The 72089-nt window shown below is 37.8% G+C and overlaps 1 protein-coding gene across 1 annotated transcript; it reads right to left on the reverse strand.

Moving 5' to 3' along the window:
• Positions 1-20573: 20573 nt before the first annotated feature.
• LOC122795774 (neurophysin 1-like) lies at positions 20574-43911 on the reverse strand. Its single transcript, XM_044064103.1, has 3 exons — positions 43666-43911; positions 24149-24350; positions 20574-20808 (listed from the first exon to the last, which is right to left on the reverse strand). Exons 1-3 carry the CDS (start codon positions 43783-43785, stop codon positions 20759-20761), a joined length of 372 nt encoding a protein of 123 aa, XP_043920038.1. The 5' UTR covers positions 43786-43911; the 3' UTR covers positions 20574-20758.
• Between the last annotated feature and the right edge of the window lie 28178 nt (positions 43912-72089).

Consider the following 72089-nt stretch of genomic DNA (forward strand, 5'->3'; position numbering starts at 1 on the left):
TGCCAGATCTACAATCTTAAGCATTTCTCTGGTGGATCTATGGGAATGTGCCTGTAGCTCCATGACAGTCATAAACATATGTCAAGTGGCATGGGAAAACACACATGGATCAGGTGGAGGATGGACAGCAGGCCTCCTCCAAGCACCCCAAACAACCCTCCTGCATGGCACATTGCCCACACTTTGGCTATGGCCAGAGTCAACAGGCACTGAAGCCACAGTAACCACACTATCTTGATCATCTCACCCTCTGCCTGTCCAATATCTGAGGAGTCACTGGAATTAATTGGTGTAGGCCTACTTGCTGTGTCTGATGTAATTACAGGAGATGGCTGAATGCCATCCTCAGTGTCAGATTCAACCTCTGTGCTGCCCAACTGCGCTGTGTCTCTGTTTGGCCATCATTATCATCATCAGAGTCTGCCAGTACTCTGACATCAGGTAGTAAGAGTCCTACACCTCCACTGTCAGGATCACCTGCAATAATAAGAAACAAATACAGGAAAAAAAAAACTAATAGCTACACTACTATAGTCAAATGTATGCTAACAAAGTAACAGTGGTGCCACTACTACAGACAATACATCAATACACACAACAGTCCTGACACCCACATCAAACATATGGGATAAAATTATATATTTATTTGAACTGTTCATCACCACTGACAAAGAAGATAGTTGGCTTACTATGTGCAGTTGATACTATGCCTCCCATGGATAATGGTCCTTGTAGAAGTTAAGCAAATGTTAAGGACAACATCATCACAATTAACAGTAACACAGTGGGGTTAGAAATGTTGCCCTTTATATTTCCATTAATTATACTTTCAACAAGAACTTGGATGACAAGTTCAACCTAAGCCTATGTGTAATCAATCAGAGATAACTGTAGCAATTTACAATCCCCCCACAAACCAGTTTACTATACAATAATATTTAACAATTGTGATACATAACCCTAACTGGACATACTTTTTGTCCCTGAAACAGCAAGACCATTGTCAAGGACTTACTGTTCTGCACTTTCCTGGGAGCTGTCTGGATCCCTGACAGTGACAGGAACCTTTCATTTGCTGTTAGTGGTGGCTCTGTAGTAGGCCCCCCTGGTACCCATCTGATCACAGGCCACTGCAGCTGCTCTCCTCCGTGCAGATGATATCATGTCAGTGACCCTATGGCACACCTGATCATATGGCCTGCTGTAGCCACCTACTGCATTCACATTAGCAACTATCTGTTGCCAAATGTGCATTCTGCCTGACATATTTCCATGTCCCTTCTCAAGCAGAAAGGTGCCATGTTGCCTAAAAGCTTCCACAATGACCTGATTCTCAGGGTCACTGAAGGGTGGTTTCCAGGGACTGAGATGCCTGGATGCCATAGTATGAGGTGACCTAAAACACAACAGAAGGATAATACACATATGTATCACATAACTAAAAGAGACTTGTGTCCAGATAAAACAAAAAAGGTAGCACTTCCCTATTACCCACTGGAGAAACATAAAACAGTCAAGATATTGAAATATAAAAAAACAGGAATTGTGTGGTTGTAATGTATTACATTCACATACAAAGTAAGGCTGTGTGCAAAACAAAGGAGAGAACAAAAGCAACATGTCATTGCTTGTGACAAAAGACAAATGCAACTTTACTCCCCCACCCCCAAAAAACAGGCAAATGACACATTTTGCTAAAAAAGAAAAATCAATGAAATGCTAAAAGTACTATCAAATGAACTGTCCCTGAAACATGTCTACAGATTTAACATAGAACATTCCATTTTAAGGTATTGCCAATCATGTATACATGTGGAATGCCCTGACAAACATCCCCATGCCATCAGTAAACTTTGATGTAATGCATACAGATAAATGTAACATTTGCTAATACAGATATATGTATATTAACATATTTTTCTAAATGACATTTCAGCATGTGCAGTATATAGCCGAAAAATGCAAGCATGCCTTTTCAAGGTTAGTAGTCTTCTGTGCAGATATATCCCAAAGCAATAGTATCTTCTGTGGTCACCACATAAACAAGTCTCCTCACCTTCAGGTTACCTAGCAACATGGTTGCCTTTGGTTGGTGTAGATTCAGGGATGTGAGCATGGTGAAGATGCAAATGAGGTGTGAACTCATTAGAATAGTTGAATCCCAAATATTTGGCTCAGTGTTGCAGATGTAAATATAGTGCAGGCACTCCATCAGTGTTTGTTGCTAATGGATTGCAAATGTGAATGATTACTCATACTGAGAAGAAAAACACAACTGCAGTCCAGACTGTCCTACCTCCAGTGGGTGTGTCAGGTTAGACATACAAAGTGTAGAAGTAATTTTATCAAGATATAAAATGTAAATAAGCAGCACACAATTTACAGTTTCTGTTCATTAACATCCAACCTCCACTTCATTTGTTGACAAATTTATATTATTGCCATTTAATAACCTCACACTTTTTAAGGACAAAGATATAGAATGCCTTACAGACTGCATGCATCAGATAACTGGTCAAATAAGACAAGAATGAGCAACAATCACAGAGAGATAAGACAGAGCTGCATTTTTGCAATAGTCATACATGGTTTTGTGATCGCTCAGTGTACTACATCCAAATTTAATGCATGTACAAATTACTGTCATATAGTTTGTTAGTACTGTGGATGATATTGCAGTTGGTTGTATACAGAATGATTTCACTTCACTGCTGCATAGCTGTTTGTGTGGAAAAGAGGGATAAGACACCCTTACTGTGTTCTGAAGATTCATTGGAGTGAGAGTTCAAATCCAGAGCTATGAAAAATATTTCTTGTGTACTAACAAACACTTTGCAGTGTTTATTTCACTGATTGCTTTTCTTCATTTCACCTACTTTTCATTTTTTTTTACTTTGTTTTGCCAGTGTTTGCATGGTGCATGGTTTAGTGCAAACAAGGGAAATGGAGAAACAATAAACATCAGGTTTAGCTGTGCTTATATTGTTTGCGCAATGCTTAGCAGTGCACAAACCTGGACTAATGACTCACACAGGAAGCATGCAAAACACTTGTAGACAGGGGATCTGTAAAAGTGTAAAGGTCAAAAAGGATACTTTGTTGCAATTTTTGCTTTCCATCATGCAGCACTCCTAAGTGATGTTGTGCAGAGGTTAGCAAGGCTTCCCAACACATGCAGCCATCAAACACCTGCAAACAGGATGCAGACATTGATAAATTGAAAACAGATACATTTAATTATTCTGTGGAGCATTGCGCAAACACACTAAGTGGATTTGTGCGGCAGTTAACACACAAAACTTAAGAATGAATAGGAAATTATGCAACTGTAATGTAACTACTTCTGTGCAGCAGACGTAAACTTAGGCCTGGTATATGGATGGTGCTGAGTTCTAGTACAGGGTGTGCAACCTATGTTTATTGTTATGACACTCCACTTTATAGTAATAAACTGAAAAATATACAAGTGCTATTTCAACATTCTTGTGCCAACAGGTGTAAGTGTAGGCCTGCCATACACATGATCCTGGGTGCTAATACAGGATATTCCACACATTTTTACTGTTGTTCCATTTCCCATTATATTCACTCTCACTTATAACACTTTAGATAATGGATCTGATATGAATCATATGTATGAGGACTAAGCCACCTTTTTTTGTGTTTTCAGACATATGACTGAGGGTATACCATATACTATATTTCTGTAAGTATGATATTGCAATCTGGACGTAGATGGCCTTCACATTTAAATAAGACACATACACAATTGGATCTATATACAAGAACCTTGTCAGGTCATACACATACATGTGTAACATAAACTGTCAGCTATATTTATGAATGATTCATGACTATGTCTGAGCAGCAGTTCTTTTGTGGTAAAGATGGAAAATCACTGCTGTGGAAGAAAATGTTTATCCTTTATGTCTAGGTTTGAATCCTACACTTTAAAAATTAATTTTATCACTGTATAAAGTCAAAAAATGTGTCAGGTCATTAAATTTATGCCCCCAGTGCATGTCTGCAAACTTAACTCACCTAACAGTTAACTTCCAATTTTCATAATAGATTTCCAAGCTACAGCAGCAGACGCCCTTCAAACAAATGTCAAGTGTCACAAACTTCCAGTTTCATAAATTTCTTTCCTCCCTGCTTGGCATTGTTGTAGTTCATTTAATATTGCACAAATGGAGTTGGCATCATTGCTCGGGTTTATGTACTACCAGTAAATGCAATTAAAGGAATTGACAAGAAATTGTTAGTTGCCTTTGCTCTAGTTCTGGTATTAGACATGCCTGGTGTTAGAGGGGAAGGTGCCAGTTTAGGGAGGAAAGGTGGGGTGTTCAGGAGTCCAGGATATTTATTGGAGTCCTGGTAAAGTTCCAAAGACAAAGGGTTCTGCAGGGGGGAACTATTCTGGAGCCCAGTAAAAGTCTGAGGCTTGGTGAAGTTTGGCTCAGGCTGTATCTAGTGCATCCGCCATCCCACTCACTGGAGAACAGTGTAGGCACCATTTTAATGACCTACAAAGGCACAAGATTGAAACCCTCAACCAGTTGTTGATGGGGTTTCAAAGTGGTGACATCCCACAGCTGTATAAGTATGCTAATAAAATAATATCTGTAATACATAGAAAGCTAAATATAGGCAAGACTGGTATGCATAATGCTCTTCTGTTCTTTCCACAGCTAATTTGGAAATAGAGTTTAATCACCAAGTTCTTCCTGATCAAATGTAGAGATTGAGGGAAGCAAGTGGTATGTAGGAACACAAGAGAAGTATTATTGTAGCTTTAAAGGTTAAAGAAAGATTTTTTGGGTTTTCTATACAGTTGTAACAAATTGAGCATGCATACTCTAACTTTAAAAGCAAGTATGCATGCTTTAGTCTGTAGCACAAACCACCTTTAGGAGTCATGTATCAGTCTGTAGTCAGAAGTTGTGGGTTCAAATACCACAAATAACAACTATACAATACTGCCATTTCTTTAATAATATTACATAAATTAAACTCTGTACAAGTGGCATAAATGTCCTGCTGTTAACTGTAATCTGTATAACTGGGCCAAGCATATGTGCAATACATGCACATTTCAATGATTACTTTCAGCAATCTTTAGTTATACTGTGTAGTTGTTAGAATGTATATTTACATGGAATACTTCAGATAAAATAGATTTGTGTTAATGCATTGTATGTCACATATGATGGTACTAATTTTATTTCTTTTTTCTGTCATCCCAACACTTATACCTTTTTTATTTTCTATTATCTGTCATTAAAATGTCTTCATGTCATCCGTCTGTAACAAATCACTAAATGCTTCACAACACAGCGAGGTAGGCCAGCCCCAGTGGATCAGCCTGCCCCCACTCCACTGGCTCCAGCATTGATGCCCACCACATCTTGGACCCAGCCTGTCAGTACAACCTCTGCTGCCCCTGTACTACCTGCACCCTTAGGTAGTACTGCCCCAACAGCTGGTGCTATGGTACCCTCCAGGAGTAGTGGCAAAGGTGGGGTCATCCACCAGGAGATGTCAGGCTTGGTGCTTAAGGTTGTGCACCACACCATTGGTGTATGCCTAAACCTGATAGAGAGGCTGTTCTCACTCATGGTACGTAGGAGGAGACATCAGCACTCCAGCCACCAGGGGAGTAAGGGGACAGTGATGATAGTGGGTGAGGACTAGATTCTCACTGTCTCCATGTTTGACAGGCATGAGCCTGGGTTGTTCCCTCAGCTGTCCCCTCCCTCACCCCAATCATGGTGCTACCCCAACCTTTTGTATCCCTCACTGTCCCTGTGTCTTGTCTTATTTATTTGCATTTGCTTCCTCAGCTACCCAACTTACCTGACCCAGAAATACCAACGTCCCTTAAAAAGCATTCCTGTCTTACTAAATTTAAAAAAAATGCATACCTATCCCACAAAGCATATTGCCCCATACATAGCTCTCCATTTTACACACATGTCTTCTTGACACACTTGATTTGGTTCAATTGGTTATACAGCATGATTACGTTGTTGTCACCCCTCTTTATGGAGGTGACAGTCCAAATTCAGCTGCTATTCTGCACATATTTTCAGTTTGCACTGTTGAAGAAATGGATAGCTGTGGTTCCTTCCCACCTCCCTCCTGCACATTCCTGTATTGCTTTCCCTTTGTTCTTCCTCCTGCTTGCTCCCAATTTCACCACTTTCCTATCTACCCCATTTTAACACCTATAATCTGGTCAAAAAATAGAATCACATACAACCCACTTAAGTACCAGAAAAAGCAATAGATTCCTTCACTTTTTGGTCTCTATGTTTGCATGGAATTTGGCATCATGTACCAATGCCAAGTGATAGTGAGTGGCTCTATGATGCTGTGGTTACCTCTGTGCAATGCTGCTTAATCCCACTGCATTACATCAACACACAATAGCATTGCACTATCACTATTTATTTAAATGTATTAGATACACCAGGATTTGAACCCAGTATCATCTGGGCTCAAAAATAAATGTGTCAACACATTTACACCTGTTGCCACACAGTCAGCTAAGCAGCAAGTATGTTTCATACACTCATTACTATCAGAGGTTTAGCAATGAGCCATGCATTTGCACACTGCTTAGCTACAAGCAAACAGGGAAAGTAATGGAAATGTGTATCTCACATGCATAAACACTTTGCAATTGTTGCGGAAACCAGCTGCTTGTCTTCAAAATCAATATTAGCATGTATTAGTGCTGTTTACTGATCATTTACTCTTCATGCCATGAAACTACATGTGGAAACATAAACTGAAGGCCCTATCTAACAATATGGCACATATTTACAATGCAGCCATGTATTACCTCCTCCTAATGCACTGCAATCCTGGTCTCTCAGTACTTGTTCAGAAATATATCAACTACACTACATAAATTAAAAACAACTTTTATGTGATATGCAATAAACATCAATCTGGTAACATGCAGAAAGAGAACTATCTTCACAGCTGAACATGCCTAAACATCCATTTCATGCAGGCCTACCAACATCTTCTCTCCCAACATCCACTGCTAATGTCATCTGCTATACATTGTCCTGCAGCCTTGTAAAAATCAGACTTGTGCCATGACACTTGTGTAAAGTACTGAGCTCTGTAGTATGTGTACTCAAATAGGGAGTTATGTTCTCACTTCAGTCAACTATGTGTGTGTCTATCTAGCCAGAAGAACATAAGTGTGTACACTATAGTTACCACTCCATTCCCATGAATCGACACTATTTAGACACTTGCACATGCCTACACATCCATATCATGCAGGCCTACCAACATCTTCCCTCCAACATCCACTGCTGATGTCATTCACTATAAGTTGTCCTGCAGTCTTGTAAAGTCAAACTTGTGCAGTGGTGCTTGCATAAAGTACTGAGCTCTGTAGTCTGTGTACTTAAATAGGGGGTTCTGTTCTCATTTCAGTTGTGTGTGTGTGTGTGTGTGTGTGTGTGTGTGTGTGTGTGTGTGTGTGTGTGTGTGTGTGTGTGTTTGTGCACTTGCGTGACATTAGAGAAGGCTTTTTATACCAACATGTGGGACACTGCTATTACCATATTCCCTTACCAGACACTGATGATGTCATCACCTATAAAGTGTTGTCTGAGACACTCCAAGTCAGACCTGAGCAGTGGCACTTGCCTTAAATACAGAGTTTTGAAGTCTGTGTACTTAGGTAGGGCTTCTGTGCACACTGCAGTCAAGTGGTGTGTGTGTGTGTGTGTGTGTGTGTGTGTGTGTGTGTGTGTGTGTGTGTGTGTTTGTCCACTTGCATGATATTAGACACAGCTTTGTACACCAGCATGCATGTAGGACACTGCTATTACCATATTCACCTCACCAGACACTGCTGATGTCATCACCTATATCTGATTTATGGATGTGCACTATTCCAACTAGAGTAGGATTAAAGACTGGCCTGGAGGCCAGACAGAAATCACCTCATCCTGTACAATACAGATTACAGTGACATAGCTTTCCGTATATCCACATATGTCATGGCATGGTTTGTAGGCCCTGTGTTTTCTTGGTGAGAAACTCCTGTGGTCTCTCCAGCTGCTGCATATGTCTGGTGAGATACATGCAGAAGGGAGTATTACACTTTATGTTCTGATGAGGTTTGACTACAATGCTTTTATATAATCATCATATCTAAATACTATGGCAAGACTTATGATGTGCACAACATAGCTTTTCCATACCACTGTGGGCACTTGGTGGTCGAAGTTCAGATGGCTATCTACATGTATTCCCAGGTCTTGCATCACTGGGTTTCAGCATAGCGTGAATGTTGTCAATGCTGTAATTAGCATGGAATTCCACTTTGCAGAAGAAAAGGATTTTGGCAGTCTGTGCTTTTGATGGAACTGCATTTTGGAAAAGTGGAGTTGCTCAATTTGAATTAAAAATTATGTGTGTGTGTGTGTGTGTGTGTGTGTGTGTGTGTGTGTGTGTGTGTGTGTGTGTGTGTGTGTGTGTAATGCACACCAGTCAGCTAGCCTGTATTGATCATGTCACATACAGATATAGCAGTGTCCCTTCTAATACCTCCAGCAGATGTAAAGTGTCAGGACAGTGTGCATGAATACCCTCATAGATTGCTGACATGTCTATGCAGTTGTACATGTGTTTGTGCAAAACCATCTCTGATCACTCAGAATCACGTATGTTACATCAGAGACATGGGATTACTGGTGGTGTTATCCTGATATTGTCCATGACTGGGCGTGCTTCTTTTACTGTTGTCCATGAGCCTTTACCTGTGTCCCACTTGCTGAGATTACACTCATATTCAGGCAAATCAGTTTGCACATCTTCGCAATATGCACCCTACCTCAGTTGTATATAACATCCCTGATAGATGTCCTCTGCATTGTTCATGTAAGGATGCTTATCTCACAAAGACATCTTCCCTATTGTTATGTCACCTTGTGTGACAGTCACATAATACACATTTTTCACTGTGAAGTCCGTACTGTATCATACTGATATGTGAGTGGTGTTCCTGCTCAACTGTCTTCCACTGACATGCCCTCATCTGCTGCACATTAGGTTGTTTCCTCTGTCCTCTTTCCCTGTGTTCCTTACTACAATTCATCTGTGTGTCCCTATTCAATACACACACTTCCCCTGAGTGTTTATTTTACATGGCAGCCCATGTACCCTTACAGATCATTTACACAGCTTCTGTACAGAATGCCTAGAATGCGATTTCACAATACTCTGCACTGTATACACTGTCCTGTACTGTGCTGGAACATATACATAACCATATGTTGTGCTCTGAGGTAGTCACAGAGACCTGGCTAAAACCACATATTGCTAACACTGAAATAATCTCTCCAGGATATAATATACATAGAAATGACCGGCTACATAAAAAAGGTGGAGGTGTTGCATTAATCTACCATGACACTTTAGCTGTTACACCATATGATAAACCTATACTAACATTTGGAAATATGGAATTATTGCTAGTTAACCTTCCCATCAACAACATAAAACAATTATATATTGCTGTATTCTATATTCCCCCAGGTCAAAACATACCTACTCTGGACGATCTTCTATCCTGGACCACCCTCAATATATCAAATGAAACCATCATTCTTGGTGACACAAATATAAACTGGCAAACTCTCATCTCTGACTCCCTGGTAAATAGTATTAACTTGCACAGGTTTACTCAACTCATCTCTAACCCCACTCGTAAGTTAAAAAAAAAACAAACAGAATCAACTCTAGACAGGATACTCATATCACACCCACAAAAATTCACCAAGGCAGGGACCCCACCCGATACTTTTAATGACCATCTTCATGCCTATACCCATAGAACCTAACTTCAAATAGACAAACTGCATTGTCTAAGAACAAATAAGAATCTTACCCATTTCAATGAACAACTAGTCTTAGAGTCTCTGAAAACCCACAACTGATCCCCTACCAAATTTCTCCCACTGGATGAAGCAGTCAACTACTTCAATAAAGTCTTTTTAGATATTCTAGACAGACTTGCACCCACACGTACAAAAAGAGTAAAGCTTAACTATGCCCCATGGCTAACTAAACAAATTAAACAGTTACTTACCTCCAGGGATAAAGCCTGTAAGGAATGGCATAGAAATAGAACCCTCAAACTCTGTAACAATGCCAAAAAGCAAGTCATAAATGATAAAAAAGCTATTTCTCCACTAAACTCACTACCTAACAAAAATATCCCCAAATTGTTCTGGAATTCTGTTTCCTCTCTTTTAAATCCTGGTACTCAACACAGCTCCTCCCCATCTCCTGACAAAGACCCTCAAGAAATTGCCCAAGCTTTCAATTCTCGTTTTATCCAAAAACGTATTAATGATTTCTCTCTATAAACTAACAAAAGTATAATTGGCAACATAAACGACAATACCACTTCCCCCACATCAATTGCAATTCCAACAAAAACCCATCCACTTCTCTATTTACATTACAACTAGTACCCACCTCCCTAGTTCATAAACTGCTCTCAAAACTAAAACCATGCTCCCCCACTTCCGATGGCCTCCCAGCTGAATACTTAAAACTTGCAGCAGATTCTATAGCTCTTCCAGTTAGCATTCTCATTAACTGATCAATCTCTGAATCATATGTCCCACAACTATGGAAAAACTCAATTATTACTCCCATTCATAAAGGCGGTAACACCAGTGATCTATCTAACTATTGGCTCATCTCCATACTTTCACCTCTATCTAAAATTCTAGAAAAGTGTATTCATTCTCAATTACTAAAATATCTCACAGACAATAACCTACTCGCACTCACCCAACATGGTTTTCGGCCAGCACACAGCACAACAGCCTTATTGTCATTTACCAACACTGTATACAAAGCTCTTTATGCAGGCCTACTAGCATCAATGATCCTCCTAGACCTATCAAAAGCTTTTGATACAGTGTCCCACTCAAAACTACTTTTACAACTTGAGACCACAAACTGCTCCTCACACACTCTAACCTGGTTCCATAACTATCTACACAACAGAAAACAATCTGTTAGATGGCAAAGTAAGCAATCCGATTACCTGCTCAACAAAACAGGCGTTCCCCAAGGGTCTAATCTTGGGCCCTTGCTTTTTCACATATTTATTAATAATCTTCATAAAGCATCCTTGCAAAGTACACGTATTCAATACACAGACGATTCAACTATATTTTCGTCCTCTAACAACACCTCAGATCTCCTAAAGTTAATACAAAATGCATTTACTTCCATCGTATCCTGGCTTAATGAAGCTCAACTGCTATTTAATCCCAAAAAATCAAAACTTTTACTCTTCACAACCAAACGTCTAACTCTAGACTTTAAAATATTCTTTCAAAACAATACAGAAATTGTAATTATAAAAACAGCCAAACTACTTGGCATCACAATTGATGACAGACTATCCTTTGAGAATCATATACTCAGCCAAATCAAAAAGACCCATTTTAAGCTTAGCAAACTCTATAGGCATAAACTCTATTTGGACAAGTCTACCAAGTTGAAACTAGCTAATAGTCTACTTCTACCCTCCCTCCTCTATGGTTGCCCCATTTTCATTAACCTACACACATCTCTCCTGAACAAACTGCAGTCGTGCTACAATAAAATTGCTAAATTTGACTCCAACATGCCAACTCGCACACATCATTGCCTGGTCATTAAATCTATAAACTGGTTTGAGTTCCCTCATTACCTACATTACTCCCAACTTACTCTCACCCACAAACTACTAAATAATCCAAACTACTGCCCATCCCTTCAAGCTATAATACAAACACACACCCCTACTCTGCATCTTAGGTCCTCTAACAAACAACTCTTAACCACAACTAAACCCAAAAAAAGAGCTGGACAATGTCTCTGTTCCCATGCTATTTCCAAACTTTGGAATGCGCTCCCTCTCTCTATTACTCAGCTAGACTCTTTAAAAAGATTTAAATTTGCACTAAAATACTCTTGTCTGTTCTTGTAGTCATATGAATGTTTTGTCCACTATACATACACTACAAATACTTTTACTAACTTAATATAGTTGCAATTTACACTATCTGTCTTCGTATCCAGTCTCTCTTGCTTTCTTTATTTCTGTGGCTGAATAAACAGAATTGATTAACCAGTATTCTTACTTATGAGAATATATAAACAGAATTACTAAAAATGTAACACACTGGGTTTATTTTCTTGTATTGTATACCTCTATAATATGTATTTGTCTTCTATATTTATTTCAGTTTGTCTTATGCAAAAACTTTCTTGACTTTCAAAGTTAAGCTGATGTAATGTAAATTTTCTGTGATTGTGTAATGTAAAATTTTCTGTGATTGTATGGAGCTTTTCTCCCCTGGCCTCCACTGAAAATGGGTCATTGGGCCCAGTGGACTTTCCCGGTAAAAAAATGTCAATAATAATAATAGTAATAATAATAATAATAATAATAATAATAATAATAATAATAATAATAACAATAAATGCATTTCATGGTGAACAAATGTGTTTTTGTTTCACATTCATTATTATTCTCAGCCAAGGCAAACGTTTCAAAGGTATTCTCACAAAAAGTTTCATTTTCCAAATGTACTAAGGCTCTGACATCAGCGACTTTGTAACCTAATGGTAATACAGTCTTACTCCTTATCACATACCTGTTAATGGGAGTACTTCTCTTACTTGTAATTCTTACTACTAGATGCCTACTTTCTATAGTGTCTACATTTAACCACACTGTGTTCCCATCTCCAGCATTTTTCACTGCTTATGCATATGTGGTTTTGCTGTTGTTAGTATCAGTCCTAGCCTCTAAAGATTCCCGTTATAGAGCACTGCTTGTCCTAATAAAAGGATAGCTTGTATCTTCTGATGTCATATGGTGCTCAAACAATATCACTTTTACAGTTTACCCGTCTTTCTTATGTACTGCTACAAATACTCATTCAACATGTTATACCACTTCCTGTCACCCTCACTCAGCATGACACAGTCCCTTACTCTTCCTTAAGTTTTTGCCATTCCCCATCCCAGAAAAAGTCTCTTTCAGGTTGTCTTTCCTTCTTTATGTAAGTTTACCATATGCTGCTTCAGAATACTAATCCCTGGTATAATAACTGGTAATATATGCAACTGCATACTGCACCTTTGGATCTATATTTAACTTAAAATGCCTCCACATCTCCAATGGATTTTTAACTTCACTCAATACATTCTCAGTGGTAGCATCTAATGTTTCCTTTGCAGTGTTCTTTAACTAAAGGCCCACATATTTAATTTTTTCCTTTCACATCTCTCTCTCTTGGAGCTGCCCTTGTTCTCCCATCTTGGGTCATATTTATTGCTAGGTCTTGTATCTTTGCTTGATTTTCATTGTACCACCTTATCTTACAACAGCTCTCTGTGATAGCCCAGATATGTGTAAGATCCCTGACTGGGTTGGTTGATGTTAGCAAAACATCATCCACATATACTGATATCTTCCTTTGTCTCTCACTCCATTGGTATCCTTGTACTACTACTTTAAGTATATAGTAAATAACAATAGGGAGAGAGAGCATTCTTGTTGAACCCCTCTCTGTAGCTCATACTCCCTAGACAGTCTTGCTGTCGCCTTCACCCTAGTCCTTGATCCTTCATATATCCTTTCTAGCATGGAAACTTACCTCTCCAGGAATTCCCATCTCCTCAACCTAAACAGATAGTCTCACCTTACCCTGTCAAAAGCCTTTTCTGTGTCTAAGGACAGGATAGCCAGCTTCTGTCCTTTTTTCTGGAGATCTTTCATAATCATTAATGTCTTGCTTAAAATGTCTGCTGCACCCCCACCCACCCACCCCCCGCTGTGATTGACATATAACACTTATAATCATGGTTTCATATAGAAATTGATCTTTAAAATGAGGGGGCCAACAGACCATTCTTAACATTTTTTCTGTTGTTCTCCCTTTTGGACCTTATCACATAATTCCCTTTTAATTCCTTTCCATTCTTGATTTCACCCTCTTCCATTCTGTTTAGGATGTTTCTCTGTTCTTTGATTACCCATTCGCCTCCTATGTTGTTTCAGCCAATAACATGGGAATCTCTGATGCTGAGACAATTTCTTCCTTACCTGTAGTTTTATTGTTATACTAACAAGTGCATGATCTGATATTGTTAGTGGATCACAATGCACTTTTTCCACTCTCTGTCTATTTTCTATATTTATGTAACATCTGTCCAGCTTTGACCAAGGATTATGTCTAGCAGAATAAAAGGTATAGCCATTTCTTTCCTGCCCTGCCACTGATACCAGCCAGGCATCCTCCCACCCCAGCTCTCTTGTATACCTTCCCAAATATTTGCCTTTGTTTTGCAGTCTCTTTTATCTTTGGCCTTTATCAACATCCCTCTTTCTACATACTAGATTCCAGTTTTCCAGTATTATATTTAAGCTTTCCTGAAAATTCATAACCCTATCTATGACCTCTCCTATGCTTCTAGCACTGCTCTGTAGTGGGAGATATACATATATTACCGTGGTGATGGTTTCCCTTTTAGTTCTTCCTTTTATACCTGCTTACAATCCTTTCACATCCATAAACTCTTCTTCTGATGGCAGACAGCCTCCTGTGTATGAGCACTGACACACCTCTCCTCGTGCTATTTCCCCATGTTGTGCCATCTGCCATCACATATCCCTGTTTATTCAGACATTTTAGTTCTTCCTCTCTTAGATGGGTTTCTTGAGCCCCCCCCCCCTACTTCTTACCAGTTTTAACGCTCATTCTATTTTATAACATTTGATAAATCATTAACATTCTATGTTCCCATGTTTACTTTACTGCCTATGCCCTAGTTGGTGTTTTAAGTTACCTTTGTAGATGTGATTTCTATTTCCTGGAATTAGTCAGTCCTTCCCCATTTTCATCATTTCTGCTCTGTGTTGTTGTGCCCTGTCCTCTAGTTCCTGTGCACCTCTCATAATTTCTTTCTCTAGTTCCGATTGTTGCCTTCTTCCTACCGGCTTCATTGTTAATTTTACACTTTTAACATTATTTCCCCAGTTCAACAGTCTCTTTGCCTCCCTTTCTTTTCAAAGAACTATGTACATAACAAAATCATGACTTCCTCCATTTGAGTCCTTATGATGCATCGTATGGCAGCAATGCTATTTCACCTTATTTCTGCTGTCTCGAGCAGTTACTACATTTCATATAGGGCCTTCACTTGCTGCTACCCAAGACCCTCCCTTCCTTTACTCCTTCCAATGCTCAGACATCTCCCCCTCCTTTTTCCTTTGTCATACTTCTGTTCATGTTGTTGATCATCTCACTCCCCACCCCCACCTGCTCAAGGTTAGCTCAAATATTGTATTCTAATTTTTCTGCTTTTTATGGTGTCAACTCCCTGCACTGCTGTGGCTTTGTTCCACTACTTTCTTTTCTTCACCTTCTATGTTTATAGTTAACATCTGCTCCCTTACCTGCTTTTATGGCTTATCTGTTCCTTACCTCCTTTCGTGGAAGCATGGTTGATTACTTGGGTCTGCTATCACTCCAACCCTTTAAGTCCTTTCTCTACCATCTTTTCTTTAGTATTCCTATAAAAAATATTGCCTGTCAAGGTTTTAATTTATGTGCTTACCTTTTGGTGAGTGTTAATGGAGAGTCAGGCTGTTTCACACTCAATACATTATTTCCCATCCCATCATTGTTAATTAAGGGTAAGGTCTTGTATCCAGCTCACCCCTTCTGCTTCTCTTTACACTCATGTATTGCATACATTGCATTTTTCCTTCCTTGTCATTTCCTTTAGCTGCCATACCTCTTTCAGGAGGATGGGTACAAGTATGTCAATCATGCTAAGACCATATCATTTCTATCCCCCATGCATTTCCCACACTCCTTATCTCTGCTTGATTGTGAACCCAAACTGCGTTTAATAAGCATGACTATTAATTCTATAACATATATTCACATGCGTAAATTCTTACAGCCTTTGCTTCCCCTTTTTTTCCATGCCACTTTCCAACTATCCTAAGAAAAAGAGCCAGTGGAGAACTAAGCCCTTTACAAGCTTACAGTAGTGGTTTAGGTCAGGGTTTCCTGTCAAGTAATGTGTATGCAAGTCTCAAATTAAGGGCACAGAACTTATGCAAGATGACATTTGCTAAGATTAGTTTCATCCTTATGTCGATCCACTCCTGCCCCCAGCAACCCAAGTATGCATTTTACTGTCAGTTTCATTTTACCATATGTGAGTTTATTTCCCAGACGCAAATACTGCAGTTTTTGACCATTTGTCCATCATAGGTTTGTCTTTGTTATCTTGGTCTGTCAAGTTCCCTTTTCTCCACTCCATTCTCCATTTCTTGTTCTGCCTTATTTCTCACTGCTTGACTAATTGACACATTTTCTTTTAATTGTTGTCTCTTCTTAAATATTGAGAACATGTCCCTGCTATCCTTTCTTTCCCAGGCCTTTCTCTTGGTCATTTCTCCTACATCCACACTCCCTATGGCACATTCCTCTGTGCTCTCCTCTCTATGGGTGACTGGTTGGTGCAGTCTCTCTAGTGCTGTCCCCAAGACTGAAAAAGTACTTGTCTCTGCATGGATAAAGATTTGCAGATGTACTGGGTATAATAGCTGCCATCTGTGGCCTCTTGGATTACATATTCTAGCTGCTGGACCCAAGGCATGCCATCTTCTCCTGTCTCTAGGGGTTGTCCTTAGTATTAAATACTCTGTCATCACCCACCATAAGTCTCTTGTCTGGTTTCCATATCTCTTTTAAGATTCTTTCCATAAGCTCATATGTTCCTAGTTTTACTATAATACGTTGTGGCTTCCTATTCGCCTCTCTCACAGGGTGACATGCAGTACTGTGGGGTCTCTCAATCCTTATCTCTACAACAGATATATTTGCCTACAGATGTAGCCATTCTGTTATTGCTGCCTTACATTCTGCTCCTTCCTTCAGCTCTAGCACCATTACTATAGATATGTTTTTCCTTCTAAACCTATCTTCAAGGTCCATTAGCTTTGCTTCTGCCCAGTCCAGCCTTGCTTCAACAGCATCTATTCGGGTGTTTAGTTCCACATTGTTGTCTGTAACATTCTATATAGCTGCAGCATATCTATTTATTGCCAGAGTCCTTTTTCTCAGCCAACTCACCGGTATTACTCTTCTTGTCAATCCTATCTCAGTTTCTCCTATTATTTTTATTAGATATTCAAATCTCCTTTTATTTTACTAGATATTCAAACGTCCTTTATCTGGAGGCCTAGTTTGAGTAGTTTCACTTAACTTCGCTTCTACTGACCAATTTTTCCTTATTTTCTGTTATTTTCTAAGTAGCTGAGGAGCAGCACATTTTTGCTGCTGGTTAGTGAGCCACTGTGCTGGAAGTCCTATAGTGGTTCGAATTTTAAGAAGAGTTTCAAGTAACAGTAGTGAAGGCATACTCCTAAGAATCTATGAGGGCAGTGATTGCTAGAGCACATTGGACATGCTGGGTAAAGTGGCTGGCTACTGAGTAATATAACTGTGTGCCATTTTTCTTTACTTTTGTATCACTATATGCTTGGTATGGGTCCCACGTATTTACATTATGGAACTTGTGCTATCTTAGGGTTAATAATCTTATGGTTTAAACCTTTAATTGGCATACTGCCCTGTGTTCCTTTTTCTGTGTTTTATTCTAATTCCTAAATGATGTATATTTTATCTCAACTTCAAGATCACCTTGTTTGACATACATTTTTTTACTTTTTTTTCCTGCTAGGATGATAGCCTTAATGCATTCTAAATATTTTTATATCCTCTTCATGCTTATTAATTAGACATTTTCTAAAATAATGCTTCATCTTTCATAAACTCTGTAATCTTGCCGACTGAAACTCTTGAATTTACTTAGTTTAAATCTGCCTTTAAAGTAAATAGTGGGACACCTTGATTATTAATCATTCTTTATAAAATGTCTACCTGTTTTCATATCTAAGATCCTATTCCTCTCCCCATTTGAGAACACCAGGTTGAAGACTGTTTTATCTTGTGTCGTTTCCCATTCAAGCTGTCATAGTCCTACTTCCTAAAGAGAGCAACAGTAACCTTGCTTTAAGCTGTGACCACATTTACATCCACAATGTTAGTCCACCATCAGTAATGTATTCCTTTCTCTGGCTTCCTAAAGGATGGTGATGTCTATATATAATATCTGTTCAGATTGTTCCCATTTAGAGATGCCTTTCCACATGTTGATTTTTTATGTTCTGTTGCTGTGATGTCTTACCTGATATAGATGGCTAAACATCCTCTTGTTTTATCTGTAATACCCATCCCATAAAATGTATATACATCATTACATTCCTATTTCAGTCACAGTTCCTTGTGTATCATAGTTTTGTCGCTATCACATAATGAGGACATTGTAATCTTTGTTCAGTACCATTAGTTCAAGTAATGTTTTGCTCAAACAATTGGTTTCAGTAACCATTGCTTACTGTGAAACTCACTGTTCTTCTTGGTTTCACCTCTTATTTTTGCTTTAACCTCGTGTATACTGTCTTTGTCTTTTCTTATCATAAAGCACACATATTCATGTGATATTTTGTGACATAAAGCTAGGAGTTCCTACATGCATTGTTGTGTATTTCTTGTCTTTTTAAAATGCTTGTTAATAACCTCCCTAAAGCTGTCACTTATGTACTCACTTCCCTATCATATACAGAGCATTACGCCCCATATTCTGTCACACCTCCCAATGGATCCCTAGTCATCCAGTGAAGTCAGAGTTTTGAGCTCTATACTGGCAGTTGAATTCTGGAATACAGTGTAACATACCATTAATCATGCTGTTAAAAGGCAACAGTTCTGAGAATGTGCCAGTGTGTGTCACTCACCTAAGGCCCCTCTTGAGCTCTGTAGAATTATCCTACATTGTTCTGATTCCTTTCCCAGGTAGGTCAAGTATGTATAACAGCATTTTTTCTAACCTATGCAGCTGTTCCTCTGAGCGAGAGGATTCAAGTCATTCTCTCTTTCTCACTTATGTCCATGCACCTGTGTACCTGTCTCCTCTCCCACTAGTTCTACTCTCATATTTACTGAATTTTCAAAGAGAAGATGATTCTTTCTTCTCTAGGATCTGTTGCTCCCTTCCTTTTTTTTTTTTCATCATGAAGGTTCTTCTCACCCACCTTGGGCTCCACTAGTAATCTACAGTTATCAGGAAAACATAAAATGGTGTTGTACTGCATTTGTATAAAACTATCTCACGGTGTATATGTATGAAAATACTGGAGTGGTACATTTGTGGAGGGGTACATTTGGAGGGACATACCCCACAACTCTAACTTTCAAAGGGTCCACCATATGCCAGTCCTTGTTTTTTTTGTGGGTATCTGGATAGGAGAGGCTGTCTCTTGAGTTTTGAGCAACTCTGCCAGCTGTCTCTACTCTCATTCCAGACAGGAAGATTTGGTGGGAGGAAAGATCTCGGAAATTTGCTCTTCCATACTAACAACTACAACAATGTCCTGGACACAGGTTATGTTTCCAACTAGATCAAGCACTTCCTGCCAGCCTCCAAGCCCTTAAACATTGTCGGTAGAAGTCCATACTTCAAGGGTTATCAAAGTGAGTAAGGTAGAGCAAGCAATTATTGGTGGCAGTAGGGAAACTGTAATAAGGAAAGGACTGACAGGGGATGAACTGATAAATTGCCAAGTTTAGAACCTATCAACATGATTGCACACTGTGTTGAAAAAATGATGAAATCATAACATTGAATTTATATATAAAACTGGGAAAATCAATTGTTGGAGATGTAATAAAGATTCTAATGCTGTCTGACTCCATATGACATTAGAATGTAAAATGGTTGCACCATTCTGGACTGAAATTAGAAATTTTATTCAAGCATTGTGAAAAGCTCTACTTCCAGACTCTATCCCTAAACCACAGGTGCCTCTTCTTTGGTCAGTTTTAGCCATAGCAAGAAAAATAGTTACAAACAATTGGAAATGTCAAACTACTCTATTTTTCAATTAATTTATATGTTTGGCTAAGAATGTTTGTAAAAAAAGAACTATCAACCATAAAAAGTAAAACAGCTAATATCACACATAAGTATAGATATTGATTAGAATTAAGTGATTTACTAGATAAATATGAATGGTTGGGTTTATTTTATTATATTTTGTTATGGACCTTTGTAAATAGTTACGACTTTGCTAAATTTTTGTTATATAGATTTATATATGTTTGTTTAAAGAAAAAATAAATAAATAAATAAATGATGAAATGATGTCATCATTGCCCAATGAAGGCCATATTCTAACAACAGGTACTCCTCTTGCATCATCCCTACTTCCTGCTGTTTGATTTGACATCAGAAAATATATATCACTTTGGAAAAATAAACCCAACCAGTTACCTTCTATTTTGAACTTTGCGGATATACTGTACCATTAATCAGTAATAAATAAATGCATAAAAATATTAGGTTCTCTTAAAGCATTAGAACAAAAGTTAAAGACAGGGCCATTCAGGTTATATGTTTTATTAGTATTAAAAGTAGCATTCATATGACGTTTTCACAACTCTTTGAAAAGGTATAATCAATAGCAAAAAGAAGGTCGCTTTACAGAAATTTGGATTTGCAAGGGCACAGTCTGTGTGACCATTGAGTGACATCTTTGGTGTTCCTGATGTTTGCTCATTTCGGCTCTTTATGCAAATACTGTATCTTGATCACAAATTGAGTCCAACATGCAGCTCTCTAAAGAGAAAAAAATATACAGTTAAAAAGCTGAATATATGAACAAGCAACATGTGTAATATAATAGTGCAATACTGTAACACAAAAGCAACTGTTCAAAATAATTTATTTGCTGATTTTCATTACTTAATTGTAACATTAAAACTGAGATTCTGGCTCCAGGGCTTATCCAAAACCATCCGGTGTTGCATTGTGATTTCTGTGTACTTGCATGGTAGGAGAAGCTTTATTTTAATTTATATTTTATTTTTTACCTTTAATTTGTACTGATTGCTGGAAAAAAGGGAAGATTTTAAGCAGTCAATCTCTGGCCCTCACAAGCAGCCTAGCTAATTATAACAAGCTGCGTCTGTGAGCAAGTAGCAAAGAACATCCAGCATTTTCATGTAATTGGCACAACTGGTATGGCAGGTCAAAATAACTATTTTATGAATTACTTCCCTTTGCTCAGTGTACTTAATATAATATTTATTTGCATATTGCTTGTGTGATTTCCTCACAAAATTTGAAATAAATTACTAGTTGTTTTAATTTCTGCGAATTCCGTGATTACCAATTTCACTATTTTTGTTTGTTTTAAAATATTTAATTGTTGCAACTGTAAATAGATTCTTTAAATGACCGTGTCATTAATGACTTGCTGAAGAATAAGCTTCTTGTCTAGTGCCCTAAATGCTATGAATATACAAAGGTAACAGATTGTACAGTTGTGATCCTCATGTCAGAGTCTGAAGATTTGCTTGGTATTATTGATAGCAAATCTGGATTTATTGAAGGTGGATTGTATGGGAAATTATCACAGGCTGGAAAAGTGTTGTTATATATATTAATAACTGGGATGATTAGATAAATAATTTTAGACAGCATGCAGAAAGAACACATTCAGGAAAATAAGTGGCTTCTCATAGTAAAGATCACTCACTCCCTATTAAATATAATACTACCAATGACATCTTTGGAATTCTGGATACAAGGGTACAGCGATATGAGATTCAGCAATCTGAGAAGAAAATAAGAAAAAGAAAGAGGGAGTTCACAACAAACAACTAGGAAGAAAATAATGTGATTAATGGCGATAAAGCAAACAAAATATATTAACTAAAAGGAAACTGCGTTGACATGTATATAGCATGATAATATTGTACAATCAAACAATATTCAGTCTACAGAAAATTACATCATTTTTCAATAGAAAAGGTAGAAAAAGGAAGCAGGGTGAAGGCTAAAAGGAAGAAATCCAAATTGAACTTAGAAGGATTGAAGAACATTTCTGTAATAGAAGAAGAAAGACCGAAGGTACAAAGACAGCTAGATGAAAATTTTATACTTGCGAATGATGTAGACTGGTAAAAACACTGAGATTATTCTTTTTTAACAACTGAAAGAACAGACATTACTGAATTAGCTGATTAGTGGTAGGGGATTCTTCAGTCATGGCCAATCATGACATACTAAACAAAAGATTCAGTTATTAAAGTAATTCATACTCCGATTTGAATAGAGGATAATGAACATTGAATACTGCATTGTGCTTACCAAGGAAAACATACAGGATGTGACTTGGGCCTTAGAATGCTTTAATGTCTAGAAGTATTGAACTGTTTTCATTCATGGTGGTTCAAATGATCTCATCTTTAAGGACTCATAGATTGTTAGTAGGGAACTTATAGACCTTTTAAGCAACATAATCTGTAAAGTTGTTAGGACATATTTTTTACAAATCACATACAGAAAGGAGAGCCAGATAAATGTGAAGGAAAAGATTTTGGGGGGGGGTAAATACCTACATAAAAAATTACCCATTTCAAAAAATGGAATTGTGTAAAACATCTAAGCTTAATTTGGGGCACTTTTGTATTTAGATAGGATAAAGTCCACTTGTCAAGACAAGGACAGAGAATATTTGCAGCAGAGCTATTACAATATTTGACTAACACAAGACAGTATTTTTGTGTGACAAGCAAGCCTGTACATTCATATGCATTTACCACTGTTGGTTTGTCTGCTCCCCATTTACCTATTTTCTGCTGATAACTGAGTCGGCCATGCAATATAAAAAACTGAAACATACTCCATAATGAGAGAAAAAAAGAGCTGGCATTAGCTGTTAAAGATTCTACTGTCCTCTCTGGTCTGCCCACCAGTACTTGAGAAGCTATCAAATTCAGATCTTCAGTACTGCAGCTGACAGCATTCACCTTCTGCTCTTATCAGGCCAGCCATAACCTTGCCAGTTTTATTGGTTTGTTCTGCACCTTAAGAACAGAGTCATTTCTGGAAACCACCTGATGAATGTAAGTAATCTCACTTGACAGATGCAGGCAGCATTACATTTTACATCTGCATCCAACTGCAAAGTGTTTGTGTACACTGACAATGAAATCATCCTTTAAGTAGATCTGTGTTATGATCATACATGGTTCATCAAGTAGGATCACATGATAATTTAGCTGAAAAATGGTGCAGAAGTAATGACAACTGCAAGTGTTATGAACTTCCATTTATTTAGCAAAATATGTTACTGCCTTTGACAAGTTTTAATACTACATATATTACTTGTAACTTAGCTATTTTCTTCTGATTGTCTTACCTCAGCATATATGCAGTGTTGACAAATATATTCCATTTAAAGCAGTCAAAAGCTTATTCATTTGTATGTGTCTGGAACCAAATTGTTAACATTATTCTAAACTGTCTTCCTTCTAAGGTCACATATGATTCACAATATTGTGCATATGTTGCATCGTAATCTGCTATACTGTCAGGAAGAATGGTTTTAACTAGCTAGATCAGGAATACCTAAAAGTCACAGGTAAATGTATAATTTAAACCATACTTGAGATGCTTTACTTTTAGTAAGAAAGACCAGAAAATGCTAAAGAAGGTGTAAAATGTGAGGAGTAAAAGGTTATCACACAAGACAAGAAACAATGGACTAGCAAAACATCAACACTAATGTTGCTAACATACATCACTTCTACTTTAACGGAATGGGAAAAATGTAACATTAGGAAGGACCTCTTAACAGGAAGGGTAATGCATGCATGGAATGGAGTTGATTGGGCAAACTATGGGGAACTAAAAAAACATGGCACAAGCCTGCCTGATCCCCAGCAATATGAAGGAAAATGTGGAAGACATTAGGATAAAATTAGCAGACAGTGGAGATGGATGTCATTCTGACATCATTGATGTGTTTTAGGGCTAGAGATTGACTTTTTAATAGCTGATTGTGACTTTGCTATCACTAGGATTGAATTATATAGTGCATTATGGCTGTAATACACAAAGGGATAAGCAGAAGCAGGCATGATTAAGCAGAAATGAGTGCATTGTTTACCATCAGTACAGCATATCCCAGAGGCAGCACATCTTCCACTTGTACCACATGCTTTTCTTCCTGACTCACAAGGGAAGGGCAGGTAGTTCTCTTTCAAACACTTCAGAGTTTCTGAGGTACCAAAGTAACAGCCAATCTCTTCTCCACAGCAAATGGCAGGGCCAAAGCACCGACCCCTGTTCCCTGGGCCACAAGGAATGCACTGAAAAACATCAAAAGGAAAAATACTGTTTGAGCTTCTAACAACTAGAACAAAACAGTATGTAAACAATCAGCTACCATGGCTGTCTGTTCTAGCTATAGCAAGAGATCACCTCTATGAAAACAAGGTTTGATTTCTGATGTTCCAAAAAGAAATAAAATTCTATGAACATTGTTCTTTAGTATAGATCTACCTTTCTGCTGCAACAACAAAATATGTTAATAGATTTTTAAATCAGCTTTAATAAAATAGCACTGTCAATCATACCAAACAAGTTTACAGTTGTGTTCTCTAAATAATATATTTCATACTGCAGACTAATGGTATTTATGTCAAAGTTATCTGTGACTGTGAAATATATTTTTGATACCTTTGTCATTAAACAGAAAATGCCATTTTTTCTGAAGAAGTGAATTGTATTTAAGATAGTCACAACTATGTTGAAGAACTGCATTTATGATTATATTCCTCAGAGTAAAATGTGCAAAAGCATGATTACATTTATTTTTCCAGCAGTATCTTCTGCCACAGTTACTTTGTGTGGCCCCAGCATGTAGAATATGAAGCAATAAAGGTAATTAAATTTTTACTACATTTCCAGCAATCATAGAGATTGCTAGTCAATCACTGCCTAATCTATTCAGTTTAGGTCAAATTTAGGCTTGATATTTATGTACTTATTTATTTATTTATTTTATATTTGTTTACTGGGAAAGTCTGACTTGGAATGAAACCAATTTTCAGCGGAGGCCCAGGGGAAACGCTCCAGACACGTCTTTGATATACTCCAGTGAACTTCTGCTATGAAACATCAAATCTACTGTTAACATGCATCCAAATACAAGACATCAAAACAATGTTTTTTTTGTTTGTTTGTTTTTTTGTTTAGGGACAAGCCTTCCACAACCCACATGTGGGAGGTAGGACTCCATCCTACACAAAAGGAGAAACTCCCCAAAACAGTGACTGGCAGACTTGAACAGTCTTTTTCTTTTTTCTTTCTTTCTTTCACAACCAAGCACGTTATTTTAGAGCACTAGAGCAGTGATCACATGTGAGGAAGCCCCAGTGAGGATGCTCCTCTTCACTTCAATCTCCGCTGAAAATGGGCACTGTCCCAGTCAGACCATCCTGGTGAACAAATGTAAAATAAATTAATAAATAAAATTCATGCATGTTGGTTAAGGAACCAAGCAGGTTATTAACTGAGAGCAGCACATCTCAGGAAAGTTTACAATATATATTTTCTGTTGTTTACTGACAGGTTAAGTGACTTGCTCAGAGTCACACAGCTTGCAAGTAAAGTCGATGGAATAAAAAAACAGTACTATAGAATGTATGTTTTGACATTTTGATGCTAGTGAAATTAGAAAGGTGTAGATTGTTTTGTTATACAAAACATTTGGTTTCATGGTCCAGAACAAATGCTGCAGTGCAACATGAGGGGGTGCTACACTCCTAAGGTGCTGCTCTTTGAATAAGACATTAAACATATTAAGCATATTCCATTTGCCTGAGTTGGCAGCACCTTAGAAAGATGTTTAAATTTCACACAGAACTTACTACCTTAATCCTTTGTATTAAAATATAAAACAAAACACACTACATTAAATCGTGATGGCATAGTAGTTAAGGTTTCTTACAGCGCTGGGTCCAGGGATCAGTAATAATCTCTGGTCACTGTATATGTGAAACCTGCATATTTTCCTGTATCTACAAAGGGTTTGCAGGAGTACTGCAATTTGCTCCCGCCTCCAAAAATGTATTATTTGATTTATCTCACTTGGCTACACTATGCTGTCTGAATAAATATTGCATTTAACCTTGGTTTTTGTCAATGGGGTTATGATTGAAAAAGGTCTGAGAAAGACCATTTCACTTACCTGGTTTTCAGATAAATATATTTAAAAAATATGTTCATCTGTGGACTGGATATATTTTAGTTTGACTAATTTATGCAAAACAAGTTACATAAAAGACATATGCAGAAAACAAGACCCATTTCCGTTTACTTCTTTCCATATACCCCTGGCACAATTTGGACACATTTTCATACATAACCTTTACTTATTCTTCCTTATGACCATAACATTTTTCTAGCTCTTCTACTGGTAAATTCACATTTTATAATGCATGGAGGTCTATACCATTTTATGACAGCTGCTCCCATTAGGGGTCACCACAGCAGATCATCTGTTTCCATTTCTTCCTGTCCTCTGCATCTTGCTCTGTCACACCAACCACCTGCATGTCCTCTCTCACCCTTAGGCCTTCCTCTTTTCTTCTTATCTGGTAGCTCCATCCTTAGCATCCTTCTCCCAATATACCCAACATCCTTCCTCAGCACATGTCCAAACCAATGCAATCTCGCCTCTCTGACTTTGTCTCCAAACTGTCTAACCTGAGCTGATCCTCTAATATACTCATTTCTAATCCTGTCCATCCTCCTCACATCCAGTGCAAATCTTAACATCTTTAACTCTACAACCGCCAGTTCTGACTCCTGTCTTTTCATCAGTGACACCATCTCCGACCCATATAACATAGCTGGTCTCACTACCATCTTGTAGACCTTCCCTTTCACTCTTACTGGTACCCGTCTGTCACAAATCACTCCTGACATTCTTCTCCATCCACTCCACCCTGCCTTTATTCTCTTCCTCACCTCTCTACCACACTCACCGTTGCTCTGAATTGTTGATCCCAAGTATTTAAACTCATCCACCTTTGGCAATTCTACTCCCTGCATCCTTACCATTCCTCTGTCATCCCTCTCATTCATACACATATTATGCCTTTGTCCTGCTGACCTTCATTCTTCTCCCCTTCTAGAGCATATCTCCAGCTTTCCAGGGTCTCCTCAACCTGTTCCCTACTCTCACAACAGATGACAATGTCACCCGCAAACATCATAGGCCATGGAGACTCAAGTCTGATCTCGTCTGTCAACCTGTCCTTCACCATTGCTAATAAGAAAGGGCTCAGAGCTGATCCTTGATGTAATCCCACCTCCACCTTGAACACATCCGTCACTCCTACCGCAAGCCTCACCACTGTCACTCTACCCTCATACATATCCTGTACCACTCTTACATACTTCTCTGCCACTCCCAGCTTCCTCATACAATGCCACAACTCGTCTCTAGGCACCCTGTCATATGCTTTCTCAAAGTCCACAAAAACACAATGCAACTCTTTCTGACCTTCTCTGCACTTCTTCATCAACACCCTCAGAGCAAACATCACATCTGTACTGCTACTCACTAATCATCATCTCCCCTCTTTATACCTTTCTTAATTCATTACCACTTACTGTATTCGCCAAGCACCACTCCCTCAAAGGACATGTTTTCTGAAAAGTGGAGCATCAACTCCAAACTAAGATATAACTATAACATAACCACAGTCTTTTGGCAAATGTCCATCCAATTATCTAGGTAAAGTTTCTTGTGCTTTGTCATACTCCGCCCTTACGTGCAGCCTCTCATTTTCATGTTTATATAATACATTTGCCTTTGCCCATTGCATTTCTAGTTTTCCACAGTGTGTGTGTGTGTGTGTGTGTGTGTGTGTGTGTGTGTGTGTGTGTGTGTGTGTGTACATATACACACACACACACACACACACACACACACACATATATATATATATATATATATATATATATATATATATATATATATATATATATAGCAGACAGTGCAGAAGACTAAAGCCAATTAGATGCTTTCTGTAGTTTAGGGTTTGATTCCCTCAGCCTCTATTTGTCTACTGTGTAACCGTCAGCAGTGCTTGTGGGTGGAGTCTGACAACAGTCCATGTGGATCAGTGCCCTACCTGGGTTTACAAATATATATCTTTATCTGCTAAATTGGTAATATCGAAATACTCCCTTTATCATTTTGTCACATATCTTTTTTTTTTATTTTGATATGCTTCCAGTTTGCAGTCTTATGGCAGTATTATATGCTTAACTAGAGGAAGGAATACGTTAACAGCAATAAGTGCACTTGAAGCACATTTAGCTTTAAAACTTAATACATTGTCCCATAATAATTAAATAAAAAGGTACAGTGGAATGCATTGCTGTAATATGAAGCATTTAGAAGAGTATTAAAATGACATGACAAATGTTAAAAAGATAAAAATGTGAGACAGAAAAATATAGTATGTAATGTAGGTTTGGATGAAATAGAGGGAATTGGCAATAACTTTTATGATCCATTTGTTTTAAAGTTATGATACACTATTAATTGTTTAATTGATTGATTGTCATTTAAAGAATATATTAAAGGAATTCTAAAGTCGTTATTCAAGTTTATTGCCATTAGAAGGCTGTTTACAGAAGTGCTGAAGTTTTTTTTTTCCCGGAACATTTAATCTTTTTTGTTTAACAGGGATGTTAATAAGAACATGTACCATTTTATCAGATTGCTCAGTGATTCTAGTTGTTTGGTGTGAATGTTAATCATTTGTCTTTGTACTTTGGGCACATGCTTTCCACTGTTTCACAAAAGGCTCAGGTCTCTCTCATATCTCTTAATTGTTCCTGATTTTGCAAGAATATCTTTGATTTTAGCTCAATATTTTGTTTTGTATCTTTTTCAAATCAGTGTTTCATTGAGAAGGAGGTGGAGTACTTATAGCTACTAAAAAAAGGCAATCATTAAAAGTACAGATTTTAAATAATGACCATCATTACATCTAGAGAATTAAATTACTTTAGAAAATGGTCTTCCAGTTTTATAAGTCAGTGCAGATAGTGCTTATAAATGGTCTGTAGTATGGGATTTTTGTCAACAAATGTTTTTGGCTCTGTCCCTGATTCTGCAGGGATGAGGTGAACAGCTATTGGCTCAATATCTCTAAGCTTATACAAGGTGTTGCCCTCTCAATTGTCAGTTGGAGAGTAAGATTTTAGTAATCTAGTGATACATTTAAGATTTGTATCTTTTTAAATCATCACCTGATTTGCTGCTGATTGTGACTCAGGCTACACAATTCCATTTCTGTCAAATTTAGTTTATAAATATGAAGTTGAAGGCAAGTTGTCCTGAGGTCTTTTCTCAGCCAAGTTGTAAAAGTAGTAACTTCAGTGTTACAGTGCTGGGCAACAGCTATAAATTCACCAATTTCTGAAAAGGAAATTATACAAATGCTATATTTTTTCTGCAGACATGGAAGTGTACTAGTTGTATCACAAAACACTGTGCATCATTGTATTTCCCTATTCAGAAAAGACTCCGCTTATCCTTTTTATGTCCTTGTAAAGATTAGGTCTCTGGAATCAATTCTTCATATTTCCACAACAGCTAATCAGTTGCTGTCAACTCTTTGCAGGAAAACAAAATGTGCAGTGTAGATTTATGTCATTATGAGTAGTGTTTCTCAAAACAAATCTGTTTAGGCATCTGCAGCCAATAGAACATCCAAACTTAAATCATATTGTTGTGCACAAATGCGCCATGGGGTATATTAAAGCACTGAATCTGTATGCTATACCTATTTTTATGTGGAAACTTTAGAATGCCGCTTCTATTTTGTTTTTCGACACATGCAATATTTAGGTATGCTTTTTTGTTATAAAATAAGTAAAATGATCATATTCTCTGAATAAGATAATACAGTTATAGGATTATATTGACATCCCAGTATAGTAGTATGGGTCTGAAATCTTAGCCAACCTTCTGGGGATCCCTATTGGAAATGGATATTATAAAAAGGGCTACCATTTTCTAGCTCCAGTTTATGACTGTGGGATAATGGCACTTTTCTGTAATTCATACTCAGTTTCTTGCCGATGTCATTTTTAGAGATGTGCATTATGTCATGTAAATTTATGGTAGACAGCCTATTTTATTCGTAAGTTCTGTCTTCTGCTTTAGAATTGTAACATAATGTTCTTTGTTAAGCCTGTATAGCTTTAACATAATACAGTTATTTTGTACTGCAGAAAACTTTGGACTTAAGAAAAATAAACTTGCAGCAATTAATCATAAAATTATACTGAATAGATAATATAAACTAGAAGCAATAATTATAGTTAGAAAGTTGCAAATACAAATGAAAAAATATGATGATATGTTGCAATAAAAATTAATTACCTTTATAAATATATTTATGCACAGTTAAGGAATGACTTCTGTGGACTTTGAGTAAACTACTGGAAGTGATGGGTTTAATTGCTAACACTAGGAATGCCAGAGGAATTTTAAGTAGGAAAATGCAAAGCCTTTGCATAAGTGTTGTGTCTATTGTAACAGTTTGAGGCTGCAGTCAGGTTAATTATGCAGACTTTGTCTGAATTTTATGCATCAGATGAAGTTTGTGGGGTCTATATTAGAACACCGAACTTTCAAAATTTCGAGTGTTCTAATGTCGAACCCTATGAATCGAAAATTTAAAACATCGAACATACAGAACCGAATTTTTTCCTAGGGAAAAAAATTTGCTGTTCCAAAAAACATACACACAACATAAGGACACCAAACAAACAGCATTCCACACACATACACCTAAACTCTTACACCTAACTCTACACTAAACTATACATACACCACTAACTATCCACTTACCTTAGCCTAAACCCTAACCCTAAAGTCCGTCACTATCGCACAGTCACCTCACCCGCACCCTAACCCTAACTCACCTACCCCGCCCTAACCCTCACGTCCACATAATCTCACACTTACCTGAATCGCGCCCCAACCTTAACTCACCTAACCTGCCCTAACCCTCACGTCCACACAATCGCACACTTACCTGAACCCAACCCGTAACTTTCCACCACAGCACTGAAAATACCAAAGTAACAGAAACGGACAACCAAATTCTTTCCCTAGGAAAAAATTCAGTTTTCTGTTTCTTCGATATTTTCAGCGTTCACTGAAAACAGGTCGATATTAGAACACCCAAAATTTTGAACATTCGGTGTTCTAATATAGACCCAGTTTGTGCCATTACTTTCTTTCAGTGGATTTGCACATCACATCGAATGCAATTCTTGCTATGACGGGTATTCCTGTATTAGGTAATTTTAGATCCAACGTATCTGTTGGGAACTGGTTTGGGAAATGTTCAGGTAAAAGCCTCCAATCATTGCCTGCACTGGATGTTTAGATGACACAGGTATATATAGCAGGAATGGTATGGAGTGTTGGAGCCCACAATTCATCTCCTGTAGACACAAGGAAATAACATCTGCAAGATGTACATTTGTGAACATTGAACCCTGCACTAAGCTCACTGAAACGAAAGACAAGAAGACTGCTTTGTAGTTATTATGTATTTGTGTAAGTAAGAAAGTCTTTGATTTCAAAAACTAGAAGATATGACATTCCAACTCAAGAAATGAGTATAGAGGGTGCTTTCTAAATGTATGTTAATACCCCAATAGATGAATGTTATATTGGATGGCAGGACAAGACATCAGGCTATCAGAAAGGAATGATTCTATCTAAGTCTCTTAAGAAATTATATCTATCTGTATCTATCTATCTATCTATCTATCTATCTATCTATCTATCTATCTATCTATTATTTCTTAAGCTCTGTTTATCTTTTTATGATTCATGTTCTTTCTGTCTTTTTCATTCCTTGGCTAAAACTTAATTTAACATGTTAACATTTATTTGATAGGGTTATTATTTTGACCTTGTAGCCATACAAGTCATCTTCAGATTCAGGGCAAGATTCCAGTGTCCTGAATGTTGTGCATCCCGTCCACTTGATCACTGAGTTTGTCTAATCAGTCAACAGACTTGAAATACAGTCTAAATTCTTATGTTGCTGAAATAAAAGCACTGGTCTGGTTTGGTAAGCATAGGTCAATATCTTAGATCCATGCACTGTATGTAAGTCAATAGAATAAATTAGACATATTCACTGTGTTTAGATTCTGCATCATTTATATTTGTGTGCGTGTGTATGTGTATAAATATATATATATATATATATATATATATATATATATATATATATATATATATATATATATAAAGATATAGATATATAGATACAGTAGACTCTCTCTTATCCGGTCTTGCTGGGACCGGGCCTTAGGCTGGATAAATGAATGGCTGGTTAATCAGAAAATGCATACAAAATAGCATTTATAGATTATAAATCAGCTAGAATAACAGGATTTGTGTTGGTGTGCATTTTTCTAATGAATATGAAGTCTACAACTCAAATGTCTGTCATTATTTAGCCCAGAGGAGATGGATGTGTTGTTCTTCTCTATTGTCTTTTGCTAGGGCTATGGCAGAAATCTGATGGTTGGTTAAAGAGGAGCTGGATAAGAGGGAGTCGACTGTAGAAATATATGATTATAAGATAGTAAATGAAATTGCACAAACATCATTGTAAACCACATTGATGCCGGCAATTGGAAACATGGAAACATGACAAATCTGAAAAAATACAAAAACTAAGCAACTGAAAAAGGAAACAAATAGTTTCCTTTTCCAATTGTTAAAGACAAATCCTAACAATATCCGCAGACCAAATTTGACTGATAACTGATACAGTTAGGGAAAGGGGTTTTCATAAGTTAATGTGCAGAATTAAGGTTATAGACAGGGACAGTGCATAACTTAGCATGTATGAGTAAGGTGCTGAGGGGGTCTGTCGGATTTAATTGAATAATATGCACCAAGACGTTCTGGGTATTATCAGTGGATTTCTGCATCACTTACACACTGCACTGAGTAACTACATTTTCTTTAAAACTGTCCAATAACAGTATAATGTTTGACTGTGGAATAAGTTGTTCACAAAGTCCTTTCTGTTACCACTAAGAGCTGCGCTGCAGTCAGTGTGCTGTTTCTTGTTGTACACTAATACTGTGATTGTAGTATAGCCCATTAAGTAAATACTACAATGTTACTATTTAGTATCCTCTACCACTTAAAATGTATTTCTTTAAAAATGAGACAAGTCTAACTCCCTGCAAACACTACTGGTTTGTAATACATTCCTTGCAGGTATGCATGAAATTCTATTGTCTTGTACATTCCTTGCACCTATGCATAAAATGATGCATGAAACGCTGTTGTCTTTTAATACAGTCCTTGCACCTATGAATGAAATGCTACTGTCTTGTAATACATTCCTTGCATCTATGCATGAAATGCTATTGCCTTGTAATACATTCCTTGCAACTATGCATTAAATGCTATTGTCTTGTAATACATTTATTGACCTATGAATGAAATGCTATTGTCTTTAAATACATTCTATTCAGCTATGCAAGAAATCTCTTCAGTTCCCTAGCTACTATTTTTAGAGCTCTGAATTTTACACTATACTTCTTCATCACCGTGCACTATTCGTAGAAACATAGGAATGTAGCAACCATAATAGGCAATTGATCACATGGATCATACAATGCCTAGCCATATAAGCAGACACACACAAACATTCTTACCACCCTTTGCAGCCACTTAATTAATAGTGCTCACAACTCAAACTGAGCAGGGATGTACATGACAACCCTGCTGTAAATTTATTTATACCCATCCCATCATTAAGACAGTGATGGCTCGTGCTATTGGACTGCAGGACTGCAGCCCCCCCCCCAGCTGACAAACCAAAATAAAAAAAATCCCAATCCGGACTGCTGTTTAACCAGTCCAAATTCGGAAGACGGCAGCAATCTTACAGATGCCACATGCATGCTTGGCATTTGGCTTGGGCATTTAAATGGGGGGCTTATGGAGCTGCTAGCTTGGACATCGGAGCAGATTTACTGGTGTGTGTGTGTGTGTGTGTGTGTGTGTGTGTGTGTGTGTGTGTGTGTGTGTGTGTGTGTGTGTGTGTGTGTGTGTGTTGATATATATATATATATATATATATATATAAATATATATATATATATATATATATATATATATATATATATATATATATATAGGTCCACTTTGTGTAAAATGCCCCAGTTAACTATAACTGGTGGCTAGAGAGAGTAACTCAGATTCAAACCCTGAGCCTTGGGTGCAGGTGACAAGAACCTAAATTCTCTACCCACCACCACTTGTGAAAAGCATTCAGATTTTTGCCTCATATTTTTGTTCTGTTCCTCATAAAATCTGTGGTTTTCTGGATTTTCAGACATTTGAATTTCAGACTTCATATTCTTCAGAAAGTACATGGTAACACAAAACATTTTATTCTAGCAATTTTCTAAGTTTATAAGATCAATATTTGAAATTTGTCCCTAATTTGAGGGCTGTATTCCCTCATTATTGGCTTTGTGCAGTGTTTTTTGTGCTAAGAGGTTGAGAGCTATGGTGAGAACTGAATTCACTGAATATGTTTGGGGGCTGTATTCCTCCATTATTGGCTTTGTCCAGGTGTTTTGTGCTAAGAGATTGAGAGCTATGGTGAGACCTGAATTCACTAAATGATAACCATTTAAGTTTCAGTCTTCCTGTCTTTCAAGAAACAGATGATTTGGCATAGCTGTATGTTGCTCTTACTGTAGTGCACAGGGTCCTGGGTTCAAGTCTTGGTGGTGAAATGCATGGCGGTAGCAAAGCCTTTTACTCTAGCAACTTTCCAAGGTTATACAAGCAATGTTTAAAATGTGTCCCTGGTTTTTGGGCTTTTGTCTCCCCTCCCCAATAAATGTTGGCTTTTTCCACATTTCTTGTGCTCATGTGCTGCAGACATAAATCAGTGCTCATAATGTTCTGAATGCTGCTGGAGTCTGGAGCTGCAAAGGTTGGTCATAATATTCTCTACTGAGAACCAGCATTGTACTGCTTGTTGTAGGAATAATAACTCACCCCAGAGACACCAGGACACATGAATGCAGCACATGGTCGCACATGAGAGTGTGATTACTCCATGACTCCCTGGACTACATGAAAAGAGACATGGAAGAGCTCTCGGATCATGTGGCCCAGGCAGGTATGACCCTAGCCCTGAGTAGCATCCTGCCTTCACCCAGAATGATACCACAATATAAGGACAAAATGATTGACTTCAACAATTGGCTAAGCTTCTGGTGTCATTCAAAGGGGATCCAGTATCTGTCTGCCTGGGATGACATGATCGACAGACCATGATGCTTTGCCAGAGATGGTCTGCACCTGTCACCCCTGGGATTCAGGTTACTGGCAAAGGCTCTTGCCACCCCTATAGTGCCTTTTTTAGGCAAAGTTCAAAGGACAAAACCACCACCGTAACAGGTACAAGCATGCAAAATCTGAAGGTAATGGTACTCAATGCTAGAAGTCTAAACCTCAAAATGCACTCTCTCGAGGCACTCCTAAAAATGGAGAACATCAATATCTGTGCAGTAATTGAGACCTGGTTCAAGGCTCCAGAGAGCACCCCTGCAAGAGCAGGCTACAACTCTTACCACACTTTTCGGCCACCAAACCAGGATCAAAACACTAAAGGTGGAGGAGTGTCCATATTCACCAAGGATATTCACACCACCAGGTTAGTTGCCCAACACAAAGCATCTGAAATTCTCCAGGTGCAACTAGCACTAGGTAAGACTGCAATCCAAATTGTAGCTTGCTACAGATCCCCCACCATGCCCTAATATTCTCACTACACCTTTCTAAACATACTGGAAAATATTAATATACAACCAAACACCCTAATACTGGGTGATTTCAACTACCCTGCCATTAACTGGGAAAATTACTCGTGTACCAACATCTTTGCCCAACGGTTCTTGGAATTCATAAATTCCAATGCCCTGGATCAACTAATCCATAGTCCCACCAGGGGCTCCAGTATCCTAGACCTGGTCATTACCAACATGGGAAATCAATGCTCCACATCTATGGTCACCCCCTCGTTGGTCATATCAGCCCATAAGCTAATCACCCTTAACATCCACATCCCACCCCCACCCCCCAGTAAGGAAACCTCCACAAAAAAACTTCTACAAAGCCAACTTCATGCTACTCAAGTCAGAAGTTACAAACTTCATTACACCCATGCAGACTGGAACTGAAAGTTCGACTGCGGAGTCCTACATTAAGGCACTATACGAGCACATCCACTCATGCATGAATCATGCCATCCCAAATAGAAGCAAGATGCTCTCCTCCAAAAAAAGGAAGCCAATCTGGTGGTCCCCTGTCATAAACAAACTTTACTACAAAAGGAAGAAACTGTTGCAGAAAAGAAGAAAATCCCAGGATGCAAAAAACTCCCTTACCAGCCTCAGTAAAAAGCTGAAATCCCTCATAAAATCCTCCAAAGCTATTTACGAAAATAAAATTGCCAAAGATTCCAAAGACAACCACAAGGCATTCTATGACTATGTCAAGAATCTAAATGCCAATACTCAGATCTGCTCTGAGCTACAACATAATGGCATTAAATATACTGATCCCAAGGATATTGCCAGTATCCTGGCAGATCAATTCAGTGCCAACTTCACCCCCCTCTCACCCCCTAAATGACCCATCTCAATACCAGAAGATTGCCAAATTCCGGTAATAATGGCCACACAGGTAAAAAACACACTCTCCAAAGCTAAGAATACAGCATCCATGGGACCAGATGACATCCTGGGCTGTGTACTACATGAACTACAAAATGAACTGGCACCTCACCTAAGTGTCATGTTTAATCATACCCTCACCTCAAGCTTCATGCCCACTGAGTGACGCATAGCTACAGTTATCCCACTCCACAAGGGGGGATCCACCTTGGATCCTGGGAACTACCGCCCCATCAGTCTGATGAGCCTGATCTGCAAGGCCATGGAACATATTATCATGGAACTTATAAACAAAGACATTGGCAACCTTAAAACACTGGACCAGTTTGGGTTTGTGAAGGGCAGATCTTGCCTCCTGAACCTGATTGACTTCTTCGAATCAGTCTCCAGAGCCGTGGACATGGGTAAGGCAGTACACACAGCCTATCTTGACCTCTCCAAGACCTTTGACACCATCCCCCACTCTGGAATCATAGATAAACTTACTAAGCTGGGCATTAATCCCTACATCACTCAATGGGTTGCCAACTGGCTGACTGACAGAACCCACACTGTAAAAGTAGCTGACTCCAAATCCAGCTCCAGACAAGTGACAAGTGGAGTACCTCAGGGTTCAATCCTGAGACCTCTCTTGTTTGGCATCTACTTCTCTGAAGTACAGGCCAACACTAAGGGACTCTGGCTAACAAAGTTCGCAGATGACTGCAAACTGGGAGACATTATTGAATCCCCAAATAATGTTGATACTCTACAAAAGGGCCTTACAGAAACAGATGCTTGGTGCCAGAGCCATGGGCTCAAGCTCAATGCCAAGAAATGTATAGTTATCCCCTTTCGGAAAAACATGTATCCACGAATTACCACATAGGTGGCAGTACAATAAACACTGAAAGTGTGATAAGAGACTTAGGGACACAGGTGGACAGTGGTCTCACCTTCAATAACCACATCACCACAACAGTCAGGAAATCTTTCTATGTGGCACACCTCATCACTAAGGGCTTTTCATCCAGAAAAAAGGAGGTCATTGTCCCACTGTACTCATCCCTCATTAGACCCATTATAGAATACAATACCCCATTTGGTATGTACCTCTCAAGACATCTGCAACAACTGGAAAGGCCGCAGAAATACCTCACTAAAAGAGTCACAGGCCTAAAGCAGATGCCCTATGCTGACAGTCTTAAAAAACTCCAGCTATACTCTGTTGCATATCATCTACTCTGAGGTGATCTCTGCTTAACATACAAGGCCATGTCAAACCCAGAGCTGTTGGACATGCTACACTTAAAGAAATCCCAATCCCTCAGAGCCACATGCTCCAGGGATCTAAACCTTATCATCACAATAAACAAAACATGCTGGATGGGTAGGTTCCTGACCCAGAGACTCCACAGACTCTGGAATAGACTGCCCATACATGTCAAGCAGAGCACCTCTTTGGCCCCCTTCAAAAGGAGCCTTGATGATTGGATGGGAGAAAGGAAATTCACCCCAGGGATCACGTCAGTCACCTTGCTAGACAGGGGTCCAGGGAAGTAAATAGTGTGAGAAGAAATAGCCAGGGAATTGTTATGGTTAGGCTTCTATAGGCCCTAGGGCCGATAGCCTAGTACCAATCTATGAACCTATGAACCTATGAACAACTTACCCATAAAATGGTGAAGGAGAAAGAACTGTGGCTGTAGTGGGGGTCCAGTATGACAAAGGAATGGGGGGGTACAATACACCAGTTCTCTGCAAAGTAAAATGTGGGAAATACACACTAGTGTACACAAAAAGGGCTTGAATACAACTTTGAACACAGAGGGTCTGAGCTCGCAGTCAGTCATTGTTCCCAACACTGGGAATTAATCACATAAATATGAAGACTAAAAGTAACTGGCCCTTGAATTCTTGACTAGCTGCAATCCTTTAGCGGAGTCCTGAATAAGTGAAGCTCACATTGCCAGAAATTTTAGGTAGAGCCTACAAAATAGATAATGAAAAAAAAGAATATGATCCTTCCACACTAGTCATCATGTAATGTAATGTGAATTCAAAATTATCCAGGAGGATCTCTCCCACACGTCTCAGTGAAAATGTTCCTAATTAATATTTTTGAGGTACCATGCAACACCCATTATAACTGCATTCATTGTATTATGTTCTTTAATAAATTAATTCAGATCATTATAACACTAAAGCACCCATCAGCCTCATTATAGATGGAAGCTGAGGCAGTGGCCAATACTGATACTGGAGCAAAGTCATACAGGATAGTCTGTCCACTATCCACAAAGAAAATATAGACTGAAAGAGGACTCTAGACTTTCATAATTTCAATGTCACCTTACTCTGCCCCATCATCTACACCTCCCTACCACATTTTGTCAGACTCTTTCTCACTCATTCACAATACCGTGTAAGTCCCCCCATGCAGCTATGCAGTCAATAATAGTGACAAGTGACTTCCAACATGTCAGTAGGATACATTTATAGGAGGCTGTGCTCTAAAAAAAAAAATGTGAGTGTTCCTTTTCTCACAGTTTTGCTGTAACCACATCTCCTCCGATTTTGGTGAAACTGCCTAAAGTGAAACATTATACAGCTAGGCAGAATCCACTGTGATCACAAAATGGTATATGAATTATTTGATAAATGTTGTTGAACAAACATTTGAAACTGTTTTTCTTATAATGAGAGGTAGGAAGAGATGTGGCCTGTGGAATTTTCATAAGAAAGAGTGAGAAGCAGGGCCTGTTGGAATGAGTATTTTAAATGCTTCTAAAGGAGAGGTGCAAGGGACAGCTCTGTGCAAGTCCTATGTAACACAATGAGAGTCTGTCTCCTGTGGACATAAACTGAGGAAGGAAGAGTCATGAAAGCAGGGGAAATGTGGAGTAATTTATGATACAAGGAGGGCGATCTCAAGAATCTACTCCAGGGGAAGTGTTCCAAGAGATAAGCATCGATTGCTTTAAAATGAGACTAAGAAAAAGTGCTGAATGAGATATCCAGAGTATGGTTCTTGCAAAATTGTACTTGACTGAGTGGTCATTTTTCCCTGAAATGTGCCTCTACAGTAAATAAATAAGTCAGGTGGCCTAGCCTGTTAGCTGTGTGCATATGTGAAATCACAATATCTATCACTGAGCTGCTGTGTTGTTACCAGTGAACATTTTTAGAATATTTCTTTTCTAATACATTTCCTACGTATTTAGAGCATCGCTGACATTATATCTAATTTGCTTATGTCCTCCTTTTTACTAATGCATAAAGAGACTCACAGTCTTAGCATGCCCACTCTCATATTCCCTGTTGCCTGGATTCCCTCAGAAGCACACATATAAAGAAAGCACGCCTTATAATTGCTTAGGTTAAGAATTAGGCCATGATTCCATCATATATATCAAAAGAACATATGGGAGTTAACCCTGTGTAGTGTAGTAGTGTATTGTAGTATATATATATATATATATATATATATATATATATATATATATATATATAATATATATATATATATATATATATATATATATATATATATATATATATATATATATATATATATGTAGATATTGCGGATATAAATACATATATTGTGTGTGTACCTGTTTCTGACATAGTTGTCTTCCTTCTATCTCTCACTGACCTCTCAGTAATGAAATACAAAACTCTAAATGACCCCTCATGTAAAGGCAATTTAATATAACTAATATAAATGTGGTTTTAGATGGCTGTTATATTTTTTAACAGAAAACTGAATTTGACTTGCACCAAGTCACTGATTTCTCAGTTTTGTTTCTGTCCACATATTCATGAAATGTTTCTTCCATTGAAGAATACAGCAAGGAATGTATTGTTTCCACAGTGACATATTTCAGCAGTTTCAAGAGCAGACAATGATAAAATGAATAAAATGTATACTCTCACACTGTTCATGAAATGACAATGGGCAATGTCTCCAAAATGTTATAGCAGTATGACTGAAATTAGAAACTGAGAGATTTGTCTGTTATCTAATCATGCCATAAATTTCATAGATTTCATCAAGGTCCAGCAGGTATTAAATTATCTTAAAAATAATAAAGCTGTGTACTGGACACACTGTTTTGATATTGTCTAGTTCCACTTATATAAATATTACAACTTATTCTCCAGATATAACATTACAAAGTTTTTTGATAGCATCCAGTGTTTTATGTGGTTTTCCCAGCTACATTTTCATCTCTTATAGTTATCAGTTACAGTTACAAATTAATTCATATTATTATCAGTGTTAGTTCAAGTGCTTAGAGAATGATGGCTGTAATACTATGATTACATATTTATTCTTGTACTGGATAAAGTCCAACTTAACAATAGCAAGATTAATAAGTGAATAATAAATAAAATAAGAAACTGTAAAAATGGGAATTACCATGCTGGCCCATTGGCAGAAAGCACTAGGACACAGAAGTAGTAAGAAACTTTTATTGGGCCAACACAAGTTTTACAATACAGATTATTTGATATTTTTGGGCTACAGTAGTCATTTCTTGTCCTGGAAAAGGGAAGGGGTCATAAACTTCTAACTAGAGCAGTCGGTTTAATAAAACCTGTATTGGTATAATAAAAATATCACATTACCTCTAACAGTCTTTAATATATTAAATGTTGTCTACACAGCTAGGCAGTATTTTTCTTACTATAGCTAGTGATCCAGGTTTGAATTTGAACAGACAATGGAGAAATAAGTAACCAATAAGATCATCTTTTTCACAGTACAGTTTACTTCCTTTAAAATATGCAGGTACCTGGTTGTAAGTTGCATCTTGAGAACGAGAGGCATATTTTGTAAAGAGATGTTCACGAGGCAAACACGTTTTTCTTTTTATGCATTTACCATAATCGGGAATCACGGTTACAAATTCTCAGTTACGTGTATAATACACATGACTATCTGCAGCTTACAAAGGAAGCTAGACATGTCTCCATATCAGTTACTGACCCAACAAACATAAGGATTATGCTACTAGGCGGAGGTAAGGTAAAATGCATCAGAAGAATATATCTGTCTGACTTAAGAATAACAAGTTGAAATATGTTTGTTTTATAGATGGAGATCCTGCCATACAACGAAAACATTCAATTAAAAACTTAATTTGTTTTGCTCCCCCTCTGCCCCATCATCTGTATTTCCCTGCTACATTTCTGACAGACTCCTTCTCAAGAACTTAGTCACTCATGAACCGTACTGTGCAAGTTCCCCCTTATGATGGAGCTTTTTGGATGCAGAATGAGAGGGACTTTAGTAGATGGTGTAGCCTTGTTCTGTAGAACAATGCATAATTGTAACACATTTTGTAGTTTCCATTCCTTCTTCTCAATGATGCCTTTGGCATGTGAATCCCCAGTGGTCGTAGCTTTCCTTCTAACCTGTACTAGGGCAATTTGTGCACTACACTCCATCTCAGTGGAACAGGATGTTTTTCCTGCATGTGCCCTGTAGATCATTTTATAATTAGATTTGTAAGAAGTAGATGTATTGATAACTTGGCAGGCTGGCGTATAAATATACATTAATGCTAATAGCACCATTAACAATAGCATGGAAGGGTTATATTTCCCTTATAACTCAGACCCTGGGGACTAAAGGTTTTTGGCAACTTTTTTGTAATATGATTTGCATGGTGTAGGTTCACTAACCAATGGACAGCAGCTCTGTTAAATAATGTCTAGAATTTGTTTTCTGCTTTGAAACATTTAAGTCTTCTAATGCTCATTTTTTTATGCAGCTATATCTACAGTTTAATAAAACATAGAATGATATATTATTGGTCTTAAATATCATTATATTTTAATCATCTTGCAGAGGTTAGCCACTGTCAGCAAAGCCATTAAAGTTTTCTTTATCACAGGAGTGGAGTAATTACACTAAAACAAGGGCTTCCTATATCTTACATTGCTCTTGCACCTCATTTATGAAAGCCAAGCAGAGAATATCTGTTTATTACTAGTACTAATATGATACTATGACTAGCTATACTCTATCAAGATTGCACTGTAAATTGACTCCACCCAGCCAGGCTATGCTGTTGAACATTAATGTTAAATAAACAAAAGTAGATAAAGCTCCACAGAGTCAAAACTGTAGTTTAATGAGCATACCATTCCATAGAATAGTATGGGAGGTTTGCTGCTTACATATAAGGCCCCACAGCAATAAGCATGTCTGTCATAGAGAGATAAACAGAGACATTTCAACCAAGTCTGTTTTTAGGGGTTGTGCAGGAAATGGAATGCACTGCACTAGCAGATATGATTGTGGGATTTCAGGCCAATAAAAAAGGAATTTCTTGGCATTCATTGGGATTCTGTACAGCAATAAAACTGGAAGGTCACTTGTCATTCTGAAACTAGCTTACTGGGTGCACCTCTGCCTCAGACAAATAAACGGTTCACAATGTCTAATGTTTAACTACAAAAAAAATAGGAGCAGTGTTGTGTAAAGCTGTTTACTCTTGGATATGATTCATTTCATTTCTATTTGTATATTTTGTGAATCTGAGCATTTCATATAACCAGACATGCACTCTTGACCAGTTCCTAAAAAGAGGTATTTGTCCCTAAAGGGTTTACCTGTATAACAAATTAATTAAAATAAATCACAGTTAACTTACAAGTACAAACTTAAATGTGGGAAATCAAAAGACAATATTAGTTTCTAATGAAAAAACAGGACACTGAAAATACATTAAAAATGGTAAAATCACATAAGCCAGAGTCAGAATAATAAAAAAAAACTGAGTACAGACAAGAACAATCCTTGTTTTTATATAAATGTGACAGGCAAGCAAAGTATAATAATAAAGTACTTACCTTCCTGATATCTGTATCCAGGACTGATCTTTTACCACCAATGGGACAATTCTGAATATAGCAGGCTGATGCAAATGTAAAGAAAAAGAGAAAGCAGATGGATACTGAAGCAGGAGACATCGCTGCAGACCTAGGGATTTTGTTAGGGTGGAAACTTAGACCGGTTCTCCCACGTCTTGAACAATTCTTCAGCTGTATTTATACCAAAAGCCAGGGTCTGATGATCCAGTCTGTTTTATTAAATTTTGTAGACATGATTGTCATTTACACACAATATGGTAATCAGTGAGTAGACATGTCAGGGTCACTGAATTCAAATCAGTACTTCTGTGCTTGTAGTGCATGTGAAGACATAATTCCAGAAACTAAACAATTTCCATTCATTCATTCATTCGTTCTTTGAGTCTTTGCTCACATGTTCATTTGAAGATGAATGCATGTGATGCTCCAGGGTCAAACAGCAACAGCAGTCTGTTTAAGATAAAAGATAGCTGCATCTGCATTTCTGAACACATCCACAGTTTTTTTTTTTTTTTTATATTATCCAAGCAGTGACTACAGATATTGTGATGGGACTCACTTTACATACAGAAAGTCAGAATTTCAACAGCTGTCTATTCTCCTGGCATTCATGTGCCATTTCCAATCTGAGTAAATTGCAGAGGCTAAATGTCATGCCATCTGTTAACACTAATTTTCTGGAAGTAAAGTGGTGTAATTGTGAAGAGGTATCTAACTGCCTTATTAGGATTCCTTGGGTCCTTGCACAAATTTTGTTCATTTGTACAATTCTCTGAAACTTATGTAGACATAAAGTGGAAAAACACTAAAAAAGTGCCTTATTTGTCTTCCAAGGCTTCTTATATAAACGATTTTCATGTATACAATTCTCTGAAACACACAAAGAGGAATAAACACTAAAAAACAAAACCTGTGTTGTCTGCTGTGCCTAGTACATTGTTGCGATGATGATCTTGCTATCTCTTGTCCAGTCTGTTTTTAGCTACAATGGAGAATTTATTAGACATTCAGTTTTCTTCTGTATCTCTTTCTCATACCTTCAGCACACACACACACACACACACACACACACACACACACACACACACACACACACACACACACACACACACATACACACATACACACGCACACAAACAAACATGGCTTCTAGAACTTACAATGGACAATTTATAGAGTGAAACAATGCATCAAGTCTCCCAAACGCATGTGGGAAAATGTGTTATGGACTGATGAGACCAAGGTTGAACTTTTTGGCCACAATTCCTAAAGGTACGTTTGGTGCAAAAACAACATTTCACATCACCAAAAGAGCACCATCCCCACGGTGAAGCATGGTGGTGGCAGTATCATGCTTCGGGGTTGCTTTTCTTCAGCTGGAACTGGGGCTTTAGTCAAGGTGGAGGGAATTATGAACAGTTCCAAATGCCAGTCATTTATAGCCCAAAACTTTCAGGCATCTGCTAGAAAGCTGAAAATGAAGAGAAATTTCACCTTTCAACATGACAGTGACCCAAATCAACAAAAGAATGGCTTCACCAGAAGAAAATTAAAGTTTTGAAATGGCTCAGCCAGAACCCAGACCTAAATCCAATAGAAAATCTGTGGGGTGACCTGAAGAGCGCTGTGCACAAGAGATGCCCTCAAAATCTGAGAGATTTGGAGTGCTTTTGCAAGGAAGAGTAGGCAAATATTGCCAAGTCAAGATGTACCATGCTGATAGTATTAGTTTAAGGGTGTGCTCACTTATGCAACCAGCATATTGTATTTTTTTATTTTTTTATATTTTTCCCCTAACAGATTTGTTTGTTTTTTAATTGAATTGTACAGGTTATAGGTCACATTAAAGGTGGGAAAAGTTTTGAAATTATTTATTGTGGTCTAATTTTTTTATATCACAAAAACCTGGCATTTTAACAGGGATGTGTAAACTTTTTATATCCACTACATATGATTATAACTACCTCAGGCCTCTCCCTCCCACACTCCCTTTGGTATACTTTATTTATCTGTAAACCAGGGTAGAGCACTGATCCATGTAGACATTTTTAAGATTTACCCTGCGAGCACTGCCTGGATAAGTGACTTGAGCAGTCACACAGGAATTAAATGGAAGATGAGGGGACTCAGACCCTGGATTATAGGAAGCAGCATGCTAATCATTCATAGCCTAAAGACTCCGAGCTAACTACCAGACATAACTATGGTGTTCGTATACTGTACCCATCACATTTACAAGATTAATGTATTCATTCACCTGGCAAAACTTTACCACAAAAATGTGCCATATATAATCCTTGTTTCTTTGGAGAATGGCTATCTGAATGGAGAGAGAAGCTGGAGGTAGTTAAGAGAGACTCTATAGAGTAATGGATATTTGACAGCTATGTGTTAGCTACAGGACGGCGGTTTGTGGTATATGCCCAAAGTTAGACACCATGGGGATACGGACAGAGTCATTTGTAGATGTTATTAATGGAAAATTACAAAGCACTGATGATCCACAGATCCAGAGCATATCATATTGCAACAGTTTACCTGTGCTGGCAAAGGGTTGCTGAAGTTGAGGGATGAGATTGTGAAGGGTGGTCTGGGGCATGTGAGATATGCAAGTGGCAATGTAAGAGAACTGGGAGGAGGAGGACTGCCTTAGAAAGTAGGAAGCAGAGTGGGGCAAACAGGACAAAGGGGGTAGAACGATGTTTGGAAAGGTCATAGAATAATAGGTGACAGGTAGGGTTAAAAACCTGGCTATGAAGTAAAATGCTCACAAGCATTTTTAGTTACAGAGTGGTTATACTCAGTCGCTCAGAAGTACTAATGCGGGACTGCAGTACCAGTGAAACTGACTGAGGACATGTCTGTCATTAAGACAGAATGCTATGGAATATAGTAAGGCAGATGCGAGACAGGGATCTAGGGCTAACAAAAGGAAGGAAATGAGTGGTGCATAAAATGTCTTAAAACATTTATTTATTTAGATATTTTATTTATTTATTTGACATTTGTTGACTGGGATAGTCCAACTGAGCTAATGCCCTTTTTCAGTGGAGGCCCAGGGAGAAAAGCTCCACAGTACAACTAAGCAAGAAAAATTGCATGATTGAAATAAAATACAATAAAATATATACAATAAAATAATTAAGCAAATGTCCATTACATGAAAGAAGCCTGCAGGATACAGGATGAGATACTAGTTTTAGGAAAATCAATAACTTGGGGGATTTAATGGGGTGACAAAGGGTGTGTAAGAGTTTAGTGTAGTCTGAAAACTCCTTGAACTACCTTTACAAACTGCAGAGCAAATCTTTAACCAGAAATAAAGAATTCATCTCAAAGTAATTGTGCAGGTATTATTAAACGATCTGGGAAATGGAGAGTTATAAAACAAAAAGCAAAATTGTTGCAGGACCTGTGTGCAAGTCTGGTTTCTCAGTGACATTCTCTGAAGTGTTACCAATAACATGTACCTTAGGCAAAGAAGGGAAGAACTCTGAAAAGTAATAAGTTGAGGAAATGACACAGAGAACAAGGATCTGGATTAGTTAGGGACTGAGGAAGTGCCAGAGGAAACAAAAAAATTAATGTCATCAATCTTTTTTGCCTTTAGTAATAATAGGAAGTGAAGGCAGTGGCTGAATCAGAAAATAAACCACTGTTTCAACAAAACTGGTGGTGATGGCATAGTCACAGTTAAGGGATTGAGTAAGATGAAGTCTAAAATAAATGGAAAAGGACACTGAAGAACATCATTGTGGGTTATGTAGAGCTGGTCTTTTGGGAAATAAGATGAGTCAGTTAAATGCTATTTTGGAGGAAGGCATAGTCAGTACATGAGTAACTTAGACTTTAAGGGACAGTGACTGGCATATGGTACCACTGGGATATAAGCTACATATAAGGGAAAACATGAGTCAGAAGGAATACCATGTAGTTTACCAGAAGGAAAGTTTGAGGTTCATAGTGGAGAAAACAGGTGATATAGGGAAGAAGGAAGTAAAAACACCCGATACTGTGGTATACAGGTAAACCCCCTTAACTGCAACCTCAGTTTGAACATCAGCCCAGGCAATGGTGACACTGGCTTCAGAAGGATAGGAAGGAGAGGCTGAGATCAGTTCATGCAGCTTGGAAGACAGCATTAGTGCAGTTCTGCCATGGGCATTCACTCTGGAGAAGATCAGGATGTGTACTGCATGTTCACAGAAACTCAGGGACATGAGCCCAGCTAAATACTGCTGTTACAGCTTTCTTAGACATACTATTACACTGATGGTCTCTACTTCCCTAAATAGGAGCACTAATATCAGTACTTTTTGAGTGTCCCTGATTCACCACATAAGAGGTAACACATTGATTGTGACTGTTCATTCTCTAAAAAGGTGATAACACTTGCAACTGATTGAATCTCTGTGTTTCCTTCTGTAGGTTAACTCCTGTATATTCCCCACCCTCCATATTGAAGAGGTGTTTATGATTTCTTCTATATATCTGCGAATCATACGCTTTGACATAATATGAAATTGATTCTTCTGCTCTACTAGACACCTTTGGCTGTATTTATCCATTCTGTATACTTTTCAGAACTTGAATCTTTACCCTGTTTCATTTCTTCATGGCTGAAAGATTGAGTACACTTTTACTATAATAAAATTTCAGTATTTTTCGATGTTTCCTGAATAAGTCAAGAATGTTATCTTGATTTTTCACTAACAACAAAGATGTAACAGTAGGTAGCTAACCTTCAGTACCTTCCCCATAAGCAATTGCAAAACTGAAAAGTAACAATTTTCCATAGTTATGCTGTCCTATTTCTTCATCAAATTACCAATACTGAGAGAGTAATGTGGATTGAATTGTGTATACTTAAATTGTTATTTCTTCACAAAAATCTTGAATTCTTGAAATGTAAATTGAGGTCTGTTGCCCAAATCAACATGTTCAGGTTGTACCATATAATCCTGAGGAGATTTATCACACTAGCACTTGTAGTATTTTTCATTCATGTAGTATGACCTCTGGGTGCTTGGAATAATAATCATTACATGGCAGCTAATCAATCTGTTGATACTGAAACAAGTCTACACCGGCTTTGTTCCATGGAACAGTTGGCATTTCAGGAATGAGGCAAAGAGGGCAACTACTTGGGGTAGAAGTTGTTGCATACATCAGTCTACAATACTGATTTTTTTTTTACCAGTTCTTATAATCAGAGGACTTTTTATTTTTTGTCCTTCAACTTTGAGTTGAGGGGGCACCTTACTGGGGGACCACACAGAGTGCCAATTCAGGTAGGTATGACTCTGTTGCATATCATGCAAAATAATGTACTTTTTTGCATTCTGGTTAAGTTACCCATTGCAGATTTTACACTTTCATATCAGTTTCTGTATTTGTTCAGACATTCTGAGTCAGTCAAGTGTGTCTTTTGCTTTTTTTCTGGCATTTGACAATCCCAAATTGTGAGCTGTTTATCTTTGCTAACATTGCATCTCTCGTCCAACATAGGGTGATAATATTATCTGATTCAAACATCAAGCCCTGTATGACAGAAAAGCAAATGCACATAGCTGATTCATTCAGAAAAGCTTACTTAAAGCATCAGAAATATTTGCTAGAGAAGAATATAGAAAGGGTAAATGTAGTTTAATTACATAATTTATATATAATCAAATATGTGTGTGTATATGTGTATGTGTGTATATACACACATACACACACACACATATATATATATATATATATATATAGATATATAGATATATATTATATATATATATATATATATATATATATATATATATGCATAGCTATATATCTATATAACTATACCTATATATACACATATGGGTATACTTAATTTAAATCATCTCTATATAGGTAATATGCCTGAATGACTTTGTGTACTGCTTTCATCTGTTCTAGGGAATCATCATTTGATATGGATTCTTTTAACAACTACATTTCTTTGCCTTTTCTAGTCTATTTCTTATGTTCATTCAGTTTATCAGCCATGATAGGTACATGCAGAATAACCTGAAGAACTTCTGTAGCCTTCTCTACCAAATCTTTCACCTGCTTTAAGTAAGCTCTTCTGAGTGAATCAGCTAGGTGCATTTGATTTTCTGTCTTATACTGCATGTTGTAACTTTAATAGCATTCTCTGTAATAAAAAGCTGGCTCCTTGTAAAGAAAATTCTTAATTTTAAAAAGTATTTGAAGTAGTTTGCAATCTGATTCCAGTAATACTGATTTGCAAAAAATGCAAGCATGACATTGACAGCCATAAACATTTTTTGGTCTGTGACTGTCTTATTTGTACTTCTGCTAAAGATCTTGACCTGTGTGCTGTTTGTCAGCCTTCCTGCAGCATTACTGCATATAAACCCTGTTGACTTAAATCAACGTTTAGGTATGACTAGTTATGATACCTTATATAACATAAGAGTAAGAATGTTTCTAACATTCCTTCTCTAAATGACAAAGCTTCTCTTTGTTCACATTATGCTCTGGCAGCTTTCTCATAGACACTGTGATATCTAATAAGTTGGGTATGAACTTTGACAGGTGACGTACCTTTCCAAGAAATCTCCTAAGAACTGATTTATCTTCTGGTTTCTGCATATGAACTATGCATGGCATTGAGTTTTTCCAAATATGGTTTTAGTCCAGCGGATATCAAAATCTGACCCATATATCTGAGATGTCACACATCTCTGACATTTGTTTTTATTCACTTTCAGATCATTTTACCTTAGCATGGCATAAATAGCTTGATTAACCTTATATCATGATATTCTTTGGCAGCTCCCAGAACAAGGAGATCACATATTATAGTGACTATGACATTTATTATTTCTGCAAGAGTTCTCTGGAGTTGTGATGCTGATAAAATGCCAAACTGCAATCCAATATACCTGTATCTTCCCAATGGGATGTTGAATGTACAAAGAATTGAGTTAATGTCATCTATTTTGATGTGCCAAAATCCTTGGCTGGCATCTAGAACACAAATGTTTCTGACCTTAAGCATAGCTGAAACAACCTGTTCAACAGTCTGCAGTAGGCAGTGATCCCTTTTAATCTTTCTTTTTAAATGCATCTTGTCTAATAGTCAGTAGCTATACTACTGACTTACTCATCTTGAACTCTCTGGAAACCACACCAACACTCTCTATTACTTTCAATTTGTGTATTTTCTGTGTAAGGACTCTCTTTAATGCATGAATTACTGGTACTGCACTTGCATAAATTCTGATATGGCATTCCTCTAAACAGTTTAATCCAGTAAAAATATTTGTATATTTCTGCAACATAACATTAGAATCTGAAGCTTCCTGATGAGGTTGTTTAATGTATTTTATTGCTTGTCCATTTAACACTTGGTTGTGTATTGGTAACTGTATTTTAGTTAGATGATGTACAAACTTTCTGAATCTGCCTAGAAAAAACCTTTGAGTTACCTCTTGCATGACTGTGTGAATTTCACTTATTAACTGTGTTTTTTTTCTCTTCACCCTACCAGGGTTTTCGTATGCGAAGTGATGTAGTACACATTTAGCTCATTTACTATATTTTCCAAAGACCTAGCTTGAAACATAAGCTTATATTACCAGTACTTGCATTTCTAACTAAGCAAAATCAGACCAACAGGCTTCAATTTATGTCTAGAAAATGACAGCAAAGTGCATACAGATTTGCACACAATATCTAACAAATAAGTGCTTTAAATGTTGAGTCCAACGAAATATTATATTCTGCACCAGAATCTAACTTAAATATGATGTTTCTTCCTTGAATTATAAGATTTTCTGACCAATAATCACTCTCAGAAATGGAAACGGGTTATCTGCTGTGGCGACCCCTAACGGGAACAGCCAAAAGAAGATGATATATATATATATATATATATATATATATATATATATATATATATATATATATATGTGTGTGTGTGTGTGTGTGTGTGTATGTCTGTGTGTGTGTATATATATATATATATATATATATATATATATATATATATATATATATATATATATATATATATATATATATATATATGTATATGTATGTATGTATATATATATATATATATATATATATATATGTATATATATATATATTATATATATGTACATATGTATATTTATATGTATATGTATATATGTGATCTAGTAAAGATGTGTAGCAGGTAAGGGTGATAAAGGATAATGAGGGAAACTTACTCACAAGAGAGGAGAGTGTGTTGAGCAGATGGAAAGAGTACTTTGAGGGGTTGATGAATGAAGAGAATGAGAGGGAGAGAAGGTTGGATGATGTGCGGATAGTGAATCATGAAGTGCAGTGGATTAGCAAGGAGGAAGTAAGGATAGCTATGAAGAGGATGAAGAACGGAAAGGCTGTTGGTCCGGATGACATACCTGTGGAAGCATGGAGGTGTTTAGGTGAAATGGCAGTGGAGTTTTTAACTAGATTGTTTAATGAAATCTTGGAAAGTGAGAGAGGATGCCTGAGCAATGGAGAAAGTGTTTTGGTACCGATTTTTAAGAATAAGGGTGATGTGCAGAGCTGTAGTAACTACAGAGGGATTAAACTGATCAGTCACAGCATGAAGTTATGGGAAAGAGTAGTGGAAGCTAGGTTAAGAAGGGAGGTGATGATTAGTGATCAAGAGTATGGTTTCATGCCAGGAAAGAGCACTACAGATGCAATGTTTGCTCTGAGAGTGTTGATGGAGAAGTACAGAGAAGGTCAGAAGGAGTTGCATTTTGTCTTTGTGGATTTAGAGAAAGCATATGACAGGGTGCCTAGAGAGGAGTTGTGGTATTGTATGAGGAAGTCTGGAGTGTCAGAGACGTATGTAAGAGTGGTACAAGATATGTACGAGGGTAGTGTGACAGCGGTGAGGCCTGCTGTGGGAGTGATGGATGCGTTTAAGGTGGAGGTGGGATTACATCAAGGATCAGCTCTGAGCCCTTTCTTATTTGCAATGGTGATGGACAGGTTGACAGACGAGATCAGACAGGAGTCCCCATGGACTTTGATGTTTGCAGATGACATTGTGATCTGTAGTGAGAGTAGGGAACAGGTGGAGGAGACCCTGGAGAGGTGGAGATATGCTCTAGAGTGAAGAGGAATGAAGGTCAGCAGGCATAAGACAGAATATATGTGTGTGAATGAGAGGAAGGATAGAGGAATGGTGAGGATGCAGGGCATAGAGGAGGCGAAGGTGAATGAGTTTAAGTACTTGGGATCAGCAGTTCAGAGTAATGGTGAGTGTGGAAGAGAGGTGAAGAAGAGAGTTACAGGCAGGATGGAGTGGGTGGAGAAGAGTGTCAGGAGTAATTTGTGACAGACGAGTACCAGTAAGAGTGAAAGGGAAGGTCTACAAGAGCGTAGTGAGACCAGCTATGTTATACGGGTTGGAGACAGTGGCACTGACAAAAAGGCAGGAGTCAGAGCTTCACGTGGCATAGTTGAAGATGTTAAGATTTGCACTGGGTGTGACGAGGATGGACAGGATTAGGAATAAGTATATTAGAGGGTCAGCCCAGGTTGGAAGGTTTGGAAACAAAGCTAGAGAGGCAAGATTATGTTGGTTTGGACATGTGCTGAGGAGGGATGCAGAGTATATTGGGAAAAAGATGCTAAGGATGAAGCTGCCAGGTAACAGGAAAAGAGGAAGGCCTAAGATAAGGTTTATGGATGTAGTGAGAGAGGATATGCAGGTGGTTTGTGTGACAGAGCAAGATGCAGAGGACAGGAGGAAATAGAAACAGTTGATCTGCTGTGGCGACCCCTAACGGGAGCAGCCGAAAGAAGATGAAGAAGAATTTTCTACTACTGTACTCTGATTATGCATTTCTGTTCATCTTTCCTTCATTCTTTAGACTCAGAAAAATGCAAATTTTGTAAAACAGACATTTAGTTTGTTATATACTTTCATATAATAGCTCTTATTACCTCATCACCTGCAGATTTGACTAAATTAGTTGCATTCCATTTTCTCATGCCTTTAACCACATCTTGTCAATAAGGATTTGTTTTTAACTGCACAGCTTTGTCTCTGTGCTATCATGAATACCTCATGGCTGCCCATATCATTGCTTTATATCTGTTTTGCCCTTTTGACTTGTCATAGAGGTAGTCCAGAAGGATGCCAGAGGGGGGCCATGGGAGACACAATTGGGATACCGTGAGGTTTACTGCCAGTTTATTTTGGAAGCCAACAAATGGCCCGGTTTAAATGATACGATATCCCTGGCACTAGTTTTAAAGTTACGGGCTGCCAAATTATAGTTTCCACACCTTATTACACTTTATGTTTATCTAAGGATGTTTTCCATACATTCCTCTCAAAAGGTTTTTAAACAACTTATATTTATTATATCACATAAAATTAGTACAATACTTATATATATTCATATATATTTATTTATGTATTAATTTTTATCTTTGTATATACATATTTTCGTATATTTATTAAGATTTTATAGTTTTTAAGCAAACAACAATATTTTAAGGTGCCCATCAGATTTTCATGACAGACCTGTATTTGCTTGTTTATTTATTTATTTGATTAAATAATAGATAGAATTTTATTATTTATTAAAGGTTTATATATGTTGCATTTGCTTTATCTATGTCTACATTTAAAATATTCTGCATACATAGCAAAAATTTTACAACACTATATGCATTTAAGGGTCATTAAACAATTTTAATTGTTTTCCTGTGGGATTAATTGCATGCAATTAATGTAATTGGCAACCTTATTTAAGGTATGAATTGTTGGTTGGCTTGTATTCTGAGGAAGTTGCAGATGAAAATGTACTGTTTGATTCTCCAGCGTTAAGTTTTACTTTGGTTTGCTGTGTTTTAATAAATATTTTTGGGTCAACGGCTGTCTAGTGCTCTCTTTTTGGTTTTGAGTATTCGTTTGGGCACTTTTCCTTTTCTGCTTTACTGTTTGTTATATACTTTCATATAATAGCTCTTATTACCTCATCGCCTGCAGGTTTGACTAAATGAGTTACATTCCATTTTCTCATGCCTTTAACCACATCTTGTCAATAATGATTTATTTTTTACTGCACAGCTTTGTCGCTGTGCTATCATGAATACCTCATGGATGCCCATATCATTGCTTTATATATATTTTGCCCTTTTGATTTGTACTTAATTTTCATATCATCATCTGTCATTGCTTTAATTTTACACACATCCAGTTCATCAGCAAGCCCCTTTAACTATATAATTGCAAATGACAGACTCTGCAAATATCTAGTGCTTTACCTAGGGTCAGTTTTGGCTGTCTCATCTCAACAGTCTGTCTTTTACTCAGTTGATTTTAATGCAGCAATATGACTTCCTAACTGTGAATCAGCATAAGTTATCAAACTCATTGGCTTTTCTTCTGGTTACCACCGATCATATAAACTTCTAGAGTTTCCTGTGCCTTTTGATTCCCTGGGAATCATAAATGGCTTTCAAATGGAAGATTCTTCTTTGGCTCAAAAAATGCCTCAAGATTTTCTCTTATAATTGCCAAATTGTGTTTCTCCTCTTCTTTGACAGTAAACTTGCTGAATATCTTTATATTTAAGAACACTCTACACTGCTCTTTATCTGGCTTTTATGAAAATTTACTTGCAATAATATACGGTTCAGATTATAAGATGAGCAGCAGTATGGCTTCATACAACAAATATCTCACCAGTCCATTTGATGGAACTATATAACTGTGTCACACATGTAGTACAGAGCAGAAGCCAGCAGATTTTATTTACTTGGACTTTTGAAAGTTCTTTAACAGTGTGCTATGCAGTTTGTTCATGGGAAGTGTGATTCTAATGTACACAGAGAACTATGAGGAAGAAATAAAGAAAATAGGGGTAGTGAATAAGGCAGACCTGCTGAATAAGAAGCCAGTGAGAAGGGGCATGCCACAGAACATTGCACAAGTTCCATTTCCTTAATTTAAAGTGAACTGGCCTATATTAGACCACTATCAGCCACGAAGCAGGTTACAAGAACAAGAATTAGTGCAATCTTATACAAAAGGGTAAACCTAGTTTATATATAGGGTCTATATTAGAACACTGAACATTCAAAATTTCGAGTGTTCTAATATCGACCTGTTTTCAGCAAACGCTGAAACTATTGAAGAAACAGAAAACCGAATTTTTTCCTAGGGAAAGAATTTGGTTGTCCGTTTCTGTTGCTTCGGTATTTTCAGCGCTGTGGTGGAAAGTTACGGGTCAGGTTCAGGTAAGTGTGAGATTGTGTGGACGTAAGGGTTAGGGCGGATTAGGTGAGTTAGGGTTAAGGTGTAGGTCAGGTAAGTGTGCGATTGTGTGGACGTGAGGTTTAGGGCGGGGTAGGTGAGTTAGGGTTAGGGCATGGGTGAGGTGACTGTGCAATAGTGACGGACCTTAGGGTTAGGGGTTGGGTTAAGGTAAGTGGATAGTTAGTGCTGTATGTATAATTTAGTGTAGGGTTAGGTGTAAGAATTTAGGTGTATGTGTGTGGATTGCTGTTTGTTTGGTGTGCTTGTGTTGTGTGTATGTGTTTTGGAACAGCAAATTTATTCCCTAGGAAAAAATTTGTTGTTCTTGTCAAAGGAAAAATATACTTTAAAAATGATCAATACACGGTAGGTTCAGGTTAAGGCACTTTAATCTTGCAGCAAGGAGACAAAAATGTGCTAATACAGAGTTTGTCTAACTAGAATCAGGAAATGCAGGCATTTTTATACATTTTCTAATAAGACATTGCCTAACAAGCTGACGTAGTAAATCACAAGTTTTAACATCATCATTTCGTAGTGCTTGTTTATATGATTTTCTGTTTGTACTATCAATTTTTGTGAGAAACTTCCTAAGAAAAACAACGTGGCCTTGGCTACCACCGGTTAGATATATGCAATGTTACCATTCAAGGTACTATGGCTAATTTTAGCACAAAGCAAGTATAGATTGCAGTTCATTTCTCCAACAGTCCTTTGTCTATGTTATCTCTAACTTCTGCAGCTGTGCATGTTCTCATACTTCGAACAGAGCTAATCATTACATTATAGAATATAGCATTGTTCATTCATTGCTTCCTGACCTAGCAGATAATCACCTGCTTCTCAAGTACATTTCCAAAAGGCATAAACATGAATATTGCTGTGCTAGCAATTACTAGGTCAGAGGGCATCTTGCAAGTTTCAGAAAGCACAATGCAGTTTCAAAAGCATCTTTTAGTCTCTTATGAAATTCAGCTGTATATAAAATAGTGCATATAAAATAGAATGAAAAACGTGTTAACTCATTTAGTTTCTAGTTAGCATTAAGCACACACATTAATACATATTTTTCTGACATTTCCCCCTGTTAATACTTTTTAATTCTATTTTCAAAAGAATAAACAGTTTGCTTCTTCTCCTAACCTCTTCCATTCAGCATTTGCAGTTAAGAGAGTCATTCAGTTTAAACGTATCAAAGTGTTTCACTTTTCAATAATTCTTCAATTTCAGTACTTTGATACAAAGTCTCAGAAGCTGATATATCTATAAATTCTTTGATTAACTATTTCATGCAGGGAATACCACAACAAATGCATGCTCCTAATAGGAGTAATCCCACACAAATGGCAATCAGGATGTTCATTAGGATGGAACCCCACCCCCAAACAAATTCTGGAAAAAGTCCATCAGAGGGTTTGGGCCTGGTTTGGTCATGGTCGACACTTGCTGGATCACCTCAAGATGGTCGTTTATTTCATGCTGGTTGTCAGGAATATACGAACAGCATTCTTCTTTGATTAAAGCACACGTACCACCTCTCGCTGCTAGGGTGAAGTCGAGAGCCATGCGGTTCTGAAGCACCACAGTTCTCATAGCATTCAGTTCATCAGTCACTAATTTGAGAGCAGAAAAAGTTGCATTGCTCATAACTTTGAGAAGTTTAGACAGTTTTCTCAGCTCCCAAATCGATTTCACTGCGCCATATGCAGGGGCTATGCCTGCCCATGATATAATGGTGTCACTCAAGTCCATGTGTGTCAGTTTATCTTTGTTTTTTACGGAGTTATGGTTTCTCCATCCTGCTTCGATTCATCCTACTGAATTCTCGGGTCTCTTAATTGGACTTCTAGGTTTACTGCTGACCTCTCTGACATTTCAAATTTTTCCCTGAGGCAAAGCTGTAGTGTGTGGTATGGCCGGAAACATGGTAACCCAAAAAACAACTGCTGGACCAATTCTCAGGTAGCCATTTATATGCTTTTTTCCCACAAACAAAATAACAATTCTCTACTTTAGTATTGATATAAGCTTGCCCTGCATGAAACATTTTCTTATCAATAATAGAAAGCTGCTTTAAAAGAACAGGATTATGTTGTATCTCATCAACATTTCTATGCATTTTAGCGAAATATGCATCATAGTTTGTATCACAAATAGTTTTAGTCTTACTGGGTTTAATATAACATTTATAAGAAACAGTCACATTACAATTGCTCCAACCCACCTGAATAGTGTCATTCTTGTAAAAACATACAAACCCTTTTTGTGTAACAGGTAGGTACAATGCTATTTTGTCTTGTGATTTCACAGGTGTAGTATCAAAGATCAAGTTTTCCCAGGTCTCATTGACCCCGAGGGGGACAGCAGTCATTAATAATCCTCCGTATGCTGTCGGTATAGCTGTGCAAATCCAGCAGTTCGAAACATTGAAAGTCTCAGCATACACATATTTAATTGCTTGGTAAGTGTTAAAGTTTAGATGCCAGTCTATGAGTAATGCATCACGTTTGATCAGTTCAACTCTTGTGGCTGGGAAAAGGAAAGGCCACAACAAGAAGATCAATGTTATCAGTATAGCTATCAGAATAATCATGCAAATTTTCTGAGGTTGTTCTGCATCTCTGTTTACTCTATACCTGGTCATTTTGTTCTCGTTGTACAACAGTAACAAGGTTTTTGTCCATTTCAAAGTTCTTAACCAGTTTACAATGTGTCAAATGAATCCAGGATGCTCGCTCTGCGATCTTGACTGCAGTGGGTGTCGACAGTAGTACCTGGTACGGCCCTTCCCACTTCGGAGAACTCCAGTTCTTTTTCTTCACAACCTTCACCCAGACCCACGCGCCTGGGGCTACTGCTGCTTCCGATGGTCTGGTTTGCTCTTTATCTGAAACAGAATTTAACTGCAAAAGTTTGTTATTCAAAAATCGCCTCATGTACTCTGCAAGTGAACTGTCAGCCTCCTGCTCTGCAGGCATGAGAGGTTTCCATTGAGGTGTATAATATGCCCTCCCAAACAGAACTTCAAAAGGAGTTAACCCTTTTGCATTTGGAACAGTTCTCATGCTCAACAGTGCCAGAGGTAGACAGTGCACCCAGTTCTTTTGTGTCTCACTAATCAATTTCCTAAGCTTGTTTTTCAAAACCCCATTATGCCTCTCTACTAATCCTGCAGATTGGGGGTGGTATGCGCAATGATTTTTCAGAGAAATCCCAAAATAATGGCTGAGTTGTTGTATAGTTTGATTTACAAAGTGTGTGCCATTGTCACTATAAATCTTTTCCGGTATGCCAAATCTAGGAATAATTTCTTTCATGAGGGCTTTTGCAACAGTAGCTGCATCTGAATTTTTAGTTGGAAAAGCTTCCACCCATTTGGAAAACATATCTATAATGACAAGGCAGTACTTCTTATTTTCGCATTTGTTCAGCTCTATAAAATCCATACAAATAGTATGGAATGGATACAGTGGTGTAGGGAAACTCCCCTGCTTAGGTTTCAATGCCCCTTATGCATGATGCTTGTTACAAACATGGCATGCTGCACAAAAATTTTTTGTGTAGTTTGTAAATCCATACATCGTAAACACTCGATTCACTAACTGTACCATCCCCCGCTGTTGAGACATGGCACTGCCCATGGCTCAACAAAGCTGCATATCTAAACAAGTTAGATGGCAAAATCGGTTTCTTCTCTTTGGAGATGTACGGTCCCTTCTCAAGGATTACTCCTCGTTTTATCCACTTTTGTTTTTCTATATTTGTAGTAAGTGTCTGCATTGTTTTTAACATTTCTAAGATTAAAATCTCAGATGGTTGTAATTCCTCACTCAAAAGAAATACTTCTGAAGCTAAAGCTGCTTGTTTTGCAGCTGTATCAGCCCTCGCATTACCTTTTGAAATTCTATCCTGTTGCATGGTATGAGCTACGCATTTGCAAATAGCTACTTTCTGAGGTAACTGAATAGAGTCTAACAAATCTAGAATAAATTGCACATGGTTAATTGGTTTACCAGTAGATGTTATCATTCCTCTATTTTTCCACTGCTGCGCAAAAACATGTACAGTAGAAAAAGCATACTGACTGTCAGTAAAAATGTTCACTCTTTTACCTTCTGCCAAGGTACATGCCCTTGTCAAAGCAATGAATTCTGCTACTTGTGCAGATAAGTTCTGTGGTAAAGACTTTGCTTCTAAAATCTCAGTATCAGAAACTACTGCATACCCCACTAGATTCTGTCCTGTAGGATCCCTCCTGCACGAGCCGTCCACATAGTATGTCACCTCGGCATCATCCAAGGGAACATCTGTAAGATCTTTTCTAGGTAGTGTCTTTTGCTCAATCTCCTGCAGGCAGCAGTGTGGTTTGCCATCTGCAGGGGTTGGGAGCAAGGTTGATGGATTCAAAGTTGTGCATCGTTCAATTGTCATATGAGGTTGGCTCAACAGTATAGTCATACAGGAAAGATGTCTAGCAGGAGAAAGATATGCTACTTTTTCTTGCAGTAAAATAATCGCGACTGCATGAGGCACTCTCAATGTGAGAGGGTGGAACAATACTACTGAGGCTGAAGCCTGCACTGCCATTGCAGCTGCGACTAACTGCTTGTACACAGTGGGGCAGGGATCGCGCCACTGGGTCTAGCTGTGATGAATAGTAAGCTACGGAGCGTTGTTTGTCCCCATGCTGTTGTGTTAACACTGATGTCATATAACCTTGTTTACAATCTACAGTTTGGAAAAATCGTTTATGATAGTTTGGTAATCCTAAAACTAATGAAGAAGCTATCAGTTGTTTCAATTTGCAGAAAGCTGATTCTGCTTCTGGTGTCCACTGTAATAAATCTTGTGCTGCCATCGGCTTTTTGAATATCAAGTTGGTCAGTGGAGCAGATTCCAAAGCATAGTTTGGAATCCAACTCTGACAAAAGTTAGTAGTACCCAGGAAGGACATAATTTCCTTCTTGGTAGTTGGTTTCGGTGCTTGTAATATTGCTGTTTTTCTGTCTTCATCTAATATTCTGCCTTCTTTGGATATTACATATCCCAGGTATTTGACCTGTTTTTTCCAAAGTTGCAGTTTGTTTTTGTTTACCTTGTGTCCTTGAGTGGCTAAAAATTGTAATAATGCTATGGTATCCTCTCTGCATTCTTGCTGGGTGGGGGCTGCCAGCAGAATGTCGTCTACATAAAGTAAAATCTGACTGCCTTTCGGTGGGATAAATCCCGCCAGGTTACTTGCCATTTCTTGTGCAAATATTGTTGGACTTTCACAATATCCCTGTGGTAGTCGCGTATATGTTTACCTTTTCCCCTGAAATGTAAATGCAAACCAATGTTGGCTGTCAGGATGTATCGGTTTTGACAAAAATGCATTGCTAATATCTACCACAGAAAAATACTTTCGTTGAGGTTTCAAATCATTCAATAAAGTGTGTGGATCTGGCACCGGAGGTGCCCTGGGTATAACTGCATCATTTACAGCTTGTAAATCTTGGACCATACGCCATTCTCCGTTTGCTTTCCTAACAGGAAATAAGGGTGTATTACATGGTGAATCGGGAGATTCTATCAAGACTCCTTCCTTAAGTAAGGCTGCTATTATAGGTCTGATTCCTATTTCTGCATCCTTTCTTAAGGGATACTGTCTCTTTTGAGGTCTAAATGCTGATTTTGGCGTGATAGTAACTGGTCCTGCTGTACGAATAAGTCCTACATCTGATTTCCCTGTTGACCAGAGAGTCTCTGGTATGTCTCATAAGGCTTTTTCCTCTTCCTCTAGTAAGAGTGCTACTCAGCTGTCCTCACTTGCCTGTGAGTGTACAGCTGGGTGTGTCTGTGTTATCCAATTTAGTTTCTGCTTTTGTACTCCCTGTTCGGAAAGTTCTAACTCTGTTTGTTTTTCCCACCTTGTGACTTTTTCTCCTAGGTCTGCCCACTTCACGTTTCTATCTTTAGTTAAACTTACATGTGATAATCGATTAGATTTGTAAAGTGCTAGGAATTCCTGGGGCAATGAACAGCTCACTACACTGTTTCCTTCTGTGTCCCAGTACAAATTTCGTAATACTAATCTGTTAGCATGATTTCTAAACAGTTCTTGGTCATATTCTTTATCAGGTCCTGGTTTGCTACAGTAATATAGAGTACAATGCAACAAATGCTGTTTATCAGTGTCAAGGGAGGGGGATTTACTGATGGCTATGTTCATCAGTTCTTCGGTTACTGCCCCTGGACCAGTCGTAACTAAGTCCTGGCTGTACCAATAAAATGTTTCACCCTCCGGTCGCACTACAAAAGTATCCATTTGTCGCTGTGCTTCCATACCCTGCATAGTTGGAACTACGGCTATGCCAAATATCTGCATTAGGTCTCTGCCCAAGAGATTCACTGGGCATTTTGCAGAAACAACAATTTTGCTTTTCTGGGTCATCCCTGAAACTGGGTCGGTTATCGCTATGTTGTGGGAGAGTGGCTCCTGATACAGCTGTCCATTAGCTGCTTTCACTAATATGTAGTCAAGTGATTCTGAATTTGCTGGTAGTTTGGAAGGATGTATCAGGGTCCGTGAAGCCCCTGAGTCACACAGGAATTTAACTTCCCTCCCCTCTACCAGAAGTGTAACTTCCGGTTTTGTGTCTGCTAAGTAGAGCTCTAGGCTCAATAATGCTAAGTCCAAAATTTCATTTTTTTCATTATCTGTGATTTCATGCACATCCTCTACCTCTTCTATCACGTCCTCTACCCCTTTTATCACATTTGCACTTGTCTTTTCTTGTTTATTCCCATCCAGTGATTCTTGACTACCATATAGTCAGTCCTCACCCTCCTTGTCTTCTGTGGTTACCTTTTTATTTTGCCTTCAATCCCTTGCTAAATGTCCCTTTTTCCCACATTTAAAACATTCACCCCTTTTCTTTCTCTCTTCAAAGTCCTCTGATCGTTTATCAGATTGTTTGTTTCCCTGGGTATTTTTCTTACCCTTCTTCCCAGTTTGTACTACAAAGACTTCTGATCTGTCTTCTACTGCAAATACTTGAGTTTTCTTTTTCTTTTTGCTATTAAAATGCCTTTCGGCATGTCTTGCATATTCAAGTAATGACTGTAATCTACTTGTACGATGATCTACCATGTGCTTTGCAATAAAGCTGCTAATGGGTGCAATGCTGCCTTTCAAAAATGCATTCTTTAGCTGCTGCTCATACGGGGAATCATGTGTTTGGTCTTCAGGTACCTGCATTCCACAATGGCTATTAAAACATTCTAATAATCTGGCATAATATCTATCAAACAGTTTCACCTTCTTGTTGTATGCATTGATTAATGCAAGTCCAATCAGCCCTAGGTTTCCATTTCTCAGAGATTCGGTCTGTCAGACCTTTCACTCTGTTGTCCAGTTCTGCGTTACAATGTGGGAGTGGCCTAAGCTCTGCGTCACGGGGATTCCAGTTGCCACTGATCATGTGCCAATCTGGACCTATGATTTGTCTAACTACTTTCTCTACTTCCTCTCCATTCAAATGGTAACTTAACCTCATGCCATGTAAGTCTTCTAAGAATTTTCTAAAATTAACTTTTGGATGGGGAATTCCCTCTGTGGCTTTCCAGATGTCTTCCGGTGTCCACGGTCTATATACTAGAAGAGTTGGGTCCTGTCCTGCCTGTGGATTTGGTACTTCTATGAGTGGACATATCTCTTCTTCACTCATAGCTTGTGAATTTTTATTAATTTCATTCAATTCAATATCCCCTCTTAAGTTGCGTGCTCGAGACCTGGTCTCGATAGGATCTCTGACAAACGGTTTTGGTTTTGCAGGAACAGCTGGGTATAGCGGAGGTGGATCAGCTTGTCCACTCACTTCATATTCTGGTAAGGGAAGCGGAGGGGGCGGAGGGGCTGTTGCTATTACCAAGTTATTGTCTTCTTTATCTAAAAACATTGCTTTTGAATTTTTAATCTTTTGTTCCCTGCGATTTGCTTCCTCAAGCCACCTGTGTGCCTGAGGGACTCCTAATTGTCGTTGTTTTTTTAGCTGACCTTTTGCGTCTGTTTTAAGTTGTCTAACAAGTTTAATAAGTGAAGGTTTATCTAGATTACCATCAAATTTGTATTTATTAACCCATTTTGTATAATACCTAACATTATCGGCACGCTGTAATTGCATATATTTCGCTTCTTCGGTTAAGGGCGGGTCTTGGGAACTTTTTGTGCACTGATTTCCCATGTTAGAAATTGTTACGTAACCCTTTTTATCACGTGGTACCACGATTTACACCTTTTCACAGTTTATCTAGAATAACTGCCTACCTATTCTGTTTCCCTGATCTATAACAAGACAGCAATCTTTTTTGTCCCTGATCTGCACATGCAAATCTTCCTGACAAAAACAATACTGTAACAAGTCCCTGATCTAAAACAGAAAAAGGTAAATTCCTACTTACCTGAGCCTCCCTGTCTTGATCCCACCGGAACGTTGACTCGTCCTCCAATCACAGATCAGAAACAGTGGCAGGCCTCTTTTGAACGACAATTCAGTCGGAGGTCTTTCAAAGCAGAAGAACCGATGTGGCCACTTCTCCGTACGGGTTCATGCCACCGGGCCCAATTCTGACCTGAGCCAGAGTGAGAGATATGTTTTCGGCTCGAAGGACCAAACCGTCAAAGGAAAAATATACTTTAAAAATGATCAATACATGGTAGGTTCAGGTTAAGGCACTTTAATCTTGCAGCAAGGAGACAAAAACGTGCTAATACAGAGTTTGTCTAACTAGAATCAGGAAATGCAGGCATTTTTATACATTTTCTAATAAGACATTGCCTAACAAGCTGACGTAGTAAATCACAAGTTTTAACATCATCATTTCGTAGTGCTTGTTTATATGATTTTCTGCTTGTACTATCAATTTTTGTGAGAAACTTCCTAAGAAAAACAACGTGGCCTTGGCTACCACCGGTTAGATATATGCAATGTTACCATTCAAGGTACTATGGCTAATTTGAGCACAAAGCAAGTATAGATTGCAGTTCATTTCTCCAACAGTCCTTTGTCTATGTTATCTCTAACTTCTGCAGCTGTGCGTGTTCTCATACTTTGAAAAGAGCTAATTGTTCAAAATCATTACATTATAGAATATAGCATTGTTCATTCATTGCTTCCTGACCTAGCAGATAATCACCTGCTTCTCAAGTACATTTCCAAAAGGCATAAACATGAATATTGCTGTGCTAGCAATTACTAGGTCAGAGGGTATCTTGCAAGTTTCAGAAAGCACACTGCAGTTTCAAAAGCATCTTTTAGTCTCATATGAAGTTCAGCTGTATATAAAATAGTGCATATAAAATAGAATGAAAAACATGTTAACTCATTTAGTTTCTAGTTAGCATTAAGCACACACATTAATACATATTTTTCTGACAGTTCTGAATGTTCAATGTTTTCAATTTTTGATTCATAGGGTTTGATATTAGAACAATCGAAATTTTGTATGTTTGGTGTTCTAATATAGACCCTATATATATATATATATATATATATATGGGTCTACCTGACATGGTCGACATTTCATATGACTGACATTCATTTGGTCGACAGTTCATTTGACTGACAAAAATGTATAGGTGGGACACCCCCCGATGTGGGGGGCTGTGCCCCCCACACCCCCCCAACTATATATAACAACTCCACGGTCGCACAACAGTGGGGAGGGGGGCAAATCCCAGGTTTTTGCCTTGAATACTTTTTGTCAGTCAAATGAACTGTCGACCAAATGAATGTCAGTCAAATGAACTGTCGACCATGTCAGATAGACCCATATATATATATATATATATATATATATATATATATATACATATATAATCAAATGTGTTTGTGTGTGTGTGTGTGTGTGTGTGTGTGTGTGTGTGTGTGTGTGTGTGTGTGTGTGTGTGTGTGTGTGTGTGTGTGTGTAATATATATATATATATATATATATATTACACACAGACACACAGACACACACACACACACACACACACACACACACACACACACACACACACACACACACACTCACACACACACACACATACACACATAGGTTTACAATCAAATGGAGATGCTCTGCAGATGGAAAATCGAAAAACAGATGTTTGATTTTTCATGTTGCTGAACATCTCCGTGTTCAAAAGTTCATATCAGCGAATGCACAGTGCATTCGCTGATATGAACTCAAAGTACTTCACAGAGATTGCGGTACAGTGTGGTTTGGAGTATTTATACCTTTCCTCACTGCAGTACAATCTTGGAGTTGGAATATATAGTTAGCAGGGGGTGTCAGGGGTTTGCCCCCCTGCAAAAACATGATGTGAGGTGTAGGAGTTTCATTTACCTGACTTCTTATACAGACATCATGTGATCTGTTCAGCGATAATGTCAAATCTGCTGAATTCATTCAGCAGCTTCAACATTGTGACCTAATATATATTTTTACTTTCACTTATTTGTGTTGGTGTTACAAAAGGGATTTTTTTTTTACAGGTGACATTTTGATAGTAAAATATATAGGTTCATATTATATATTCGAACTTTCAAAACTTCGAATCCCATATGTTCGACAACATATGATCGAAGTTTAAAAGTTCGAATATATAATAAAACAAAACAAAAAAAAGAAACTTACCTTAACGGTGCAGGCAGGAGGGCAAGACCCCCTGCACCCCCACACCCCCTAGTTAAATATACCAACTCTGAGATCGCACTTCAGTGCAGAAAATTCTCCCATTCTGCACTGAATGGCGCCATTACGTTTAACCTTCGAACGCTTGAAATTTCAATCATATGGTGTCAACCATATGACATTCGGAATTTCAAGCGTTTGTGGTTCTAATAGGAACCCAAGATATATATATATATATATATATATATATATATATATATATATATATATACAAACTTCCAAATATCTGCACATAAGGCATCAGTGTTCTGGTCAGCAATATCAAACTCAAGTACCAAACGATAGACAGCACTGAGACAAATAATTTCAGCATCTTTAATAAGGAAAATTCTCACAAACTGCAGACCATAGTTTCATGGCCTCACATGCTCATCAGTTTAAAAGATGCAAAACATATATCAATATTGAGATTATATCCACAATTGCTATTTTACACAAATTTATTAAGTATTCACACTACCTTTACTAATATATTTGAAACCCACTCATTCAAACTAAGGACCATGTTTGTGGCATAAATAAACTACAACCAATGCATATGTATAATGTTTGTTGTCCCCAAATTAATAATGCAGGTTCTTTCGTTCTCATTCAAAATATATTATTTGCTTGTTTTTGTTAAGTGGGTGTACTATACATCTTGTCTGTACCAACAAATATATATCGTGGTGGAGTGCTTACACATATATTTAAATAGCGCATTTCTCTCTCCCTCTTACAATTAATATCACTGATGTGGAAACAGAGGATTTCACGCCACATCAAGTGATGTCTATCCTACATAAAAATGCAGCATTGACACACATAACTATAGACCAAACACTATATAGCACAGACTACCAAAGTTTGAATCTCATAAGTGTGAGATGTGTTCACAGATGTAAAATATTTAGTTTGACATATTCTCTTGCAAGGTTGAAGGGAGAGTGTTAGCACATAGGTTCATAGGTTCATAGGCTAGTACTAGGCTAACTGCCCTTGTGAGCCATTTTAAGCCTAGCCAGTTATCCCCTGTGAGATTCAAACCCTGTACCTTGTGTTTGTAAGGCAAACACCTTAGCCATTAGGCACTGATTTTCCCTCAAAGCTTTTGAGTAACAACTTTTACCTTGTTTGAAATAAAAGGCTTTGCCAGCACAATGTGTAAGCTAATACTTTTTTGAAACAAAAATGACCACATAGTTTGCAGAAAGCACACGATTCTATCCTACTTTTATAATCGCTCCAGACTGTCTATACTTCAAGTTTCTGTCCCAGCCTTCTTCTTGATCTTTCCAGTTCTGACTCATTTTTGATTTTAATATGCTCTCAAGCTTCTGCCTTGTTCTATCTGCTCCCCCCCCCCTCTCTCTCTCTCTCTCTCTCTCTGTCTCTCTCTCTCTCTCTCTTTCTCTCTCTCTCTCTCTCTCTCTCTGAGAAGTCTTTGTCCATTTGTCTCTGTCTCCTCCTTTTCTGGCTCAGGCCTCCCTTTTTTTACTAGAAAGGGGAGTGGTTTCCTCCAGCATATAGTCTAACACTGTGTTAAACTATCCAATTGATATTTGTACTGTATCATTAAAAGCTTGAATAATTAAGAACTCACCCTCCTCTGTCTTATATGCTTATAGTCAGAATATAGGTCTCACTCATTTTAGATTCTGGGCCATTTTTACAGTAAAAACTCCAAAATGTTAACTCAGTACATTCTGTGGATACTCAAATGTTTAACATAGCTCATACTTCTGATATGTTTGTTGATGATTCTATATCCTTTGCAGCTTTTTTCTAGTCAAGACTCTGGCACTGATTAGGTCAGACACTTGTTTTCTTAGTCTCAATAATTTTCACAAGGTTACTAATTTCCAATTTGCTGATTTGGATACATTTAAGAGAGCTCTGGTTAGAGATTGCTTTCCCTATCAGGGATTGTTATCAGAGTATTAGCAAAGATAAAGAAATGGGGGGTTCCTAAACAAAAGACCAACACTGGTAGAGTTTTTAATAGACTCTAGAAGAGAAGCTGCCATTAAAAAAGGAATAAGGAATAATTAGTACAGCATATAAAATATTGCAAGATAACTACAAGAATCAATCAGAGGAGGTTAGAAAGGATTGGGAAGAGAGATTGGATAAACAATTCACAAAGAAACAATGGGAGGATGTATGTACATCTCCCAAATATGCAACAAAATCTAGAAGATTTCAGATTTTTGCCTGAACATGTTTACATAGATATTTTTATACCCCAAGTAGACTCCAGAGAATTTTTCCTCAGGTAGACAGTAAATGTTGGTGGTGTGAGGAGGAAGAAAGACTCAGTTGGGAACATATTTTCTGGCATTGTGGGGAGTTGGTGGACTTTAAGGATTCCCTGCGGAATGCACTGTTGGAGATGCTGGGTGGGCAGACTGGTCTGATGAGGAAGATGATTTTTCTGAGCTATGATACAGAATCGGAATTGCCTAGACATGGTAAGGGCTTGCTGTGTCTAATAATGGTGGCTGCCAAAAAATGAATCACTAGAAAATGGAAATCAAAATTTAAAAATCTAAACCAGCTATACTGGAAGTAGTGAAAATAGTGACAGAGATAAAACAACTGGAATTGACATCTTTAGAAAAGGGTAGGGGCAAACAACATATGAAAAATGGGAATTGTCGGAAAATAATTACAAGGGAGGAATGAGGCTTAAAACGCAGCAGGACTTAAATGAGCTATGTAATGTCTAAGTGAGAAAGATTGGATAGATTATAAGTGATGCATAATGTTTGCAACTGGGAGTGTGTCAATGTGGTTTGTGATATAAAATGCTTGCAACTAGGATTGTGTCTGTGTGGTTTGTTTTCATTTATATAAATGTATGATTGCCTATGTAGTAAGTGATGGTTTAATGAAGATGTTTCTTGTTTAAAAAAGCAAGAATTTAATCATTTATGTAATTTTGCTTAGATTATATAATACATATCAATATATGTGAAATATAATGCTTGTTATGTTAATATAGCTTGATTACTTTTATATGAATGTAAATTTGCCTGTGTCACAAGGGATAATTCAATAAAGGTGTTTGAAAAAAAAATTAAGGGAGCTCTAAATTAATGGTTTATGAATATTACATTTTCATCAGGATTGACAATAACTCTTAAATTGCCTGGTAGGCCCAGAGTTTGTATATAAAATCATTAAATCATTGAAACTATCTGCTTATTCAACTAAATTACATACCGGTGAGTTTCTAAAGCTTTGTTCATCATGCTTAATACAGAATAGTGCTGGCGGTTTAACAAGTATTGGGAAAAGAGCAGCAGACATTGGAGTGAGAGTTGAAAAACAGTCAACAGTTGTGCACTGTAAGATGTGAATGTTAATTTATCTTGGAGCTTAAAAAGATGAATTAACCACCCAAGGAAAAGTGAATCAGCTCTACTGGTACCCCAGTGTGGTGCTGTGTGCTAGAAGACAATATGGGCTACAATTCTCCCTTGTACTAGGTGGTGCTCAATGAGAGTGCTTGGCATAACAGAATATGCACTGGCATTTCACTGGCACAATTCAAGTCCTTTACACCTGATTACACTATTCATTAGCCAGACTGATGGGATTGTATTCATCACTTTATCACAATGAGTAACCAACTTCAACATAAAATATTATGTGTAATAAAATGTATGAATCCTGACCAATATGTAGGTGTGATATATGAAAGTGAAGGAAAATAGACAAACATTATAAAATATGTGCCACAAATGTATGAGAAGGATGACTGCTTATGAATGAAAAATACCAAACCCTTATGTCACTTACCTTATAGATGTCTGTATTTTTGGAAAGGTATCACCAAGTTTTAATTTCCCACATGCTGTACCTTTTGGTATTTGTGGCATGAAATAAATAAAATATTACTCCTAAACTTTCCATATGGTTGTGTGCAATTGTTAGTACTTTAAGAGGTGTTAGTTAAAAGTATGTAACAAGATGGACTAATCAGTACCAGGAGAGAGACCTACTGTGTAGGCACACCTCCCCATCATACTGTGTAGGCACACCTCCCCATCCTACTGTGTAGGTACACATCCACATCATACTGTGCAGGCACACCTCCCCATCCTACTGTGTACCACCTCTCCCCATCCCCCTGTGTAGGCACACCTACTGTGTAAGCACACCTCCCCATCCTACTGTGTAGGCAAACCTCACCATCCTACTGTGTAGGCACACCTCCCCATTCTACTGTGTAGGCACACATCCCCATCCTACTGTGTAGGCACACATCCTCATCCTACTGTGTATGCACACCTCCCCATCCTACTGTGTACCACATCTCCCCATCCTCCTGTGTAGGCACACCTACTGTATAAGCACACCTCCGCATCCTACTGTGTAGGCACATCTCCTCATTCTACTGTGTAGACACACCTCCCCATCCTACCGTATAGGTACATCTTCCCATCCTACTGTGTAGGCACACCTCTCCATTTCTGGCTTAGTTGAATATTGCTTTTTTTGTTTGTTTGTTTATCAGAAAGGTGAACTGATTCAAATGCATCTATTTCAGTTGTAGTGTGGGCAAAAGGCAAAAATACAAAAGCATTCAAACTTTATGAGTAAATCACATTACTAACAGCAGTCATTGATAGTTGTCATATATAAAACTAATACAATCAAAAGCAAAAGTACATAACTTTTGATACATTCTAAGATGTTGTTGGAGTTGTATAGCTGGCTTATTGGATGGCATTGCTGGTGGTATACCATATACATGTCTCCTTAGGTGATAGATCATTTGTCTGAATGCTTATATTGCTTGACATCCTGAGGTTTCAGTAAAACGCAGTAAGTTATTGGAAATAGCAGTAATAGTCACAGTTGCAGTCCTTCTGTCATCCTTCTGTTTATTTCTCTTCATTGTGCAACTGTATTACTGCCTTTATGATTAATCAGATCTTTTAAAAGATAAAAGAGTTTTCATTTGCTCATTCAAAAAGGTTTGTAGCTAATGTTTTATTTTATTAATGAAGGGTACCCTCACAGCATTGCTATGACTGCTGGAATAGACCCTTTTTAATGAAATACAGCTTGACTAAAAGATATTATAATTTAATGTTGTCTGGCTCATTGGAAGGGTGCCCAGCAGCAGAGATCTTGGTATCAAATTAGTAATCCAGTTGGTGGCAGCATGTACCATGAATGCAGGAAAGAGATACTATCACTGGAGTGGTATCAGCATTCTCTGCTAAGAAACATTGTGAGAGTGTGGGTATAAGAAAATAGTTTGGTTAAGTCTTGGTTACTCTTGGTGAGATTGCACTAAAAGGAATTGGACTCAGACTGAGGAAGCTGAAATGAAGGGGAGTCAGTGATTCTAACCATGTTCATTAGCAGGCAGTGTAAAGCTTACGTGTGTGTGACTAGT

Source organism: Protopterus annectens, chromosome 2.part2 (genome assembly GCF_019279795.1).
Source record: "Protopterus annectens isolate FY-2018-M chromosome 2.part2, PAN1.0, whole genome shotgun sequence".
Lineage (NCBI taxonomy): Eukaryota > Metazoa > Chordata > Ceratodontiformes > Protopteridae > Protopterus > Protopterus annectens.

Bases quoted from the DNA above. Each gene is read 5' to 3' on its own strand.
- LOC122795774 (XM_044064103.1), bottom strand. From the start codon at position 43,785: ATGTCTCCTGCTTCAGTATCCATCTGCTTTCTCTTTTTCTTTACATTT. The intron at 24,351-43,665 runs GTAAGTACTTTA...GATGTTTTTCAG, and splicing joins TGGATACAGATATCAGGAAG to TGCATTCCTTGTGGCCCAGG. The intron at 20,809-24,148 runs GTAAACAATGCA...TTTTCTCTTTAG, and splicing joins TGGGATATGCTGTACTGATG to AGAGCTGCATGTTGGACTCA.